Source organism: Leptodactylus fuscus, chromosome 11 (assembly GCF_031893055.1).
Source record: "Leptodactylus fuscus isolate aLepFus1 chromosome 11, aLepFus1.hap2, whole genome shotgun sequence".
Classification (NCBI taxonomy): Eukaryota; Metazoa; Chordata; class Amphibia; order Anura; family Leptodactylidae; genus Leptodactylus; species Leptodactylus fuscus.
This window is the reverse complement of record NC_134275.1, coordinates 5,140,035-5,193,138: the sequence shown is the minus strand read 5'-3', so window position 1 is coordinate 5,193,138 and position 53,104 is coordinate 5,140,035. Positions and strand designations below refer to the sequence as shown.

At 44.5% G+C, this 53,104-nt stretch overlaps 1 protein-coding gene across 3 annotated transcripts; it reads right to left on the bottom strand.

Moving 5' to 3' along the window:
• Positions 1 to 4,647: 4,647 nt before the first annotated feature.
• KIAA1210 (KIAA1210 ortholog) lies at positions 4,648 to 49,283 on the bottom strand. Of its 3 annotated transcripts, none has more exons than XM_075259426.1 (13): positions 49,202 to 49,283; positions 24,759 to 24,835; positions 19,588 to 19,756; positions 19,261 to 19,384; positions 18,778 to 18,936; positions 17,963 to 18,028; positions 11,241 to 11,450; positions 10,842 to 10,895; positions 10,686 to 10,764; positions 8,665 to 10,092; positions 7,902 to 8,002; positions 7,482 to 7,572; positions 4,648 to 6,945 (listed from the first exon to the last, which is right to left on the bottom strand). In XM_075259426.1, the coding sequence occupies exons 2-13, from the start codon at positions 24,823 to 24,825 to the stop codon at positions 6,803 to 6,805; spliced, it is 2,691 nt and encodes an 896-aa protein (XP_075115527.1). In that variant the 5' UTR covers positions 24,826 to 24,835; positions 49,202 to 49,283; the 3' UTR covers positions 4,648 to 6,802. The 3 variants fall into 3 exon arrangements, with proteins under 3 accessions (XP_075115527.1, XP_075115526.1, XP_075115529.1); XM_075259425.1 differs by lacking the exon at positions 49,202 to 49,283 and adding an exon at positions 33,645 to 33,844; XM_075259428.1 differs by lacking the exon at positions 49,202 to 49,283 and adding an exon at positions 33,652 to 33,844.
• Positions 49,284 to 53,104: the final 3,821 nt, after the last annotated feature.

Genomic DNA, 53,104 nt, shown 5'->3' with positions numbered 1-53,104 from the left:
TTGCCGTGCAGTCATCTCTGATCATGGGCGATGTTGCCAGGTCCCTGCTGTATGAAGCACTTGATGTCTTGGTACACCTAAGGGTTAAACCTCAGAATGTTGCTAATTAATTAATTTAAACAGTTGCGCCATTTTTATTTCCGTCGTTTAATGATCACTTTTAATGTTTTTTTTCCGATGCTGAATTTTTATATATACGGTAATCATTTTAAAATAAATAATTGCTGACGCCTTGTTATAGTAATGTTTTTCCATTAGATAGGTTTTTCTTGTACCAAGCTTTCCCTTTCCCTGCATGTGTACGATATACGGAGAAATCTCTTTCTATATACCAGGACATTGTATGCTTAGGAAATCTGTTATTCAGTATACAATGTCCTGGCGTATAGAGATCTCTATATACCGTACATTACACAGGACGGCGCATTACCGTATAGAGATCTCTATATACCGTACATTACACAGGACGGCGCATTACGTTACTATATAGAGATCTCTATATACCGTACATTACATAGGATGGCACATTACCGTATAGAGATCTCTATATACCGTACATTACACAGGACGGTGCATTACGTTACTATATAGAGAGAGATCTCTCTCTGAATTCATGGAGGATCTGCGGGAACCTGAGATGACGTCATTGCTCGGTGAATACCAAGGACCCGGCAGACTTTGCTCTTATTCACTGGGGACCAGAACAGGACACTTCGGGAAAGCCAGATGCGTTATCATGTTTGGCAGCCTTTAAGTCCTTGAGGTCACAACTGTCCGGACAATATAGTCTATGGGGCGTCTAGAAGTGGTTACAGATCTGTAGATTCTCTGTCTAATTCAGCAGACGTGATCTGTCCTTCTAAGTAATCCTGCGACCAGCGATCTCTTTTACAAGTTGGTGATCAGGGTGTCGGCCATACACGGGCAGCCGGTGTATCACAGAGCATGTGGAGGGGAGAAGACAAGGCTCCTGGTCCTGCTCTGGGCTTCCTTTTGGCATGGACCGCCTACTTATTTAAATGAGTTACTTCTTATCCAATGGAAAGTGTCTAATTTGCATAATTTCCCAGAATGCATTGCTGCGTCTCTCCCTGAGTTGAATGAATAGTGAAAACAATATATTAAATGAGGCAAAATGTCTTAAAATCTGTCAAAATGCTCTGTGCTGCTGTGGCCTAGTGGGGAGGGGCGGAGCCTCAGGTGCTGTCCAAAAATCTGGCCCGGTCAGGACCTGGCGGAGGGATCGCTGGGGCAGGGGTCCGAAAGCTGAAATTTAATTTATAGTTGATTGATTTGTTTTGTGCGGTCTTAATTTACATACATTAAAAAAAACCAAAAAAAAAAAAACCATACAGCTGCATCTAGTGCAAGCCCTGGACCAGCCCCAACCCTCTAGGCCAAAAGGCACCAAGTAGGTCAGGGCACATCTATCTCCCTGCTGGAACAGAGAGACTACTGGCCCCAATGGGTACGACTGGGAGCCAATGACTATGTCCATGGTCAAATCCAAGGCATCTGTCATGACAACCTCCTGGCCAGCCCACAAGATAAGTAGTCTTTAAAGAGCGCAGACAAAAACAAGTCGGCCAACTTCAATGGGATGCCTATTTAAACTAAGGAGAGCTAAAAGCAATGCATCATGGGAAATTATGCAAAATTGGAAAGGGGCGGTGCATGTCTATGCGTAATTTTTAACTTTTTCTCATTAGGCGTATTTTTTCTTTTACCAGTTTGGTGAGGGGGGGGGGGACACGATGGAATTATTATTAGTTTTGTTTTTTTCTAAAAATATTTAAAAATAGATTCTACAAAATGTTCCAGTTAGGGCGGGTTCACGCCTGCGCCCGGTCTCCACTTTGTGGGTTTCCATCATCTGCCCGAGAAACTGGACAGGAGATGGAAACCCGGCGGTCAGTGTCCTCCCGTCAGCGTCTTGTGAGCGTCTCCTGCATGTCCGACTTTGTGTCCGGTTAAAAAAAAACAGTTTCGCGGCGGGCAGGCACAAAACGCTCACAGGCGGTCACTTTGCAGAGCCATCCAGGTGACTGCTGGGTTTCCGTCTCCTGTCCAGTTTCTCAGGCAAAACCTGCAAAGCGGAGACCGGGCACTGCTGTGAATCTGCCCTTACTGCCCATTGCCTGCATCCCCCCATTGGTGCAAACCAGTGCAAGAACAACCCCAACCCTGTGGGCCAAAAGTCACCAAAAAGTCAGGGAACATCTACCTCCAGCATTTACATGGGCTCTCACCCAAATGTTTATTACTGGGAACCAACAACCATGCCCATGGTCAAAGCCAAGGGATATTCTGCAACATCCTCCTAGCCAACCCACAAGGCAAGTAGTCATCCCACAAGCCAGTGCACGGCCACTTTGACCTCATGAGAGCAAACCACTCTCTACATTAGCGCTGGGGCGTCCTCACAGTGACAACCTCAGAGCAACATTCATTTAACTTAAGGAGAAACTCAGGCAGTGCACTGTGGGAATGTATGCAAATGAGAACAGCTAACACTATATGACAGAGGAGGGGCGGTGCTCCATGAGGCCGGGGCCACTGACCTACTATAACACACCCCTCTTTTGCTTATTGTGCTAGACCCATGGTAGGGAACCTTCGGCTCTCCAGCTGCTGTGAAACTACAACTCCCAACATGCTCCATTCACTTCCATGGGAGTTCCAAGAACATCAGAGCAAGTATGCATGCTGGGAGTTGTAGTTTTGCAACAGCTGGAGAGCCGAGGATTCCCTACCCCTGTGCTAGACAGTACAAGAGCTTCTTCTTAAAGGGCCACGTCACTTTTCCACAAAGTTCAGTCTGGAATCCTCTTAATCATGTTCTGGACTGACCAGCTCAGGAGGACCATGGTGGCCCTCAACACTGAACAAAGCGTTAGACAAGTGATGGGGAGGGGATAGGAGAGGGGAAATTTCAAGCCCCAAAGTTTTATTAAGGGACAACACACCGGATACTCCCGCAGGTCAGGATTTATATACACAGTAGGTTTGAGGCCTCCATTTTTAGTGACTTTTTTGTTGCTGAATTTCATTCGCCAAATCTTCCATTGAAGGTCAGTATTTCGTGCACTTCAAGTCCAGTGAGGTCTCTGATGGGGTGTTCTCTTCCCCCAGGATTGCTGAGCGGTATCTGTGGTGGGTGCACTGTCGGCCGGGTGAGATTTTGGTAACTGCTTTAAGATAATGGCTGGGTGGTAAGGAGCGCACACCGGAGAGGACTCTCCTATCCCCCTGCAGTCACTGGAACGGACCTTGATCCAGCCATCTGCCATTGACAGGGCACCAGTGGGACTCCGCTCTAGTGTTCCCAGCTGTCTGGGTGCAAATCTACTATAAGTTTAGTACAGTTGGGTGCAGTGGCGTAACTGGGAATAGGAGCCAACAACTATGCCCATGGTCAAAGCTGAAGGGTACACCATGACACCCTTCTTGCCAGCCCACAAGACAAGCAGTCTTCCCACAAACCAGTGCCAGGCTGCTCTAACCTCATGAGAGCAAAACACTCTCTACATTAATGTTGTGGCTTCCTCATGGGGACAACCTCAGTGCAATATTCATTTAACTTAAGGAGAGACTCAGGCAGTGCATTGTGGGAATGTATGCAAATGAGAACACGGTGAACTTTTGACCTGTTCATGATTCTGCAGCTAGAAGGATTGCAACTGATATAAGCCGACCGATAAGCCGTTACATGCTAAACTTTCCTCACCCCAGATTGGTGGTTATTGGGAATATCCCCTATAAATGCCGATCCTGGCTTCCGGCCCCGATGATTGTGTGGTCAGGCTGAAGACGACAATGAGCTTTAAATTAAGAAACAAATCTGCTGTGTATGTCAAAAATTTCCCACCGTCAAATGTAAAACAACAACATTTTTTGCATATTTGTTGTGTAGAAATTTCTTGTAAAAGGAAATCTGCTTTAGATTAGATTGAAAAATCGCCCGCGGTCAGCAACTTCAGACGTCTCCAGGAAACAGATTTTTTATTTCCCCCAGACTTAAATATTTGTATAGATTTGGCTTCACCCCATAGGATTTCTTATGATTATGCTGTAGTTTTTATTATCTTGCATGGAGTCCTATAAGCAGTGTGCGAGGTTGGATGGAATTTGGGCTCGGAACCTTTGACAAAGATTGAAACATATTGTTACATGGGAAATCCACCTGTGATGTGCCAAGAACATTATCCACATCTTCTAAGCTTGGGTGTAACGTGTAAGGCCTGGTTCACATCTGTGCATGGGTTTCCATTGGGGGGAGTGCGCTTGGGACCCCCCACCCAGTGTCAATAACGATGATGATGATCAATGGAGTGTGGATGATGGAGATGGGCTAACCAAGGAGCCAGTAAAGAAGTGGCCGCAGGACAAATATTGTCGTATTACTGGAGATGAGTAGTATTTGATCGAATAGCTCGCCGCCATAGGAATGTGTGTAAGCGGCCGAACACTAAGGGGTTTAGCCGCTTACACGCATTCCTATGGCGGTGAGGTATTAGATCGAAAACTACTCGCTCATTTGTACATATTACATGTCATGTATCCAAGTCATTTATGTTAGGACCTGAGGACTCCAGCGATGACACCCGATGGGACACCCAAACGTCAGAAAAATAAATCGGCAACATCAATAATAAATCGGATCATTTAATAAACACTTGTGAACAAATTGATATAAACAATGTATTTCCAATACAGAAGACTACAAAAATACTATAGGAGACAAATGCATGGAGGAGAAGGACACAGTGCAAGCTTGGGACATAGATATATATACAGACCATGCAGGACAAACATTACTATAGGAAAGTTGGGTATAAACAGGTATATATACTGTATGTACAGAAGAGCAATATCCAATATAACAATGCATCATATGGTTTGGAAAAGTGCATAGGTCATAGTTCATTTCAACACTCGTGGATGTACAGGAACAGTCAGAGCTGTGCAGATTGGGATGGATTCGAAACCTTGATTTGTGAAGGAGTCCAGGGGGCGGTCCTACTAAGTGATTGTTTATGCGCACTCAGTAGGACCGCCCACTGGACACCTAAGCAGTGATCTAAAAGAGTAAATGACAAGCTATACCGCACCTTTACGAACACAACTATGTATCAGTCTGTATAGTCTAGTAACTCGCGCCCTGCAGACTGCGCAGCATCGTCAGTGTTACAGGCCACGTTAAAGAAGATTTACTATAAGACACTTTATATTCACAGTCCCTGGTTTTTAAAAGTGAACTTCCCCTTTAAGAAGGGACAAAGGATGAGGTTTTAGCACCCAGTATCACATGATAAGGTCTAGAATACGTAATGCGTATAGAAAATGCTAAAGCAGCGGTTACATTTTGCAAATTTCGTAACTCCAAAGCGATTCCTACGAGGACTCTGTGTAGCCAACCACTATTGGTTCAGTGCATCGAGCTCAGAATTCAACCAATGGTACGAGAGAGTATCATAAATGTAATCAGAACAGTTTTCTTTATTTTTGTCCGTTTTTGGACATTTTTCTCTTTGACCAAGTTAAAAAAACTTTCAATTTGTAACAACTTTTATTTACTTGTAACAATCCAGAGATTAAAACCAGGAACTTGAACCATCATATAAAAAATACTACAAATATAAATCGGATCCTATCGGTTAAAAAGAGTCAAATATCAGAGTCAAACTAACACATCAGGACGCTCATAGCACCGGCCTTGTATGTTCGCTCTAATCTGACAACTGAATTCAGACTGGTTGTGTCATTGGCTGGGTTGCAAAATTTCTGTCGAAAGTGATGCAGGAAGAACCGCGATGTGTTGCTGCCGCCGTGGTTGTTCCCGCACCGATTTTTTTTGCTGGGGGAGGCCACGTGGGGACTGAGCCCTAAAGACAAAATAATAATGATTTTTCTAATTGGATCAGATTTGGTGAACGAGAACAGAAACATAAGCGTCATTCTGTAATCTGTGGGGAATGGATCGGCCCAATGGGTTTTGCACGTTGTTCCATATTACAAAAATAAACATCAATTTACAAATTTATTTCCTTATTTCGCCAAACTGATATCGCCTAGTAATGTGAAATGCCTAAACATTGGTTCCTGTCTCCACGTCAAATGGACACATCAGAAGACGACGTTATTGGGTATCCTTAAGTTTACTCCTTCAAGGATCTCTATAGGACTCAATGGGCCACCGTTTACTCCATTCTCCACTTGATCATGTTTATCACCTTGGGCCCCTCCAAGGACAGAAGGCCTTGGAAAGTCCTTGATAGACTTTGGCTACCACAATGTGCGGCTTCCAGAAAAGTAGCAAGGACTTCTTCAGGTCTCAATGGACTGTAAAGAGATTCTCCATAGATAAGGCAGCGGACCACTGACCACAAACCCCATTGTAAGATGTGTTAGTCTGTGAGCAGCTCCTTCCCCCTAGGATCTGTACAGGCCATGACGATATACAGCGATGAGTGACCCTCTGGACCTTATAGCGCACCCCCCCATACATGTATAACACAAAGCAAAACTTCAGAACTCTGCACGTTCGCTTTCCGTCACAAGTTTTAGAAAATATTACATTGAAAGCAGAGAAGAATCATCGCACATTATACAACAAACCATCCGCCATTTCCCGAGAATGAAGATAGATTTTCCACCGAGCCCTTTGGATAAGTAAGTGTCCATTAAGACGTTTAGAACATAAGAAATACTGGTTTCCTTAAGTCAAGGCAGAGGCCATGAATACAGACAGATGACGTGTGATCAATGGCTGACGCAGGAGTTACGACATGAGCCGGACGCGTTACTGCTGCACAATCTGAGGCCGCTCACTCCAGGCTTTCGCCTTCTTCTTGGCAAGTGAAAACCATGGTGGTTCGGCGGGGTTTTCTGGTTGTGCAGAGGGGGCGCTCTTCTCCGGATCCGCTCTTGCTTCCTTTGGTGACGCTATAAGCAAAGAAGAGTTCAATCTTCAATCATAATAAAAAAAATATATATATCCAAGTTAGGGTGCAATACCAGACACAGCCACACACCTAGCGGGGGCACTGTCTAAAGTACTGCTATGAAAGTGTTGTTGCTTTCCCTCTCTCTCCTGCCAGAAAAGATATCAGTCAGTCTTATAGGGTGTTCGCTTAATGGTTGGCGCTTCTTTTGGGGGTGCAGATCCGTCCTCCAAGTAGAAAGGACTGAATTTTTTTTTTGACACTTGCGATAACCAATGAGTATTTTATTTATTTCTGATATTTCCCCAATGTGGGACTATTAAAGGATTATCTTATCTTATTTCTCATAACTACGACTAGTAAAGAGGCCAGCAATAGAAAAAAATAAAAAAATGGCTGAATTTGGAGAAAACTATGTCAGGACCTTATAGAAAAAGCTTTGCCGAAAATGTTCTGGCGCCGGGTTCTTAGCGTTACGTTAATCATACAATAGGTTAATACTATTGGCTCTAGAATATGGCAGATCTAATACACTACCTGGACTGTCGGCCGCCGCTTGCCTCGTCTTCTCTTCTTTTACGTCTTGTAAACTGATGGCGGTATTTTTTTTCTGGGCGTCATCGGTTCCCTGTAATGGAGACAAGGTGGCGATAACACATGGCTTCATAAATAGGACATATGATTCATGGTCGAGTAGTGATGAGGTCACCACGTCTTAGATCACTGTGCGACCGTATTACTACAGGCCAGAATGTAATACATGATACATTTGTTGCAACATTTTGACACAATTGGGCAAATTTTAACCATCCCACTGTCCCCCAAAGCCGCCTCCCTTTCTTACCAAGTCACATGACAATAGAAGCACAAAGAGGTCCTTCATTTTGGCACATGTTACAAAAAAGGGGTTGAGACAATAGACCATAGTAAACCCGACCCAACAATAGTATTCAATACCTCCACTTTTTCGCTTTCCGTTGTGTTACTCGGCTCTCGGGAAAGCAGATGCTCCTGAAACCCTTTTCGTTTTAATTTTGCCATCGTAATCCAGGCAGGTTCTGGAAATATAAATTTTTTTTAAAAAAATCAAGACATTTTTGTTTGGGTGTATAGAATACAGATCAGGGAGAGGGAAACAGAATGGATTGCCGAGATCACCAGGAAAAAATCGTGTGATACTTGATACTTGTGTCAAAAAAGTGAAAGTATTGTGGGTCCATTGTTTGGTTTCTCCAATTGGGTCACCTGTATTGGAGGATGGACATGACAACGTTCCAGATATTTTTTAGATCTACTGTGTGTTTAGTATGTGGACCATGGATAAGATGTGGGTACAAGTCTTGCATGGAAATACGCTGTCTCCAGTTCTTCGAGGTCAGCAGGTGTTACTTCTTGTCTTTGCTGTCTGAACAGATTCCGTGCCGTAGAGTTTGGCTGTACATGAAGGATTGAGGCCGACTCCAGATCCCTGCACTTCCAAGTCCTGACCCCTATAACCTCAATCTTATTACCCTACCTTACACCTGGAAGTAATGGCCTCTGTGGAGTATCTTGCCGGTGTTGTGCTGTGTCAAAGGCCTGAAGAAGGAGTCTCTGGTTTTTCTGGTTCACCAATAATGATAACTTACCATTTTACAAAAGTAAACCAATCCCCCCCATTCCCCAATAACAATGTCTGATACAAGTTATATCATGGTTCAATAAAACCAATGAACAGTACCTGATCTTTCTTGTGACATCTGATCTTCCGCTCTTGGTTTAGCTTGACTTCTAACTTCTAGAGTGGATTTTTCTTCAGCCGTCGAAGAGTCTTTTGCCATTTTTGTAGCGTCCGAGTTACCCTGCGTCCTTTTAGGAGTTTGCTGGTTTTTCCCTGGAAGCAAGGACGAGGAATCCACAGGAGATCCACCTTGTCTGGAAACTTCTTCTTGATGGTCTTCGTTATATTTTATAGAAGATGAAGTCCTCCTTAGCCTGACACCAAAATGACCACAAGGTTCCTCCTTGTCTTTTTGAACAACGTTCTCCTTCTTACTACTTTGGACCACAGACTCCTCTGCGCCATCCAAAGATTCAGACCTGACAACAGTCTTAATAAAGTGGCCGTCTTTGACACTGGATCCACTACAAAGTGCTCGTTGCCACGCTGGTGCCACAGTAAATCTTACTGGTTTGTTAGACCCTCTATGGTTACTGTCAGAATTTGGCCCTGCCGCTTTAATGTCTTTGACAAGTTCTATGGATGTTCCACTGTTTGCAGACTCATGGGTACTGGTGGTGAGGTTTGTGGTGGTGGTGAGGTTTATGGTGGTGGTGACGTTTGTGGTGGTGGTGACGTTTGTGTAGCCAGAGTCACTCACATTGGTTATTCCAGCCGGCGCGTTGCCATCACTTACATTATTACTATCAGACGGTTCATTACTATCAGTAACACAATCATCGCAGGTTTCGGTCTTCTGTTCAGAGGGCTCGGGCTCATTTTTGTCCTCCTCATTTGTAGCCGGTTGATCGGACACTTCTAGGACTTCCGAGTTTATTACATCTACTATATCTAGATGTTCTCCATTATTACTTTCAGGAACTTCATCATCCTTTATCACGATACCGACCGGCTCTATAGACGACGTGTATTTTTGTAAGGTCTCACTTGTAACAAAGTTGCTTTCGATCACATTTAATACATCGTGTTGTATCTTGGGCGATTCATTGCCATGGACATTGTATTCTTCATCTGGAACGTCAGTCGGTACAGTTGCTTCTGCTTCTTCCAGGTTTGGCTCATAGACCAGGTCTTGGCTGGAGTTTAATAAAGGATTTTCTATTTCATCAGTGTTACTTTCCGCAGATTCATCAATATCCATTTCAGAAGATTTAACCGTAACAGAAATATTATTTACATATCCGGGCAGAAAATCAGAGGATTGTGATGAAGTCGTTATATCTTTAGTCTCCGAGTCCTCCACCGATGGCTCCACCTCATCTCCTCCAGATTCCCGACTTCCATGGAAATCCACATCCGTTTCACTACATACGGCTTCATTCTGGTTCTCGAGCAAAGTTACTTCCAAAAGCAGCGGCGTATCCAACACCTCCATTTGTGGTTCACAGACGGACACAATCGGATCTTCCTTTGGTTTCTGCAGGGCACCTAGAACAATAACATTTTGATTACGTTAGCCATGTTTTCTAAGAATGTTCAAAGGGGAATCGTGTAATACTAAGCAATTATGGCGGCCACAGAACAATAACAGAAAAGCCTCAAGGGACAAAGACCGAATCCCCACAAACACAACTGGTTAACAAAACGAGATGGAAGCCACTTTGATAACTTTAGTGACCCGACCATCTCACCGCACTACACTAACCTCACAGGAAGCCTTTCTTGGGCTTGTGAGCCATGACTAGCGTGCGGGGGTAGAAGCCGGTCATCCTAATCTTAGACATAAGTAGGGAGAGATCTGTCAATCAAGTCAAGCCCAATGGGAAGAAGCTGGAGGGGAGTTGACCAGCAGACCCTTCTCCCCGTACCTGACTGCACTTTATATAGTCTTTGTAATATGGGAGCCTGTTGGCATGACGTACAGCCCACGGTTGGGTCGGCATGAAAATGCAGACGAGTTCCTTCCAAATCAACCAGGCAACCGGCACCTGCACTTTGCACCAATTGGTTTCCGTTTCTATAATCTCCAGATTCTAGTGCTCAGGGTAAGAGCTGCCATTCCTAAGGGATTAGCCAAATACCTTCTGCGTTTTTGACTTGCTCCTTCGCTACTTCATGCTCCACCGAGTTGAGGATCTTGACTTGTATCTGCTCCTCCACCTAAAAAGATATATTAAAATAAGCCGTAGCATTATATACAGGTATACGTGTAGAAGACCGGGCATCTGGCCATTTACCGTGTTCTCTTGTGCGGTTTTCACTTCTACAGTCTTGTTCGTTGTCTCAGTGCCCTGAAAAAAAGATCAAGTTATAGATTGTTAGGATTGACCCGACAGGATTGAATGTTCTTAGTAGCTTCAGAATTTCTGGAAATTACATCAAAAGAGCTCCAACACCAACACTCTTCCAATAGGCACTTATTCCACCTACTGTTCATTTCAGCACCAAATATTCTAATTAGGTTCTCTACTGTCAGGTGGGCTGTCCTGGGTGGGAGCAGATAGCCTGGGACCACCCACCTGACTAATTAGCATATAAGGTGCACTGATTGCTCAGGAACGGCAGAGGCAACGCATTGCAGTTGTGAAAGTGATAACAGGTCCTCTATAAAGGAAAGCCATGCCATGGACATGTACCTGTGTTGCTTTTGGATTCATGGTCGGTGCTTTCCGTTTCTTTGGCTTCACTAAAATCTTGTGCTTTGCTGCAGAATTATCCAGACAGGCGACAGAACTTGGCGGCAATGTAAAATCTGCTAGAGGGAAATGGCTGGCCGGAGAGGTAGGCGACAAGAAGACATTGGAGTGCAATGGACTGGTTGGACGTGAAGATAATTCAGAGGATTCCTGTATACAGAAGAGAGAAGAAAAGCTATGACATCGGTATAGTCCTCCAGTGCAAGCCTGACCTCTAATGTAAGGATTATATAAAGGGAGGCTATGGGAGAAAACCTGCACAACATGTAAACAGTGAACATAGGAGACAACCATCTGCAAAACATGACGTGAGACTGCACTGTCCAGGGGCTCGGGTTCGCGCATGCGCGGAGGTCTATCATTGCAATTGTTACAACCATGGTGGTTAGATGACAAGGTAAGAATAGGCTTACCCTTGGTTTACATATGATATAGGTTTTCTACATACGAGAATGGACATTATATGAGTCAATGCCGTAACATTTCGCTTAACACTCAAGCCTTCCTATAATTCCGGACAAGCTCTTAAAAAGCAATGACCTCAAACACGAATGAAACAAATTCCAAAGATTGTTCCCATTCACTAGTCTGAACCTGCTTATATTATTTTATGACTCCCAGACGTTCTATATAAAAGGGGTTTTTATTAGGTTTTCTACAATGTGCCGAGTCAAGTATTACTGACGTTACAATCCGTCTCTTTGTCTCCAGCAAAACTTGTACAAAAAAAAATATATAATAGGAATGCGATATTAAATATCAATAATAATAGTATAAGATGTAAAATGTGTGTCCTAAACTATAGCTATAAAAATATCTGCTAACTACACACCTCAACGAAACACGTGGCGATACAACTCAAAGACAGAAAATGCAACAATTATGCAACAAATTGAGCTCTGAAACCTGAAAATACCGCGTGACCGAACCAATTACATGAATCATTGTCCTATGAATGCTAGAAGGATGGCATCAAGAAGGGAAAAAAACCTCTTTTCAATATTCATCCGATTTTACACTAACGGTAATTAATGTCTGTTGTTCTCATCCGTCACGGGATGAGAGCAACGGTCATTAAATAACAGAGGCAGACCCAGCCCCTCTGTCTGGTCTCCATATGCAGGACTTTTTCTTCTACATGATGTTAGCCCTGTTTTTTTGCTATTTAAAGTAACGGCCTCAGCAAAGGGCTCGAGACGTTGCTACCTGTGACATCCCGGGGTCTCTTCCTGAGGCCGCAGTGATTGGAAGGGATCCAGGACGTCACAGCCCGCAAACACTTTCACTTTCTTCATTTTCCTCGGCCCATTTCAAAAATTTTGCCTGAACAATCTCTTTACAAGGTTTTTGTGAAAAGTTGAACTATCTGCAGGGATTTGCTGGGCATTGTGTTCTTGTGTTGTGTCAGGTTTTTCTGCTGATAGTAATCACATGATGGCTGCAGCACATTTTACATTTCTCACTCAGGCAGTACAATAAGGAGTAGTCTGCGCCCCTTCCCTCCACGTTACTACTAAGGCTGGATTCACACCTGTACTGGGTTTCCATCCCCCATTCCACTTGAAAAACGCATTTTTTGGGGCATAAACCAGGCAGACCCCCTTTATGATCTATAGCAGGGGTAGGGAACCTTCTGTGAAACTACAACTCCCAGCATGCTCCAGTCACTTCCATGGGAGTTCCAAGAACAGCAGAGCAAGTATGCATGCTGGGAGTTGTAGTTTTACAACAGCTGGAGAGCCGTACATTCCCTACCCCTGGTCTATAGGGTCTGCAGGCATTCACTTTTTAAGTGGATTGGGTCTCCATTTTTCGGGTCCCTAAGCGGAACTGTAGAAGGGAAACCCAAGCGCAGGTGAGAACCTAGAGTAAGGCTTGCTTCACAGCTGTGCTTGGGTTTCTGTTCATCCAGAAGAAGATAGAAGGACATTAGATTATTATTACATTGTAAGTTCTCAGATGCGGCAGAATGTTCCGTTTCAGCAGTTTGACGATATTGTGTATGCTGTGAGGAGAATCAACCCCTCCCTCTCTATTCACTATATGAAGAGACCCCACTCCCTCCTCCTCTCACTCACTATGAACAAGTCTTACTTATTTAATGTATGAACCAATTTCCCTAGTATCGGAGTGTCGCCCGTCCATCAAAAATGCCAGTACCCCAGTGGAAGCTTCATAGGGTTGGACTCGGCACAGCAGTCCTGGCTTCATTATTATTAGATGGAAGTCATGATATTAATGTGAACAACTTATAGCTGGAAAACCTGACCATGATACGCTATGTATTGGATTCGCCATATTCAGATTCTCTGTGCGACCGTATTTCGGGACAGAGTCATGTGACTCTCCAGCCAGAACAAGGGCCTTAAATGACTTGTCAAGAAGTGAACAGAACCTAAAAGTGATTATTAGAGTTTTACGTTTTGTAAGGATCGACACAATCTGCAGAGAACATCTGGCAGCGACGTCCAGCATTTGTGCTGAGTTACTACACGCCATTAATCTTCTCCCTTTCCAGAATTATCCACAAGACAAGCTCAGCATGTGCCATCTGCCTTATAATAGTGTCTAAATGGCGCTTAATCACAAGCCGGGCATCCACTTATTATGTTTAACTTTATAGAACTGGAATTCCGAGGCCGGGCCAAGACACATCCAGAACGTCCCATCACAAGCCACAATTACGGAGCGCGCTCGTATCATTATTCACTAGGCTCTATAGTTTTTCTCCTATAATTATAAGTATGTTTTGTAGGACGACCAAGACTGTAAATGGTGGCTTTAGCTATTCTTCTTACTAAACCGTACGACTAAAATAGATCGGTATTATACACTGTGGTTTAACAAGGCGCTCGGCTTGGTTTGTGTATTTCCCGATCCAGCTACGACTACTCCTAGCAAGAGCGAACCTGCAAATCTGTGACATTCAACTGAGCCTCCTGGACATGATAGAAAGTATAGTATAGAGGGGCAACATGGTGGCTCAGTGGTTAGCACTGCAGCCTTGCAGCGCAGGAGTCCTCGGTTTGAATCCCACCAGGAACAACATCTGCAAGGTGTTTGTATGTTCTCCCCGAGTTTGTCTGGATTGTCTCCCATTCTACAAAGATATACTGATAGGAAAAACATTGTACAATGGCAATAACCAATGGCAATAACCAATAGCAATACATAGACAATGGCAATAGACAATGGCAATAACCAATGGTAACACCTAGACAATGGCAATAACCAATGGCAATACATAGACAATGGCAATAACCAATGGTAACACATAGACAATGGCAATAACCAATAGCAATACATAGACAATGGCAATAACCAATAGCAATACATAGACAATGGCAATAACAAATGGCAATACATAGACAATGGCAATAACAAATGGCAATACATAGACAATGGCAATAACAAATGGTAACACATAGACAATGGCAATACATAGACAATGGCAATAACAAATGGCAATACATAGACAATGGCAATAACAAATGGCAATACATAGACAATGGCAATAACAAATGGTAACACATAGACAATGGCAATACATAGACAATGGCAATAACAAATGGCAATACATAGACAATGGCAATAACAAATGGTAACACATAGACAATGGCAATACATAGACAATGGCAATAACAAATGGCAATACATAGACAATGGCAATAACAAATGGTAACACATAGACAATGGCAATAACCAATGGCAATACATAGACAATGGCAATAACCAATGGCAATACATAGACAATGGCAATAACAAATGGTAACACATAGACAATGGCAATACATAGACAATGGCAATAACAAATGGTAACACATAGACAATGGCAATACATAGACAATGGCAATAACAAATGGTAACACATAGACAATGGCAATACATAGACAATGGCAATAACAAATGGTAACACATAGACAATGGCAATACATAGACAATGGCAATAACCAATGGCAATACATAGACAATGGCAATAACAAATGGTAACACATAGACAATGGCAATAACCAATGGCAATACATAGACAATGGCAATAACAAATGGTAACACATAGACAATGGCAATAACCAATGGCAATACATAGACAATGGCAATAACAAATGGCAATACATAGACAATGGCAATAACAAATGGTAACACATAGACAATGGCAATAACCAATGGCAATACATAGACAATGGCAATAAGCAATGGCAATAACCAATACCTCTCAACATACTATAGGAGGTAAGGTGCATACTAGTCAATCATTGGGCGTTTGACCACTTGGGTGCCCAACAATCGAGAGAAAAGGGTCCGTCGATTTCCCCGAGACCTCCATGCCAATGGTGCAGGGGTGACTTGGTTATCACAACACAATTGACAATTCACCAAAATAAAAAGCTGGATATAAAAAAATCTGATTCCTTATCATCGAGTAAGACTTAACAATGGCACAGTACGGCCGGCAGATGCCGAAATCCTTCCCCACCAGAGACATTCTCTCTCAGCATTGTGATATTTATATGACCCCCGCCATGAGAAATCCGTAATATTAGCATTGCTTTCATTCCTCTTCCCGACATAAAAATAAACAGCGATTCATACATTTCCGGGACATTTGACATGAGTAGAATAATTTCGTTCTGACATCATACAGCACGCGTGTTCCCGCTCATTACATTACTACAAGTACAATAGACTCCGCATTTCTGGGCCATTAGGACATCCTGATATAAAGAAGCTTACTGTAGGATCTCGAAGCAGTATTAGTAATAGTCAGACACACGGACGTGAAGCGGAGCCAAGTATGAACCTTCTAGACCAGCGACGTGTCCCCCAACCCTGGGCTCAGGATCCACATGTCCAAATATAACGCCCATCATTTTACTTAAAGGGGTTGTCCCATCTCAAGGATCCTATCTATACTGGTAGCTTATGTAAATTGAAGACTTTCCCTAAATAGATTGCTTTAGAAATGCTGCTTTGTTTGCCTGCTATGCGAACTTATTCCTAATATTGTCCCGTAGGACAAGTGACGTGTCCTCCGTGATCAGATTGGCAGGTAAAAAGACAATGACCATGTAACAACAGTCTACAAATAGACCACGAAAAAAACAAGATCTAAATGTCACAACTCTATTCGAGTTCAGTCCACGCCATATTGCCAGACAGCTACTATAGGGTTTCAATCCGTCTCCCATTACATTACTATATAGTCCTATTGCCCTGTAGGGTCTCACACCAGTAACTTGTCCACTTTCAATTTATTTTCCGGGAAACTACAACGTGACACTATCACAACGTCTTACAAGTCGTCTTACAATGATCTTACATACAAGAATGTTACTTTTATCGTCATCCTTTTTATTCAGAATCTCAATGAACAAAGACAAGTCAATATTAGTAACTTAAACATGAACAGGCAAGGAATCAGTTAACATCCATGTCAATGACTCAAGACTTGGCCAGTAAACAGCCCTTGAGGAATCGAGTTGCACAATCCCGTTTCATCCTCCCCTTTCACAAAATGAGTATGTTGAAGAACAATCGCCATAAAATGTTTCCATCCGAAAAACATCTCTGTCTCCGTCTCCAGCCTTCCCACCACTTCACTTTCTACATCAATTGTTTATTTTCATACCGTCCTTCATTACGATAGGATGAGCCACAAAACATTCTGCTAAGACGTGACCCCAATTACACAAGTTTAAGAAAACAAGACCCTCACTAAGAAAACAGGAAGACTTAGTTATTGGCATGTCCAAGGTCCAGGAATACACAGATAACGAACAGTAAATCCTTCATAAACACAACTCAATGTTAAGAAAATCCGATATAGATCACATACAAGGGCAGGAGTTCGTTAGGCCTGGTTCACATCTGTGTTTGAGGTGCCCACTTGGGAACCTCTACATATATATAAAAAAAATAAAGAGGTTACATAAGGACTATAATGGGGTCCATGTGGTTTCCGTTCGGTTTCTGCATAGAGTAGAAGTGCTGCTGACATGACATCTCTCTGCATGTTTCATGCGGAAACCACATGGACCCCATTATAATCTATGGGGTTTGCATGTTTTCTTAGTATAGGTTTTCATTTGGGGGTCCTCAAGTGGAAACACGAACCGGGCCAATGTGTATTCTCGCCAGTACAGTATTGTCAAGCCAATCGACAACCCTACAGCCAATATCTGCTTGTTGTTAGAAGCCTTACAATCAGCCATTGGGTTAGTGAAAAAATGAAACGCTAATGGAGAGGAAGAAAACCCCCCACTTGTTTTCAATAGATGCCACAGATCCCAGAGGGCACACGTCATACTATCACCCCCAGCTCTAGAGGGAATAGAAGACGGACTATAGCTATAGAAGATGCAGACGGAGCAGTCACACCTGAGCCCTGGTGCCAAATGCTCCTCTGCAACAATGGACGTCACCAGGATTTTTTCGTCAGGCCCTAAGTGTCACATTACTCCAATAAAACAATGTGGTTTACACTGGAACCGAGCATACCGTACATGTCTAATGAGGTAGAAGAGATTGTAGTAGAGGAACGAACCTCTGGATGATCTCATGGGTAACCAAAAACTAAAACCAGTCAGGAAAGGGTTAACATAAATACATTTCCAGTATTAAATTTATGACATCTTATCCATATCCCCATCCAGACTCATACATACCGCTTCGTCTTCACTGTCTGTCCCTCCTAAACTTATAGAACTGCGTCTCTGTGCATTGACGGAAGACTGAGGAGGGTAAAAATAAGGATTGGTACAATTTCCAAATCAATTGCATTGATACAAGTAGAGAAAGAAACCTCAGTAGTGTTAGGGAATATTGATACAAGGGAATAATGAGCGACTATCCATATTAGATCCATCCATAGGATCCTAGGGGGCATCAACATGTGCCATGGGTTCTACACAGGATATTGATACAGGAAGACCATACTGTTACCCTTGGCAGTAAAAAGTATATATATATATATATATATATATATATATATATATATATATATATATATATATATATATATTTCATCTATAGGACCTCACGAACCAATCTCACTTATGGCCCATCGGATCTTGCTCCAGCCCCGCTATAGGACATGCCAATCTTAATAAATTCCCATCTATTGTATATCAGGTATATATCACAAGAGGTGGAGATAGAGGCTTTGTAATTGAGCTATAAGGGGAATTTGAGATTTTCAATAATATAGGTTAGAAAAAATTTAGTGTAGAAGAGTGAATGTGCAATTACTGCAATGGTGGATTCATCCCGGAATCAGTAGGCAACAAAGTCAAAGTTGAGTGGATCTAGACACGTCTGTAATGGTTCCCTACATGATCATAGACCAGAAGACCTACTTGGTCTATAGGATGCGGTGTGTGGAATTCAGTTGCTCCAAGTTTAAGTTTCACAAAATTGACGGACAGTAACGTCTTACCCTATCCAACAGAGACAGAATAAAATCCCGAATATCTAGACTTACCTTCCCCGATGCCTTGGCAAGAATCTCATGCAACGAGGTTATCTCTGGAGGACTCCTCGGCAGGCCATCATCTTCTGAAAGCGTCCCAGAATCCTCAAATTTCTTGTGGACGATGCCTTGTGGTGGAGACCCGATCCGTATATTCTGCTGAAGCTGCAGCTAAGAGATAACCCAGCACATTGTTAGATCCGCTCCTATAGAAGACGGATCATTAGCCCCGGCTGTCAGAGCCGCAGAGGAACACAGAAGAGCAGCTTTAGTGACACAAGAGACAAGATAATTTGTAAATAATTGACCTGCACCTTTGATGAAAGTCGTAATTATTTATTTACAACTACTATTATTCCTCAAAAGTATCAATGGACGTGACCATGCTACGGGAGCGCTAGGAGGACGCTGCAATGGAACGGATGTCCTGTTAGGTTACAAACATCAAATGCGTTGTTCACATGAAAGATATATTGAAACTCTATAGATTTATACCTGCAAGGCTTTCACTTTCCCGGGGGTGCATTCATGGGAGAGATCTTCCTTCACAGAACCCTCCATCTCAGAAACAAATACACTGTCGTGGGATACGGCTTTGCTCCCCATATTTCCTTTGGCCCTTTAAAATGGAACAGGTAAATATTATTCAATTTTTGGATGGCACCCAATAGGATGGAAGAATCATCAGGCCATAGATTGTAGACGGATTGTAGCAAAACGTATCACTTCCCCTTTTATACATAGAATCTATCGCTAAGATAGATCGGCCACCAATTTGGAGCGAAACTTCCTACATGTAACATGACGTATAAATAATCTTACGCTGGTTCATGGTCATCATGAAACGCGTTTGTGTTGGCTCCGGACGCACTGACATCGCCACTGGACTGGCTGGGCTTTAGGTTGCTTTCTCTGTTAGGAGTTGAAGGTTCCTTCCTTTTCTTTTTGACAAATAATTTCTTGAAGGCCTGGAATTTCGATTTCTTTTTTCCTGTTGAAAAGGAAGATTCGGATCAGAATCCTAAAAATATAAATTTCAGATTGTCAAATTAATTATACAAAGAATGAAGGAAACGATGATGAGAATTATCCTCTGTCCATCTTGTCTATCGTTCCAGGAGGCCTCTGAATACATGGAAGAAACAGAAGAGCCATTGGGTCACCGACTTCCACATGGATTGGTATTTCCATAGAATTTGCGGGCACGGTTTGGTATGATTTGTATATCCGTATTTCCCAAGCAATGGACAATGGTTGACAATGATGGTCACCGATCATCCTTATATTCGATACTAGGGCTGGGTAGCATTGGTTTTCACTAGATGTAAGGAGTCTTATCTTCAAAAAGAATCCCACAAACTAACTCACGTCACCCAAACTAGAGTTTGCTCCAGTTGGGTCACTTTCCCTCTTTAGCCAGAATTTTTTTCCGCCATAAGACTTATCTTCATTCTGTATACAACGTCACACACAGCTGAATAAATGTTCAGAACTGGGAAGAGACAGAGGGAAGGCTTCCCATAAGCAAGAATTCCCAAGACGATCATCTATAGACTCCCTTCCTGCTGCCCCTATGTCCTCTACAGATACCCCGTGAGGATCGGCGACCAAACTAACTGTATCAGGGAACGGCGAACCATCCATTTGGCAAGAGGTTCCATGTTCTGAGGCCACATGGATGTCTTCATAAGGGTAATACCCCTCCATACTGGAACAATACAGATTGGAGAAGAAGAGCGGTGCATTGTTCTGTCTTTCTATAGATAGGCGCCTCCTATGTATACGGACGCTTGGATTCTTTAGGTGTTCGAGAAATGAAACTCACATCACCTTGACGTTGTGACTAAGTCAGCTGTAAAAGTGATGTGACTAATAAGTGAGAGGTCGACAAATCTTGTAAATGTCGGCCTAATAACCGGGTGTGACTATGAGGCCTAGTCATGGGGATCGGTCTCACAGCGCAAAGAAACACAATGAACAGAATCTAAAACGAAGCGCGGCCACAAAGGAATAGCAAGAAAATACGGAGATGACTTTGCAGGACTTGTTAGGAGTAGGAAGAGAAGACTGAATATAGTGGAGGGGGAACGTTCCAGGATTAGAAAAGGGACATCAATAGTGTGGAGCTTGCTCGCTTAATAGGTTTCCATGTTTACAGACTACAAACCACGTGTAGTCTGATCTTGTGGTCATACGGATTTTCCAATTCTTTCCTTCCTGCTAATTAAGACTGTAGGACCGGATACAGATATATTTTGGGAGAAGAGCTATAGGCACAAAACAGAATTGTAACACCAAAAAAATGGCCACACGGGAAAACACAGACCTTCCACGGGACCCTGAAATGGGGTAAGGGCACAATATTAAAAGATCCCGTTAAGCAGACAACATACCAGAATAATAAAGTTAGGTGCCCTAATAAACACCCCCCTTAATGGCGGCAGAGGAAAATCTTCTGTAATAAAGGCCGTCCAATATCTAATAACATTAGCGAACGCAATGCAGGGAAGACGCGCCATTACACCGCAGTCTCCTCGCCAATAAGATCAATTTCACTGATTTCTCTTATCTAAAATGAGTTTGTTCCAACTAGATAAGCACTTTAATAATGAAGATATCTGCACCCATTAAAATGCCATTTACACAGACCGAACCGAACGGAAATTAAAATTCGGCCTCAGAGATGATCTTGGGGATTCCTTCAAGAAAATAGAACATTTCTTGTCAGGTTTAATTCTTAGTTTTATACCTACCTCATCCCGACAGTGAATTCATGATAGTGATGGTTACGGGGGCTGAGGAGTTTAATCCACCTTAGTGTGGTCGGGGAATCTGTGGGTCTCCTTGGTTTATGGGCCAGATGGAAGCTGCAAACTCAGTACTGTTACTTGCCTCTACCTGGCTCCAGCACACTCCCTGCTGATGTCGGCCATCTTCAATGATGGACCAGACGTCACTTGAGCCGGGACTTGAATCGCGACGTGTAAGGACACAATCCTCGGCCCTCGTGACATCTGGGACGTCACCAAATAGGCCTGAAGCCTGCCTGAGCACAGGAGAGGTAAGTAACAGGTTTTTTTTTCATCTTAACCTCACCTCCCCTGGGCCTCCAGTCATTATACTCAGAGTCTGATCGTGTTTGTGGGGATGGCGGCCTTACTTACTGATCCCTCTCCTGATCACAGCGACCTCTGCAGAAGGGGAAGGCGCAGGCAGCCATGAGCAGGAGCCAGGATCGGTAAGTAAATGAGGCTCATTACCTGCAGCTGGGCCCTGTAATGTCCATGCCCTGTGGCAGCCTCTACCGCAGCTACCTCAATAGTTACGCCCCTGACCCCCAGTGTGTTTGGGCATAGTTGGGGGGCGCCCAGGACTCTGGTTATTTTATGGTCTGTAGGTAAATTTCCAGTCGCTGTCCTATAATAGATCATATGGAAATTAAACACCGTCTTAGAGAAATCCTTTACAGTTTGGGGAATGAATAAAATCAGGACAGGGATTTGGAAACAAGTAAATTGCTCAGTTTGTCAGTGACGGGCCACGGCCTATATCACATGCCCATACTAATAGGAAGGCTCTCCTAGTATGCGATCACAGAGATCAGAGCGACGCCGGGCTATGTACGCCTGCTAGGACACACGCTATATATAACCCGCACCTCCCTCCTTCAGGTTCTGCCTTTCGGCTTGTTAAGGGCCATAATTTGACGCTCGGCATAAACAAGCGCTCAGCTCGGCCCGGTCTCACATCTACCACAATCTGTTCTGCAGACGTCTTCCCATAGACTTCTGGCAACATAAAACAATGATCTATAGGAATATACTGGAGAGAAACACATGGACGTCTACAAGGCAGCTGCGGCATTGAAGGGAGTTTATCCTCCGCATTCTTCTAAGGCCAGAACTTGGAATAAACAACTAGAAGTAAATAACATGGCTGACAGATGAGCGGAGCGCGGCGTCGCGTCCTGCTGGACCAGATACAGGGCTTGTGCTGGTAACGTGTTCTGCGGTTCTGGCATCCGTCTCTGGTGTCAGAAAACTCCGCACTAAAAAAGGTAGCGGCTCGACCACTGTTTACACCAGGCCGTAAAAACATCGAACGTCACATGGAGCAAATATCAGAGCTTGTCATAACATTATGCTGGCTCCATGTAAGCGTTACATCACACCCTCATCCTCAAATCAACTCTGAAGTTAAAGGCAGTGTTTTCTATATACCCCTGCAGATGGAGGATCAAATACTAACATACATATACTAACACAAATATTCCGACGTTTCCGCAGCTTTCAAGCTGGCCTGCCGCTGAACTTGTTCCTTGCACCGTGCCTGTGATTGTTCCAGCATCTCACTGGGACACCATATAATGAGCATGTTGTTGGCGTCAATAATCCGGCTGCTCTAAGTCACTTGGTGCCTATCTTGCTCAATCCTCCTCAGCTCCGCTTGAGGAGAAGTCTGTTGACTTCTGGCTACCTTCATAACTGTCTCTGTTTGAGAATTTTGCGACAAATTAGATTTTTGTTTTCCCAGCATGTTTAAAATTGAGAAACTGCCAATATGGATTAAAGAGGTTTTTCAATCTCAGTGTCTTAGCACGCTGCCTGCAGTGTCTGCTTCTCACTTCTTGTATTTCTCTCCTCCACCCTCTGGCTGAACGGGACACAGAACACTTATGCAGATCAGATAATATGCAGATGCTTGTACACAATGGACTCAGTGTTATCTGTGTGTTTACATAGAGAGATAACAGACCTGGCTTTACCAGCAAAGTGCAATTGTCTGAATTGTCCTGCAGTTTAACATAATATATGAACATAAATTCATAACAGTTGTGAAGCCATGTCATTTATCGGGATAAAATATGTTAATCGAGGTTACAATCTATCTATGTGCCAAATTTCATCCAAATCTGTTTCAGCTGTTTTTGTGTGATTGAGTAACAAATATACACACACACACACACACACACACACACACACACACACATCCCCATTACATTTCATTATTCTGTATACATATCTATATCCACTCATCTGTGTGGCTACCTCTTCATTTGCTACAGCTGCAAAATAGATGCAGGTCCCAGAGATTGGGCCAAAATGGCTGCCCAAAGGGGATTTGGGTGCAAGTTTTCTTGAAAAACAAAATGCAGAATATCTGTATATACCCAACCATGGAGGTAACAGTATATAGAGTCATTCTAGTACTCTGGGAAGCTATAAGGTGACTAAGAAGAGGTGGTGCTGTGTTTCAGAGCCTGGCTGTAGAGACTGATGCACGGGGCCTCGGGGCAGTCATTGTATGACACACGGATTGTCCGTATCGGTTTGTTCTCCATTGTTCTATCAAATAACACAACAGAGGTTAGAAGTCACTACTGCGCATATCTTATATCGCCATATAATATCGCCTGAAAAGGAAAGTTGTTCAAAATTAGACCAAACCACCTCAAAAACCAAAACACAACAAGACATTGCCGACGTCTCGCACAGTTTGTTCTACCTGGATATAAGCTCAAAGACTGCAAAGATTTTGGAGATATGGCCATACATGCTACAGTATATGCACCCATCCCCCCCTCCCCCCTTATGAAGTTGATAGATAATGCATTCCTAGCTTTTCGGCCAGCTTCTCATTTTCTGGCGGCGTTTGTGTCATTAATACATTTCATAACAGAATTTATTAACAGATTTCGTCTCCTTTCCATGAAATCCTCTCTCAGTCTCGGTCCCCTGTTTCTCTATTGGCACTGGAGATCTTCAGACGAAAAAGACAGGGGAGTTTGTGTGTATTACCAAGACCATGAGGATGGGGGCGCTACAAACACTTGTATCTGAGGCAACATAAAAAATAAGTCCTACATAAGATGTAATATAACAATATCTATCTGTATTATTTCCAGAGATATCAGCAGTTGGAAACACAGACTATAGGAGACGGCTGTACCCCAACATTGGGGATAGAAGTCTTTAACGAAAAAAACCTCTTACCAGAACATTCTTCGTGGCTCTCTTCAGGGTCTGCAGTCCGGGTTCCTTCTGGAATATTTGCCGCCATAATTGCATCACTATTTAGAAAGAAAAAACAAAACAAAAACACATTGAATTGATTTTTGTACTCCAAAAATGACTCCTCATTAGTTCAGTGTTTGCATCACAACCTTCTATGTTGCATTGAATACATTGCATTAAGTATCTAGAGCAGACGATGGGGGTCGGGGGTCCTAAACTATTTCCTATCGACAATGATTTAATAACAGTGGAGGGCAAAGCAACGTCCAGTAAGGTGCAAAGAAAGGCGAAAACAAAGCGACATGTGTTGGTCAAGCTTTGCACTTCTGACGCTTCGAGCTCTTCTACGTTTCTTCTTTTCCATAAACAGCGACTTTCTTACTCTTATACTGGGGAAGGTTTTGTATCTCAGCACCAATCACTAAAACGAGGTAAGTTGTACAAGACAGCGTATGTCCGAGTATCGCACCGCTGCACAAGTTATACCATGCAACCACTTCAAGTACTAAGACACGCCACCTTACATACAGTATATGATCAGCAGCTGGTAGAGCAGGAACGCTGCGCCCGCACATCCCTACAGTCAGCAATGCTCCAGATCACACGGGGGCAGTTATGGAGGTGTCACCAGAGCTGATCTGTCACATCTGTTCGAAATATCCAGTCCAGTTATAGGAATGCTCTAGAAGGATGGTCCGTCCCAAAGCGGTTTCAGGATCTGTATTAGTCTGTAAGTTTATAAGGTTTGTAGCGAGCCGGATATACATCACAAGGCCGTGCACTGACAAAATAAAAGGTGCACAAGACTATATATGTAATGGAAAGTATTTAATGCACCAAGTAGAGGGGTTTAGGGTTCGTTCTGACGCTAAATCCAGCTCAGAATCCGCCCCCTCCCAATAGAGGTCTATGTAGATCGCTAGCTTCCTTTTTTCCATGAGTGGTATGTTCTGGGTCACGGAAATAAGAAGCGAGCTGCCCTTTCTTCAGGCGGATTCCGCGGCTGTGTCCGCCTCGTGACAGCACCCTCCGGACTAGGCCCATTCATTTGGGCTTACTCCTTCTCGCATCAGAATCAGGACCATAATACGCAGTCCCGTGCCCCGTGTGATCGAGGCCTAAAGGGGTGAGTGAAAAAATAAAAAGGAGACGCTCACCTACCCCTGCAGGAGAAGCCACTCAAGTTACTGGTCCCAGCAATCTCATGTAGGGGACATCACTGCTAATATGTCACCCATACCCAAAATGTGATCATTGTGACATGTGCTCTTGATTTATTTATTTTTTAAGCCCCCCTCCCCCACCAGTTTGTTCAGTTGGCCCCGTATAGCACATAGCTGGCATATCCCTAACTATAACTATATACTCCCTGTAATATATAGACCTGTGGTGGCGGCTGACAATCTGCAGTTTAGTAAATTATTCTGCAGAATTTTATTGCAAATTTCACCCTTTGCATTTTTACAATCCCTGCAAATTGGATGGGCCTTTAGTAAATCTCATCCACACGATGCTAAAGGATATCCATAGCAGAAACTGACATAATCCAGGTCTTAAATCTGCAAGACACGGTAACTTATGCAGAAGATTGCAATTGGAGATTTCACCTTTGGCTCTGCAAAGAGGGAAATCTGCAACATTTAATGAATTAAAGGGGTTGACTAAGAATTTTTGCTTTCATGGCGCATCCTTAGGATCTGATTGATCGGGGGGATAGATGGCCCGTGCATGGATCAGCCGTACAGGACCCCTGAACTATACAAAAGATGGAGCCGGCAGTGGAAATGATCAATTTTAATATCCACATTAAGACATCGGCTAAGACTTGTTTCTGGGGTCCTCGGTATAAGGTTTATATGAGACAATGTTCCTACAAAGCCCCGGTGGGAAAAGTCTCCTTATGAATAATTCCAGTGGAGATTTTTCTAATCCAAGTTCCCCAGTCGGACGGATTCCACTAATAAAACTGGTAATGAATGAATTTTCCTTTTCTTTATAGAGACATCACTAAGACGGATGGACGCTGACTTCTTACTACATTCAGAGGTCTGTCCAATTCTGCAAGTTCTGCCAGAAAGTGTTAAAAATCTCCAAAGTTTCTCAAGCTGGGCTGTCTGGATGTAATGGAGAGCAGCTGGCGAGGACGAATTGTTTTTCGAAAAATGTAACAAGAGGAAATGCCTTTGGTGCAAAGGGTCACGTCCAGTCTGTAATTACATAGAAAAGGAACAAAAACACAAACTAACAAGGGACAAGGATATTGTACACCGGCCCGGCACATGGTTTACAGCAGGTCAAGCTAATGACTCAGATAATGGAGGGAAACCTACAACGCCGAAGAACACGGCACACGTTACACCTCAGATACTGGATCAAAACAGACTGAATATACCAACCTCACGTACCTTTCACACCTTTCATGTGCCCCAGTGCAAGAAAAGCACAATTGCTGCCAGGGCATCAAGTACTGGCAGCAATGGGCATATACAAATACCGTATACAGCTATATACACATACCGTATCCAGCTAATCTAATCCTAGGATGGATCCTTAATATGTGATCAGAGGGTTCTTATACTCAGGACCCCCATTTATTAGTGGCTTTCATCATGTGGCCTCTTTGCTCTTCAGTCCAATTTAAGCGAATGGGGCTGAGCCGCAAAACCAAGCACAACACCTGCTCAATGTGGGGAGGCCACAGCGATCCTCCGAAGACTGAGGTCTCTACAAATGGCTGATCAGTGAAGGTGCCAAGTGTTGGACCACCACCAATTTGATATTGACAACTTATCCTAGAAATAAGTCGGCTATATCTCCTTGCTACACTGTATAGCATTCGGCCAATCAACGCTGGTTCTGAATCGAATATTTCCTGCAAATAGCGAATACCGTAGTATTCTATCCAATACCTACTCGATCATCTCTAACCATTATATGACTCCATCAGCAGGAATAAGTAAATGTTGGTTGGATCTTGGGGTCTTTAAACAATAGGAAAAAACATGAAACGCACATTGCAGTAAAGTATCAGAAAGGGCAAAACGACAGCCAAAGAAAAGCCGGCGAGTACAGGAAGCCCCGAGTACGTTCCTGACGTTCCTGACTCAGCAGGTCGCATTCAACCTTGTGGATCCAACATCAAAAGACTAAAACCAATGCAGAACTTTATCGCTTCCTTTCCCGTGACCCACCCGAGCCTATAAAAACTTCCTGCAAGATCCAGACAGTAAAACCTACAGGTCTGTAACACACACAGATCCAAAACAAGCCACATACGGTACGAGTTTCGCAATGTAACACAGTGATATGCAAGTCACCAAATGGTTACTATGTAACCTTGTGCTACAATGTGAACCACCATAATACAGAAGATAGAAAGTAACGACAGGGGAAGAAGGAAAAAGGAGCAGAGAAATGGAAGAAAATGGTAACATGAATTTAGAATTAAACTTGTCACTATTGGCCTAATGTTATAACTAGGGAACAGAATGAACCGCACAGGGTAAGGAATCCAATAATGTCACCCTGGGCAGTTACTCAGCTGAATAGGAGGACAGGACACCCAATGGACCCCATTATAGTCAACGGGGTCTGCCGGACTCTGTATGCAACCGGTCTGGCTCTCAGTCGTTTGGGTTCCCTAATGGACCCAACCGATGGTGATCCGGCAATAGTGTGATTCTAGCATAATGAATTTTGGTTAACGACTATGCAAAATAGCTGTTATTCCCAGATTATGCAAGTAGGTTTTATGAAAAAAAAAAAAAAAAAAAAAAAAAGATGCATTGATCTATAGGGAGCTACCTCCCAAAAGGTGGTGCTAGAGCACGTCCCTCTATTCCATACTTAAAAACGTAAGTAAATAGGAAGCTTGATCATCACTATAGGGCTATAGGTTGCACATTTGTCTTCATCCAACCTCATCCACTAGGTTACATGTTTGAGACCTGGGAAAACTAAACCCAATTTTTTGAGTCTATAGGACGTTTCTTCTCTAAAACAGTTGTAATACCCAAAGCACAATGTACAAGCTCAACACTGAGATGACGCAGACAAGTCCCAGCTGATATCAACCCATCCAACATGACACATCGTGAATAGGCAGCACATGTCAGTAGGTAACCTGTAACTAAGTAGGACAAATCTCTGGGTTCAGAATAAATCTACATCAATTGTTTCCCAAAAATTCTAAGTCAGCATAAAACTAATCTAGAATTTGGAAAGCAAGTCCACTTTGCCCGCACCGGGAGGCATTAGATAGGTCTCATTATAGTCTACTTCCATATTAACCTGCAAAACCCCTGAATCAGAAATGTAGAGAAAACAACGATACGTCCCAAAGTGTTCTGTCCCAGTCCAAGGCTCATGCACGAAAGGAGACCATAAGCATTAGACGGAGAATACAAGTGATAAAATCTGACGGATACAGAGTGGCCCCCGGCTGGACCCGCCACCAGTGTTAAATGTCCCATAAACAAGCAGGACAAGGAAAGCCGGCCAGAATTCCTGGATCAAGCTCCCGTCTCTGGAATGAAACGTATCACTGAATAACAAAGAGCATAACATGTGCACAGTACCCAAGGTCTGCACCGAACGCCAAAGTTACTCTGCAAGCTCTAGGTTATCTATCTACGCCATTATAACATCGTTACCTTCATTATTGATCGGACCTCTGTCTTCCTCACCATTGCTGCCCAATGTCCCTTGAGTTGCCATACACTACAGATCGCTATGGTCTGAATGCTCGTTGTGCTGCCACAACCCCATAGACCCGTCCAGCTCAGCACGTCCTCTCCTACATGTATTCCCCATAGGGCGAGAGGAGTTCACCATTATTAGATATCTCTGACGGCGACTTCTCTCCCCGGAGGACGAAAGGATCAGGTGTCGAATTCAACAAGTACAAATCATTCTTCTCCAGCATCTGAGCTCGAAATTGGTAAATCCTCCATATACATTAGATCCAGCTCAAGATAAATTATCTGGTGTGATTGACATTAATCGGATACAGTGGCGTAACTACCGCGGAGGAGGCAGCGGCCACAGGGCCCGGGACATTAGGAGGTTGGTGACAGTCCCTACCGCTGCGTTTTTTTCTTTTTTTCTTAATAGGCCAATACTGGCTGGAGTCCTGCCGGTAACGGGCCCGATTTACTTACCGATCCTGGCTGGGCCGGGACCGGTGACACCGCGGGCCCCGCAAAGATTATTATTATACTCGGAAGTTTTTGCAGATAATAGCGCGTGCAAGAATGCGTAGGAGGGGGGTCGGTCAAGGTCTTCGAAGTTGGTGTTGGTCGGGGAGGGGGGGCCATGTCAAAAGTTCACCAGGGGGCCCTGTCATTCCTAGTTACGCCACTGATCGGATATGTATAACCATATTGCAGCAAGTCCCCTCAAGTCACAAAATGCCTCAAAGTTTATGATCCTACAATGTGCGGAACTATTAAGAGCAATGACATTACCTGCTGACTACAATGGGAGCTCCAGAACCAACATCCAGCTACGGAGTAATCTGTGGACGGTCTAGGTGTTGTGTATAGTACAAGTCCTATAAGCGGTCCTATATAGCCTACAGGGACCACCTGTCGCCCGTCCACAGATTAGATCTCTGGATTCAGTTGGTACATGAAGTATTTTACAGCCCTTATTCATGTCAATAGGGGCCATAAACTAATCTAAGTTCCAGGTGAATATTTGAGACACAACATTGTGAGAAGAGGCAACGCACCTACATGTCAGGACAGTCAGACTAGTGTGTGTGTGTGTGGGGGGGGTCATTGACTCCCTAAGTACAACTCCACTGCCTTAATAAGAACCTTTAATGCCTTTTATATGGACTGGGCTCACTTAGAAATCAATGAAACTAATGCAAATGCAAGGTTTAGGAATTGTCTATAACAGATCGGACGTAGAATTCTGCAGTGGCTGTAGGAGCAGATCCGGATACAATGTATCAGTATGAGGCTCCAGCATAGAGGGACAGGAGACAATCAGAAAGGAGACGGGGCAGGACATGAAGAGCTTTGGTTTCAGATATCTGCATATGGAGCACTGTGCGTTTCACCCATGTAGTCTACTATACAGTATCCATCTGGGCTTGTCTTCATTGCTATGCACCAAGCCCTCATCTATGGTGCTATAAGTCATGGTACAGAAAGGAAAAGTGAACAGGAGGAGAATCATATAATACTGAAGTTTGTCAGTGCAGGCGCAGAGTCCAAACAGGACCTCAGGTTTCCCTATAGGAATATATGGTGCATGGCCATAGGGACACATGGCTCCAATAAGCATAGGAGCAGATACAGCCTCCTGCCACTTCTAAGCTGGACTATAGGGGGAACAAGTCATAGGGTAAAAAAAAAAAAAAAAAATCGCCATCACATAGAGCCATCAGAACTGCAAACTCCGGACCCCCTCCCACCAACAACATATAGATCTCCACCAGATGCTCATGGCACAAGTGCACGAGTCATCCACTGGCTCCCAGGTTACAAAAAGATAAGATATCTGCAAAAGGTCTAGTTCTCTTTACTAGGCTCCATAGGATGGCGCAACATAGTCCATTACGCTATTCCATACCATTTTGTGGTATACTGATGAATACCAGCCAAATGGAGGCCAACATTGTCTGGGTCTATGGGCATATATGGGCACGGACAAGGGCACGGCTTCGGTTTATAATGGAAACTACAATGCATTGGCGAGTTCTATTCGTGTTCAGTCCCTTCTTCCAAGGACAGTAACTATAACATAACATGTAGATATTTATCCTTCTAAATACTATGGAATTAGTTCCGGAGGTTCAGACATGTGGATATTACCTTAAATGTCACTATAAAACAACATGCACATAGGAAAATCCTCCGCCATCTACAATCGCTCCTTTATTCTCGGCAGTCGTTGGCACACGACGCACTTCAGAAAATATTCTACCTTTACCGTCGGCTTCCTTCATGTTGGTGGATTTTATAAGACACCTCCAGGAACCCTCCTCCCTCCTGGAAGCAAAGTTTACATACTTTCACTTGGGCAGAAATGAATCTCCTCCACCAATCCCACAAGACCAGGAATGGATCTGTTCCAAATTATCAGGGCGCAGATGTTTCCTGCCAACATTTTTGGGTTAATAAGATTCAGCCCGTACGGGTAAGGTGTGCAAAGGGTTTCAAACTTTTTCTATCTTGTTTTAATCTGCCTCTACGCTCGTGCCAAGAACTACACGAGTACAAGCGAGGAGACTGGAGACTTATAAAGTGTCAGGTTCTCCATAACCCATAGAGAGAGGAACCATGGAGGACCACGGAGGAGGACTGAGACATCTGCGGCCATGCAATAAGAACATGAAGGGAACAACATAAACCTCCCCTGGAATATTGAGAATGGTCACATTATAACAGGGCCAAGGATTGTAAACTGGTGATGGAGTGGAGAAAAACATACAACTGGGTAATCACTGGGACCCCACCAATCACTCGTATGGGGGTCTGAAGCCCTAGTTTTACAAACCATAATGAGGACTCCTCTAAAAGGCAATCTGTTACAGAACCCGACCCCACAGATACACAAGTTAGGGTCACCAGAATACAATGGTTTCCTCCCCCATGTGAATTGCCGAGATATCACCATTTTTGTCGATCTAAAGATGAAGCAACAAGGGAGTTGCCATTGCTCCAAAGTGGTAAGTGGCGATGCCATCATTGCTCCAAAGAGGTAAGCGGCGATGCCATCATTGCTCCAAAGAGCTCATCTTCATATGGATACATAAAGGCAACATTTTGGCAGAGGAGCCACCAATTCCCAAGGGGAAAATAGGGTTTGATTCAAGCAGCCGTAACCTATCTATCTGCAGGACAGGGTCGATCTGATGGGTTATGGGGACAGACTCCCTATAATGGGAAAGAACTATGATCAACGGTCTCCATCAGCCCCAAAGACATGGAGCAGCAGGGCACACATAGAACCAACGCTTCATTGGGGTTGTAGTGAAGAGTCATTGGGAGTTTGGGGTCCCCATCAGACATTTATCACCTATTCCACGGATAGGTTTTCTTTTAGGCAGTTTCATACATATCCCCCAATATAGGGGCAACACAGTGGCTCAGTGGTTAGCACTGCAGCCTTGCAGCACTGGGATCCTGGGTTCGAATCCCACCAGGAACAACATCTGCAAGGAGTTTGTATGTGTTTGCCTGGATTTCCTCCCAGACATACTGATAGGAAAAACCATTACATATCCCCCTATGTGTCCCTACAAAAAGAGTGTATAGCCTCAGTCTAGTAAGTAATAATGCAACTGCGCCCCCTACTGGAAGTGGCTATAGGAATTTACCATTATATTGAACACACACACTTACAGTAATTGTTAAAATGACCAAAAAGATAAGTTTGGCCAACAGATTTCATATATATATATACACATATATACACCCCAACCTTACGTTATTAACCCATTCACCGCCAGATACATTTAGAAATCAGAATTATTGTTCAGAATCTCTCGTATCAAATACTTGGTGCCAATAAATGAAACAGCAATTCACTGGAAAATGGTCAATGACTTGACGGAGCCGGGCAGACACTTTAATAGTAAATTACACATTGCCGCAAAAATAAAAAGGCATTGACGAAAATCTGCCGAAATGTGAACTTAAGCAGTTACTTTGTGGCTATACAATGGACGACATACATAGAATTCTGGAATAAAAGGCGAGTGTTATTTACGTCACTCGATCCTATTGTTTAAAGGGTAAGAGCCGACGGAAAACCAAAAACCAGCTTTTCTTCTTCTATCCTCAATTTTCGTGGAAGGCAGCATCTAAAGACAGCAGCAACAAAGGAACAAAGAATGCAGGGATGACTTACTTTTTACCTTTCAGACAACTATACAATGCAGACATTGTCTGACCGCCACCATCCACTTATGGCATGGCCTTCCCAGCGGGGTCCTAAGATCTGGCTCCAAGAAAGAGTAAAAGTCCTCCCGATCCAATCCTGGAAATCCCCACACATACAACACCTCGTATGTGCAGAGACACCAGTCCAGGCGAACAGGCAGACCATGATCTCCTCGGCTGGGAGTGAGGAGGTTGTGCTTATTCCATAAATGGAGAATCCGAGTGGCCTCCCCTTTTCCATTCTCATTCCCTCTCACTCTGCTGGGAAAACAGGATCCCGAGCGTACAAGACCAGAAACAGCTTGACAGCTTCGCCTCCAGGCAAGTATCCTTGAGGTAATCTGCGAGAACGGTGAAGCAGCTCTGCAGCAAGGATCTCAGCGCAGAATTTAGGAAATTCCAGAAGACGGATTTTTAATAAAGATTTTTTTCGTTGCAAACACATGATGTTAATTAAGCGTCTGCAATGCAATATTAGTAATGCACAATAGGCAAAGCAGAAAGGAAATCCTATTGTAATGGAATGCAAAATTCTGCAATTCCTCTGGGAGTCAGAGGCTACAGTAGTGGACAGGGAGCAGAGATGCCGCCCCGGGCACTCTATAGCAATGGTGACCATAAACCCACTCCTTTTACTTTAATAGGAGTAGGCGCCATCTACTCCTTGTCCACTACTGTAACATCTTGTGCCCAGAGGCCTCCAGAACAGCTGATCTGTGCAGGGTCCGTTCCTTCATGAATGCAGCAGACTCACATCTATGAGTTCACCATGTTCTTTCATAGCCATTAGCCATATAGCACATTTTTTTTGTGCTGCTTGGACTATTACTACAACCAGTTTCCACATAATACGTCACTTAGGCTCAGACTCCACATTGTTGCAGATTTTCTTGAGTTTTTTTGAGCCAAAGCCAAAAATGGCTACAAAAGAAATGGGAAATCTATAGGAAGTTCTTCTATTTCTACCTTCTGCTCAATACACTCCTGCCTTGGCAACAAAATCTGCAACAAGAAAAGTTGCATTTCTGCAACGTGGGGCCTGAACCTTAGAGCTTTCTGAGCAAAAAACATGATGACCTATCTTAAGGATTCCAAAAATAAAACCGAACACGTAAGTGGAGTCTTAGTACTGAGTATCCTAGTGAGACGTCTTATAAGATGTATCGTGAGGCGAATCCTCTTCAAAACTATTATAAAATACATTCTTCTGGCTGACAAGATCCACATGGCCGCAGTGACCTGGACTTCATCCTTCAATGACTGACTATGGGAAGAGCCCCCGAGACTTCTGCACAGGAGACATTCTCCTTGTGTTAGCTTAGAAATATTAATCGTTATCTCAGAAGGAAAAAAAAAAAGTTTGGATTTCTCTTTGTGCGGTAACTTGTATTCGATTTCCAATTTCCAAAAGAAAAAAACAAAAACAAAAAAAAACAACCTTTACCCTGAACTTCAAGTGCCGGGATAGTAAAACGTCTCCTGTAAAGGCGGCGACAGATATTACTTTATATAGCACCAACATACAATATTCCACAGCGCATTACAGATATGGTCAAAATCCTTCCGTTTGTCTTTGGAGTATTGTGAGGAATATGGAGCAAACCCAGGCAAAAACAGGGAGACAATACAAACTCCATGCAGATCTTGTACTCGACTAAATTTGAACCCAGGACTGCAGGGCAAGAGTGCGAACCCCTGAGCCACACAATGCACAAAAATACGCACAGGAAAAATGCGGCAATTTCCAAAACTGTTGCATTTTTGGAAATCAGAGAAGGTCAATTATAGCTATGGAAATGCTGACAGTCTCCCTATAGGTAGAATTGAAGCAGAAAGTCCGCAGGGGAAACCTGTGCAGGCCTTCGATGAAAAGCGTAGAGGGAAAAACCATTGATGTGTTTGTGCCGCAGTTTTTCCCGCAATGCTTTTTCACTACGGCTCGCTACGTGGGGCCTTAGCGTCATCTCTAGTAAGTAAGGACGTTAGCTTGTAATTCCCTCTTTGCTTAAGTACTGGGACCCCTATACATTACTCCTTTTAGGACGTTCCATTCTAAATCCTAAGCATTAATATGGAGTTGGTCTCCCCCTTTACTTGTACTATATTTTGGAGTGTTTGCCCAGGTAGACCAGTTCAGATCGTGAGGTTGGACACACAGGCTGGTTTGCAGTCTCCTTTCTAGGTTATCCCAGAGGTTTGAGGTCAAGGCTTTGTAGGCCAATAATGGCATAAGTCCCGGGGTAGCAGCTATAATGGCTGCTTAATAAGTCGTTTCGCTGGGGCCCTCAACCAGAGGTGGCTATGAGCAGAAGTGGGGATCGGTAAGTGAGGCCGCGGGCCCACATTAAGATTTTGTGTTGGGCGAACCCCAATAAATACTGCTATTATTACACTCCAGGGTCTTAAAAGACCCTGCAATATAATGATTGGAGGCACAGGGGAGATAAGTAAACATAAAAAACAACTTTACTCACCTCTCCCCGGATCAGATGGGACCCCCAGCAGTCTTCAGGCCTCTTTGGCAACATCCCAGACGTGACTTCTGTGCCAAAGTTGAAGATGGCCAAAAGCAGCAGGGAGTGTGCCAGAGCCCAGGATAGGCAAGTACCACCGGTTTTTATGTTCCCTCATGTCCCTTGTTTTTCCCATCATTATTCTCTGGGGTCTGAAAAGAGTATAATAATAGTTGTGGGGACATAATACTGTGTGCAGGGGCCACTTCTATGGGACATAATACCGTGTGCAGGGGCCACTTCTATGGGACATAACACTGTCTGGAGGGGCCACTTCTATGGGACATAATACTGTGTGCAGGGGCCACTATGGGACATAATACTGTGTGCAGGGGCCACTATGGGACATAATACCGTGTGCAGGGGCCACTATGGGACATAATACCGTGTGCAGGGGCCACTATGAGGTATAATACTGTGTGCAGGGGCCACTTCTATGGGACATAATACTGTGTGCAGGGGCCACTATGGGACATAATACTGTGTGCAGGGGCCACTATGGGACATAATACTGTGTGCAGGGGCCACTATGGGGTATAATACTGTGTGCAGGGGCCACTATGGGGACATAATACCGTGTGCAGGGGCCACTTCTATGGGACATAATACCGTGTGCAGGGGCCACTATGGGACATAATACTGTGTGCAGGGGCCACTATGGGACATAATACCGTGTGCAGGGGTCACTATTGGACATAATACCGTGTGCAGGGGTCACTATGGGACATAATACCGTGTGCAGGGGTCACTATGGGACATAATACCGTGTGCAGGGGCCACTATGGGACATAATACCGTGTGCAGGGGTCACTATGGGACATAATACCGTGTGCAGGGGTCACTATGGGACATAATACCGTGTGCAGGGGTCACTATGGGACATAATACCGTGTGCAGGGGCCACTATGGGACATAATACCGTGTGCAGGGGTCACTATGGGACATAATACCGTGTGCAGGGGCCACTATGGGACATAATACCGTGTGCAGGGGCCACTATGGGACATAATACGGTATGCAGGGGCCACTATGGGACATAATACTGTGTGCAGGGGCCACTATGGGACATAATACTGTGTGCAGGGGCCACTATGGGACATAATACTGTGTGCAGGGGCCACTATGGGACATAATACTGTGTGCAGGGGCCACTATGGGACATAATACTGTGTGCAGGGGCCACTATGGGACATAATACTGTGTGCAGGGGCCACTATGGGACATAATACTGTGTGCAGGGGCCACTATGGGACATAATACTGTGTGCAGGGGCCACTTCTATGGGACATAATACCGTGTGCAGGGGCCACTATGGGACATAATACCGTGTGCAGGGGCCACTATGGGACATAATACCGTGTGCAGGGGTCACTATGGGACATAATACGGTGTGCAGGGGCCACTATGGGACATAATACCGTGTGCAGGGGTCACTATGGGACATAATACGGTGTGCAGGGGCCACTATGGGACATAATACTGTGTGCAGGGGTCACTATGGGACATAATACTGTGTGCAGGGGCCACTATGGGACATAATACTGTGTGCAGGGGCCACTATGGGACATAATACTGTGTGCAGGGGCCACTATGGGACATAATACTGTGTGCAGGGGCCACTATGGGACATAATACTGTGTGTAGGGGCCACTATGGGACATAATACTGTGTGCAGGGGCCACTATGGGGCATAATACTGTGTGCAGGGGCCACTATGGGGTATAATACTGTGTGCAGGGGCCACTTCTATGGGGCATAATACTGTGTGCAGGGGCCACTTCTATGGGACATAATACTGTGTGCAGGGGCCACTATGGGACATAATACTGTGTGCAGGGGTCACTATGGGACATAATACTGTGTGCAGGGGCCACTATGGGACATAATACTGTGTGCAGGGGCCACTTCTATGGGGCATAATACTGTGTGCAGGGGCCACTTCTATGGGACATAATACTGTGTGCAGGGGCCACTATGAGACATAATACTGTGTGCAGGAGCCACTATGGGACATAATACCGTGTGCAGGGGCCACTTCTATGGGACATAATACTGTGTGCAGGGGTCACTATGGGGCATAATACTGTGTGTACATGGGGTGTTATACTGTGTGGGGACCAGGAAAGGGGGCACTATGCCATGTCAGACTTTGTGGTTCCCAAACACTTCTACTCTTCAATGACACCGTTCATAGCGGATCGTGGAATATCCAGGAGGTATATAGTATATAGGGATCACAATGTACATTTTTTTTCCTATCAGTTTGTCTTTGTATAATGGGAGGAAATCCACACAAACACGAGGAGAACATACAAACTCCTTGCAGATGTTGTTCCTGGTGGGATTCGAACCCAGGACTCCAGCGCTGCAAGGCTGCAATGCTAACCACTGAGACACCGTGTTGCCCAGCCGGAACCCAAATTCAAAAAGGTTTAAAAATTTGAGCAAATCTACCGCAGATTATTGCTCCAGATGTGATGCAGATTTTCCTGCAGCTAATCTGCTCTACGTGAACTTCGTCTTAAAGGTCACAGAGATTCCTTTATCCCTTTAATTCGAACCATCAGTCTCTCATTACAGATAAAGGGAGGAATAGAAGGAAGAAAAGCGGCGAGTAACAAGCTGTAGGACACATGAGAAAACACAGACCTGGAGCCGGTGTCAGAGTCCGGGAGACTTTAATCTACAAACCAAATGTTGAGACGTTGGACATTTTTGTGGCCTGAAGTGGGATGTAAATGAATATTGGACAGTGTCAGGTTTGGTATTTCCTGTGGAGCAGCGGCCGCCGCCAAAAAATTAAATATATCATTAAACTATGGCTCCCTTGTTAGAGTATACGGGGAAGGCGGGAGATAAAGATAGCATTCATGCCGGGAAGGAAATCTTCAGTGTTAGGACGGGGAACGTCTCTAGTTTATTACCTGTCTGAGGTCTCACGTTAAACCAAGTTTATAGGCTAAATAGATTCTTCAGAATTCTTGATGATTTTATTTTTAATTTTTCATGCATTTTTTTAAAAAAAATATTAAATCCTGCAATTTTGCACTCTGGCCACTAAACCCAATAATAGACTGGGGTGCATGTTATACTGTGTGGGGCCATTGTGGAGCAGTATACTGTGAGGTGTGGCCCTGGGGAGCGTAGGATAGCAGATGGGACCACTGTGGAGCATTGTTGGGGAGGGCTCCGTTGAACAGATTACACTGTGTGGGGTCACTTCATCATTTACATCGCATAGTAGCTGATTTAAAGCTGCCATGCGATGTAACTGCAGCCTGTAATAGGATCACACCTCATTATAAGACAAATCATGTGTAATCTAAATAGCAAAGGAGTCAGGGCACTTGCAAAAGCACCACAATCCCTTCAGACAGCTGATCAGCAGGGGTCCCATGTGTTGGATGCCCACTGATGTTATAGATTGTAAGGACCATGCAGACCAGTATATCCCCAAGCACACGGCTCCCAGTATTGTATACAGGCCAGGGGCTGTGTTGCTCACTCACCATATTCTTGATAACCAATGGTCATGTGACTACTGAGGCCAATCAGCAGCTTCAGCACAACGTCGGAAGATGCCACACACCGGAGCAACAGGACAGGTCAGTATCAGGGGGCGTAACTACCGCCATAGCAGCAGAGGCAGCGGCCACAGGGCCCGGGACATTAGGGGGCCGGCGACATCCGCTACTGCTGCAGCCGGTAACGGGCCCTATTTACTTACCGATCGGTAAGTGACACCGCGGGCCCCACAAGCACTATTATTATACTCAGGGGTCTTTTCGGACCCCCGAGTATAATGATTGGCGGCCCGGGAGAGGTAAGAAACAGAAAAAACACTGTTACTTACCTCTCCATGATCCGGGCAGGCTTCAGGCCTAGTCGTTTGATGTCTCATGACCCCTGGCCTGTGTCCCGGGTCATGTGACATCTGACATCAATGAAGATGGACTACAGCGGAGGACTGCAGCAGAATCGGGAGATAGGTGAGCAACAGTGCTTTTTTTTATGTTTTTCTCCCTCTGGGTCTCTGATTATTATACTCGGGGGTCTGACCGAGTATAATAATTGTTTATGGGTGTCCATAGTGGGGCATTATACTGTGTGCAGGGGCCACTATGGGGGATAATAGAACGCGCAGGAATGCGTAGGAGGGGGTCGGTCGAGGTCTTCGGTGTTGGACGGGGGGGGGGGGGGCTATGTCAAAAGTTTGCCACGGAGCCCCGCCATTCCTAGTTATGCCACCGGTCAGTATGTTTTTTTTTTTTTTTTTTTTTTTTTTTTCACTGCCCGCAGCTTATTTTTGCCTGGACAACCCCTGTAAGGGCTCGTTCACATCTGCGCCCAGGTCTCCGTACTTAGGTTTCCGTTTCCTGCCTAAAACACAGGCAGGATACGGAAACCTGCATCAGTCTCTCTCACCCATTCATTTGAATGGGTGAGAGAGATGTCCGGCCGTGCGCGGCGGTGAGCGTTTTAGGCTCTCCGCCGCGAAACCGAGTTTTATAATCCGGACACAGAGTCGGACATGCAGTACTCTGTGTCCGGATAAAAAAAATCCGGTTTCGCGGCGGAGAGCGCAAAACGCTCACCGCCGCGCACGGCCGGACCCGGTCTATGGTTTCCGTCTTCTGGCATGCAGAAGACGGAAACCATAGTACGGAGACCCCAAACGCAGGTGTGAACCCAGCGTAAATTACACCGCTGTTCCTGATGATTTTTTTTATTATGTGATCACTATAACTTGTAGCTTTATTGACGCGGAATTGGAGACACTTTTCAGATAGAAGTTACGAGGTCTTCACCGAATCTTTAGGACGCCAATGGAAATGGATAAAATAAAACCAAGTATCTTCTGCTTTCAGTCTAAATCACATCAACCAGAAGATTTCCCCAACTCGGCAGATACAGAGAGACTACTAACCTGAAGTACAGACATCACATAGAATCCAGCAGGGTGATGTCCCGTATATCAGTCTGTAGAAGCAGAGGATACGAGGATGAGTATACAGCCAGAAACACATCCCATATTACACCGCACTGCTCCGGTCTGAAGCCATCTTAGTAGTGACATTCTCTTGGCTCGATGGGCGGTCAATGGATAGGACTATGGTCTTATACTGGATTATCTTCCCGAACAGGAACAGACAAGGACACTGAACGCATGAGAAGATCATCTGTCCACAATAAGGACATCATGGCTGGCATCTGACCAGGGCTGGACCACAGACCGTTCCTGCATTCATGGTCCGATCCATCGGCAACCCATCAAAACTAAGCTGGTTAGAGAAAATCTTTGAAACTGCAAAACTTGAAATTTTAGATTTGCGGAAGTTTCAACTTAACATTTTTGTTTCAATTATAACAAAGTAATTTTTTTTCTATAATTTACATCTAAAATGATCCAAAGCTCAGAGATAAGTGATCTAGGCAATACTGCCAATAATACACAACACATGATATTCTATATATAACCGCACTGACCGCGATACGGAAATAGCGCCGCATAAGTCACCACTGATTAGATTTCTTAGTTCTTACAGGAATAGCAAATGCAGATTGTATTACAGGGGTCAGGGTTATTACAACTGATGGACTTAGTAGTGAAGGGGTCACGGCAAGTACAACCTAATGCACAATCTTAAAGGGATCTTCTGGGTTTAGGAGTTTTATGACCCAACCTTTGTATATGGTGGCTGTGCTTGGTAATGCAGCTCCGTCTTATTGACAGGCCGTGTTACTATAAGACCCCGCCAATCTTCAATTGATCACCTATCCAATGGATGACTCATCAATCTTACATAAACCTGGATAACCCCTTCACCAAGACACCCCCCCAGTTCACAATAAACTCATAGTTAAAGACCTGCAGCCCTTCTTTTTAGTTATTTTGGTAGGTCCTCACTTCAATTCTGTAAAATGGCTGCCAGCTACTCTACTTACGCATGGTTTTGGTGCCTGATATACTATTTAGTCTCTGTACTGTCAGGAGGGCGGAGTCAGGCAGGAGCAGACAAGGGGTGGGATTCTGGGCTCTGACACTGCCTGCCACTGATTGGAGATCCAAATCACACCCCCTGCCTGACACCGCCCACCTGACATTACAGAGCTTATAGAGCACATCAGGCACCAAAACTACCTGCACTTGTTGCTCAGGAATGGTAGAGGAGAGAGAGAAAATTTCAACTGTGCTTGAATCAGTGGAGCGGTGTGTATTAACAAATGCTGGCTACTACCACAATGTCTCTTTGTGCCCCAACACATTGTGATGATGTTTTCTTAATTCCAAATATACATTATGTGGTCCCACAAAGTATAATGCCCCCCACAGCATAACTCCACTTTTATAGGCCCCACAGGATACATACAAAAGTCAAACAAAAAAACCCAAAAAAACACCCCAATACTCCCCTAGTTCCATCCCCACCAAGATATCTGTAAGATCCAACTGTAATGCCACCTCCAACATGATGGAGCACGGTGCTAATGGCTCTATGCTCCACACTTCTATTCAACTGTATCTGTGTCCTGAGGAAGTAGATAGAGTGGAAACGGCCTAAGCCTAAATCAGGTTTTGTTAATTTTTGGGTGAAAAGCCTTTAACGCCAATGCTATTGTCTCCATATAACACAACAGCCCCGGGTCATCCACGTCTTCTCATCTCCTACGGCTCAGCAATGCTTCCGACTTTGAAGCCTTAGAAGACACAAATCTGCAACAAATTACGGCTTTCATTAAAAATGTAACAACTTCCAGAAAGTCTCGTCAGTCGCCGGAGAAGATATTTACCAACAAGTACAAGAAGACGCCGACTTAAACAATATAGGATAGGAAGACGTGACACGGACAATATGGCCGCTGCTCCTCATAAAATACTTTCATATGTATTTATGGCCGTGACAACAAAGTATTCAAAAGTAATTAAAAAAATGCAACAGTCTGTTACCTAATTTCTGGATTCCCAAACCTAGAAGGAAGTTGTGCCTGATATTTTAATCACATTTGACTTGTCTTAGGCTTCCAAATAAGAGGTATGACCACTAGCGATTGCACGCCCCCAGGAAGAGAACCCTGATTGTTCTGAATTTTGGCTTTTCTGGTAGCAAAAATGTATTTTATAGAGAAAACCGTAAGCAGCCAGGCAATATGTCATGACATGGTAGCCATTGAGATGACTGGATGTCCAATGGAAGGGTAAGAACAAGCATCAGAAGACAACCACATCTAAAATCTTTTATAAATCATACCTGTTGTTGCAGGGACACACAGATTCTTTTGTGGTCCTCACACATTGGTCCAACCACCCAACCACCCTGGATTCAGTGCAACATTCACAGATTCTGGCTGATGTATGTCTGTTCCAGAAGGCAGGAGGTTTGTCCTGGCTTCAACTCCAGACACAGATGAATTGAATGTAATGGTGAAGCAGGAAGCCATCCGCTCCCTGCTTCACCATTCAGCCCCTGTCTCTAGTCCTGGAAGGTGGAAGCAGGTAGGGGTGATGTAGCAACTTCAATGCATCGTGCCTGCTGCTCCCAAGTGCTTTTCACTTGTGCATTATAGTGCGGTGGCCATTATACTGTGTATTATTGTATTGTATACTGTGTATTATAGTGCGGTGGCCATTATACCGTGGGGCTACATTAAAGTGGAACCGTATGCAGTGAGGGGCCACACTGAAGGGAAAATTATACTGTGGAGGACGTTGTACTCTAGGGGTTGCATAGTATGGAGACCACAAGTAGCATGATACCAGGTTCGGGCCACTAAAGGAGCATTATACTGTGTGGGGGCACAAGGGACATGGTTAGGAATGGGCAGAGTCATGGACGTCTTGTACAGGGTTGTAACTTGAGGGGGTGCAGTCGCACCAGGGTACAGGAGCATTAGGGGGCCCATTAGCACTGGCATCAGTATTGAGATTGCAGCTTCCATCTGGCCCATAAGCCAAGGAGACCCCCAGATTACCCGACCACACAAAAGTGGATTAAACTCCTTAGCCCCTGTAACCATCACTATCAAGAATTCACTGTAGGGATGAGATAGGGGACCCCGGACAAAAGATTACACCAGGGCCCACAAGACTTTAGATACACCACTGGTCTTGTACTACCTAAATTTGCCCGGGGCACAGGTTTTGTTCCTCTTTCAGGAGTTGGGTGCAATGCACCAGGACTTGGATTTTCAATTGCATCCAATTATGATGCAGATTTTGCAATAAGGACATGTGTGTTGGTAACCGTCTCCCCGTAAATACTGACAATTCAGAAAGTCAGATAATAAATGTTAGGGAGTGTAACAACCCAATCCGTCTGATCCCTTCCCATAAACTATTTGCAGATATTCAGCCACCCTTATTGACATAGTAACAGGATCTCAAGAGTTTCTTTCTTTTTTCTTGTGGAGACCTTCAACCCAGTCTGGTCTGCAAGTCAGGAAATGGATGCTATGGTCATGTGGTGTGACTTATGGGGTAAGAGCCGGAGGAATGCCCTTGTAGCCAGCGTAAGCCTTGTAGAATGGCTCAGGCTGAAAACTATGCAATAAACTTTACTACAAGAAAGAAGTCAATTCACATCGCTCGGGTAATTGTCCAGCCTAAGGGTCACGCCGGACCACACATACAGCCATATCAGACTGGTTTCAATACGTAGCAGTGTTGACTGGTAACACCCATTACTCTTAAGATACAGGAATTTGCTTTTTTGCTAGAGGACTTGCTAGGCTTTTGCTGCACCTAAGATGCCCAAGTGCGGGTCATATCCCAAAATACATACAGAATAATCAAAGATGCATCACTTTGTATCCAGGACACTTGCCCTTGGCGGCCTCTCCACTGAAAAACATAAGCAGCTCCCACAGTTTCCTTGTTCATCAACCAGACAAAGATGGCACCTGCATTAGACACCCCTGTCACTACCTGGTCCATTTCCAGATGCAGAAGAAAATTTGGTGTCACAGCACCCATTACATGTCCTGCCATTGACAGCCGGCTGCCATCACCTTTTTTTTTTTTGCAGTGGTCGCGCATACAAGAAACTGAAACCAAAACAAATCAAGGTTCTGTTTGAGATCAATCAATGGTCAGATTTTAGATGGAGGCCTCGTGGTGATCACTTCAATTAATGGGTTTTAAAACTGACCGCCAGGAAGCCGTCCCCTGTCCAGGACGGAAACCCCAGGGCAGACAGTGGCAGTAGTGTGAACGTCCCCTAACCTAATGACAAATATCTGTGCGGCTCATCGCTTAAAGATTTGTCAAAGTTCTGCACTGACAGTCATACAGATATTAACCATTTGTATGCCAAGATCACAGTAACAGTGGTGATGACCCAAAATAAAAAAAATAAATAATCCAGGTGCAACAGATTTCCACAAAACGCCAGGTTGATGTAACCGCAGTAGTTCTGGCTATGACCCTGCACGTTAGATCCTACAGAGTCAAGTACAATGTGTCAATCCAGTCTTTGCATTGCATGTAAGAGACTCCACACAATGCAGCACATATGGTTCTCATTGTCTCTCGTTTGTTTGAGGAGGAGAAGAATGAAACAAGTGACAACTGTTACAAACATGTGTATACCCGGAGTTACCAGATTTGTTGAACTACACAAGTGTATGGAGCCAGAACGCGGCCGACAATATGGAACTAAGTGACTAGAAATGAATGGATATCCAATTACATGCAATGGCAGCTAACATGCCTGCAAGTCTGGAGAGAATTTCCACCAGACCCGTTCACTAGTCGGAGGTCTCCTTTAGGCTCATGTACATAAGCTTGTGCCTTGTCAGTGTGCTAGCTGTGTTTTATACCGACCCATTATTTTATATGTCCCCATACACACTGCCGTGTATTATCATGGGTTCATAAGCTGGGGACAAAGCTCGGGACAAGTCCTATACCTGGCCATATTGCAGCTGAGGATCTATAAAGGAAATGAACAGGTCCATGGAGGCGCAGTGGCCCTAGATAATATCCATATGGTGTCTATGCTCTTGTACATTGGGCGCTGGGACAAACCTGTAGCAGGTTGGGGCCTATAGATTCACCTGCGATGTACAGTAAGGCTGGCCTTACACAATTGCAAGTTAAGTCCGCAAATGGTCCACAATTGTGGGTTTTCAATTGCGGACACATTGTATTCAGTGCGGCCTCTTACACCAGCAGATATTTTATCCGTGGCATGTTGTGCCGTGACTGGGGTCTGCACTAAATACCGCAGGTCTGCAAAGTCACGAACATCACGGCATGGACTGTGCACTTTGCGGATGGACACGGACGGAGTGAAATTGGTGTTGCTGATGAGCAAATTGTGGACTTCAAAAATCACTACTGTCGTGTAAGACCAGCCTAACAATACAGCGGACAAAGTAACTGGGACTGCACAAGGACTCTGCAATATGTCATTGTTGGGGGATTTAGTAGCGACTTCAACCGTTGCGATTTCTGACAGGTCTTCCCCTAAAATCGCTAAGTGAGAAGAATAAATAACCAGCCCTTGTGTGCGACTCACACGATCAGTATATCTACTAGAACCGGTCGCCATATTGGAGCGCGTTCATTGTCCTTAGGGAGGATCGCACGTTATAGGAAACAATAGTTTATGAGATGGGAAAGGGAAACTTTATAGTGATAAATGACATAAAAGAGCACGCCCAATGCAAAGGCCGGAAAGGCGACACATTGAAGAAATACGAGGCTCATAACTTTATATGCAAGAAGAGAAAGGAGACTTAATAATATAGTCGCAGATTTTACAGAATTTGGAAACAAATGAGGCCTTGCTCTTTGAATGAAATGAGGTGATGAAGTGCGGCCTGTGCACGGGCGATACACGGATGACGACCATGCCTTTAATTTTTGTGCATAATTTTCACCTGACACCTTACGTGTATTTTGTGCTATAGTTCTTGTGCATTCAGACGGCACCTTTTATGGGGATGGGGCGGTGTATACAGCACAGTATAACTGGTACGGCTCTGTAGCCTTCATGAGAACGTGTGTGGTCTCCGCTATAACAATATATTTCATGTGACTTCTCCCCTAAGTAAATCCAGATCACAGATTCCACCAACGTCGTTACAATGTATCAATGTATACTGGGAGAGAATCAGTGGGGACACCTAGTGGGCAAGGCCAGGATAACACTGCAGGACTTTCTCTATAATTGATGACACAATCTTTTGAGCAGGAAAAAAAAAAAACCAAATATTTTCTTGTTATTAATTGTGTTCAGTCAGACAGGAAATAACACAAGACGTCCACGAAGACGATTACCAAATGTTGATGCTGGATTGTGCACTAACAACCACAAAATAAAAAAAAAAACTATTCTCAAAGCAAACAAAAAATAATAATGCGCATGTAACAATGAGCCAGAACATAAAACTGGTACAACTGGATGCAGGTCACAAAACATTGCACAAATGATAAGCAATCAATACAATATTATCACATTATACATCAGGTTTGTATACGCAGGATGAATATTCTACTGCGGGATGGTGAGCAATAAATTTACAAGATTTTACAACCGCACAATAGCACAGTACAGAAGTGGAGGGAATTTTATAGAATTTTACCACACGCATTGCATTAAAATAAATTAATAAAATTATATTTGCAATTCTTTATTCTAACTCATTATAGTTCCGATTTTATATGGAGACTTGTGCATTATCTATTAGATGCTGTATTATGGAGGTGTTGCTTGTAAGGGAGACTATTTGTACAATACTATGCTATATGGTGGCAGCATACACTGAGGGTTGGTTCACACTAGCATATGTATTCCGTAGGGAAGGAGTCCGCATGGAGACCCCCCGAATGGAATACAATCGCAATTGCAAGCAATGTGCTGTCAAAGCACACTGACCCCATAGACTATAATGGGCTCCATGTGCTCGCTGCGCATTGCCCGCACGAATCATATTCTGGAAAACCTGTACGTAGTCAGCTGCAGCGAAATAGCACTGCATTAAAAACTACAATGTAAACGCATGGCGGTTTTTCCCACAGCGCTTTTTGCATTGGACTTTACTTCAATTATACCTATACAGAGAACGCCGGCGACTCCGCAGGTATAACTGACATGCTGTGATTTACAGAAACGCAACGGTTTGAAGTCACAGTATTTCATTGCATATATTTCTCTGGTTTTTTTTGCTACGATATTTCCACCATGGCAAAATTGCGCTATTTTATTTGGGGCCCCCGCAGCTAGCACCAGTCCTACACAATTCCACAATGCAAGTAAAACAAATGTGGACAACAAAAGTTAAAGGAACGATGAAAGTATTGAAACTAGAAGGGTCAATATAGACACATGTACACACAGTAATAATACAAAGTAACATTATAGATAGACTCAAATATATATACACGGATACAAAGTGTCATTATAGACACACACACACACACACACGTATATACACTGATACAAAGTGACATTACATATAGACACACACATGTATATACACTGATACAAAGTGACATTACATATAGACACACACATGTATATACACTGATACAAAGTGACATTACATATAGACACACACGTCTACACACTGATACAAAGTGACATTACATATAGACACACACGTCTACACACTAATAAGTAAGTTTCTTAAAGACACATTAAGGAGTCAATGACAGACACTAAGCAGCCATTCCTAGTGACACATGTGGGTGTAACCGCCTGTCTACAGAGATATTCCATTATGTTGTACCTCCATCTTCTGAGCAGACTTCATACCTGAGAACTCCTTGAGCTGATCTTAATACATCTGAGCAGATCCTTACAGGAGACTTCAATTACACCGAACGACTTGTTCCAGCAGATTCCCTAAGTCCTAAGAAGTTCCCTCATAGACTTGTGCTAACATCTCTCTGTTTGGGGCTGGATGGAACGTATCCAGCAAAGGGTTATTACTTCCCTGCAGACAGCACTAAGCCCCCCAAATATCAGGAGGCCCCCAGACAGTAGCAGGATGGTAGATGGTCACTTACAGCCCAGGGCTCCTCTCCTCCTTTCCTTCCTGCCTCCTTCAGCTGACGCTGCTTCTCCATCCACAGAGTTTCCTCTCCAGCCCAATAAAGCCTCCAGCCAGCTCCAGCCAGTGTCACCGCCCCGCCTGAGCCGCAGAGATGTCTGACATCTACCCTGTGTGGCCAGTAGTGGGACTGCACCGCCTGCACATCATCCTCTAAAGTCACAATGTACAGAGTCCGTGTCCTATAGGAGTTAACCCCTTCATTGACTAACTTGATTTAGTTTTCTTTTGCTATACCCAAAAAAGTTTTGTTTTTTTTTGCTTAATAAAATTAATTGATCCTGTGAAATACGTGTCGCGTTTTCGTTTCCAGAAAGGGACGGGAGTTTTTTATTACTTTGTTTTATATATGAACAGACCCCATAGATTTATAGGCTACGCTCCATTGTGTGCTATGTAATAATAATATTGGTGTTGCACAGTTTGTCTGTATAGGTGGGGCCATTTGCAAACTTTTTGGAAAGTTAATTTCCACTGCCCCCCTCAACCACCAATGTGAAAAACAAGGATGCTCACCAAACCTCGCTCCTACGGACCTGCAGGCTCAGTCTTTAGTGTCGTTTGTGACTCGGCACTCATTGCGCTTCCCTGTTCCAGACAACATCACCCGAAAACTGAAAATTCTCCACTATTGTATTCAACATCTATGTGAGTTCTAAGCAGACCAATGGAGTTGAAATCACTGCCAGCTGTCCGGAACAGCGGGACAGCACCTGAAATGTGGGACCGTCCTGCTCGATCGGCTGCACTGTTGGCCCTTTGGTTAAAGTGGGCCTGTATATGCATCATGGTGAACACAAGTGGAAAGCCGCAACTGGATGCCGATGCACTGTGGCCCCTGCACACAGTATTATGCCCCACTGTGGCCCCTGCACACAGTATTATGTCCCATAGTGGCCCCTGCACACAGTATTATGCCCCACTGTGGCCCCTGCACACAGTATTATGTCCCATAGTGGCCCCTGCACACAGTATTATGTCCCCATAGTGGCCCCTGCACACAGTATTATGTTCCATAGTGGCCCCTGCACACAGTATTATGCCCCATAGTGACCCCTGCACACAGTATTATGCCCCATAGAAGTGGCCCCTGCACACAGTATTATCCCCCATAGTGGCCCCTGCACACAGTATTATCTCCCATAGTGGCCCCTGCACACAGTATTATGCCCCATAGTGGCGCCTGCACACAGTATTATGTCCCATAGTGGCCCCTGCACACAGTATTATGTCCCATAGTGGCCCCTGCACACAGTATTATGCCCCATAGTGGCCCCTGCACACAGTATTATGCCCCATAGTGTCCCCTGCACACAGTATTATGTCCCATAGTGGCCCCTGTACACAGTATTATGTCCTATAGTGGCCCCTGCACACAGTATTATCCCCCATAGTGGCCCCTGCACATAGTATTATGTCCCATAGTGGCCCCTGCACACAGTATTATCCCCCATAGTGGCCCCTGCACACAGTATTATGTCCCATAGTGGCCCCTGCACACAGTATTATGTCCTATAGTGGCCCCTGCACACAGTATTATCCCCCATAGTGGCCCCTGCACACAGTATTATGTCCCATAGTGGCCCCTGCACACAGTATTATCTCCCATAGTGGCCCCTGCGCACAGTATTATCCCCATAGTGGCCCCTGCACACAGTATTATGTCCCCATAGTGGCCCCTGCACACAGTATTATGTCCCATAGTGGCCCCTGCACACAGTATTATCCCCCATAGTGGCCCCTGCACACAGTATTATGTCCCATAGTGACCCCTACACACAGTATTATGTCCCATAGTGGCCCCTGCACACAGTATTATGTCCCATAGTGGCCCCTGCACACAGTATTATGCCCCATAGTGGCCCCTGCACACAGTATTATGTCCCATAGTGGCCCCTGCACACAGTATTATGTCCCATAATGGCCCCTGCACACAGTATTATACCCCATAGTGTCCCCTGCACACAGTATTATGCCCCATAGTGGCCCCTGCACACAGTATTATGTCCCATAGTGGCCCCTGCACACAGTATTATGTCCCATAATGGCCCCTGCACACAGTATTATACCCCATAGTGTCCCCTGCACACAGTATTATACCCCATAGTGTCCCCTGCACACAGTATTATGCCCCATAGTGTCCCCTGCACACAGTATTATGCCCCATAGTGGCCCCTGCACACAGTATTATGCCCCATAGTGGCCCCTGCACACAGTATAATGTCCCATAGTGGCCCCTGCACACAGTATTATCCCCCATAGTGGTCCCTGCACACAGTATTATGTCCCTTAGTGGCCCCTGCACACAGTATTATCCCCCATAGTGGCCCCTGCACACAGTATTATGTCCCATAGTGGCCCCTGCACACAGTATTATCCCCAGTAGTGGCCCCTGCACACAGTATAATGTCCCATAGTGGCCCCTGCACACAGTATTATCCCCCATAGTGGCCCCTGCACACAGTATTATGTCCCTTAGTGCCCCCTGCACGGAGTATTATGTCCAATAGTGGCTCCTGTACACAGTATTATACCCCATAGTGACCCCTGCACACAGTATTATGTCCCATAGTGGTCCCTGCACACAGTATTATGTCCCATAGTGGCCCCTGCACACAGTATTATGTCCCATAGTGGCCCCTGCACACAGTATTATGTCCCATAGTGGCCCCTGCACACAATGTTATACCCCATAGTGGCCCCTACACACAGTATTATCCCCCATAGTGGCCCCTGTACACAGTATTATGTCCCATAGTGGCCCCTGCACACAGTGTTATACCCCATAGTAGCCCCTGCACACAGTATTATGTCCCATAGTGGCCCCTGCACACAGTATTATGTCCCATAGTGGCCCCTGCACACAGTATTATGTCCCCATAGTGGCCCCTGCACACAGTATTATGTCCCATAGTGGCCCCTGCACACAGTATTATGTCCCATAGTGGCCCCTGCACACAGTATTATGTCCCCATAGTGGCCCCTGCACATAGTATTATGCAGCATAGTGTCCCCTGCACACAGTATTATCCCCCATAGTGGCCCCTGCACACAGTATTATGCCCCATAGTGGCCCCTGCACACAGTATTATGTCCCATAGTGGCCCCTGCACACACAGTATTATGCCCCATAGTGGCCCCTGCACACAGTATTATGTCCCATAGTGGCCCCTGCACACACAGTATTATGTCCCATAGTGGCCCCTGCACACAGTATTATGTCCCATAGTGGCCCCTGCACACAGTATTATGTCCCATAGTGGCCCCTGCACACAGTATTATGTCCCATAGTGGCCCCTGCACACAGTATTATGTCCCATAGTGGCCCTGCACACAGTATTATGCCCTATAGTGAACCACCCATGAACAATTATTATACTATGGGCTCTTTTTAGACCCCAGAATATAATGATTGGAGACCCAGGGGAGGATACAAACATAAAAAAAACACTGTTACTTACCTCTCCCTGGCTTCGGCGCACTCCCTGCTTATTTCATCCATCTTCAATGTTGGTACAGAAGTCACATGGGCCCGGCCAGTGTTGCTAGCCATAATGACACAGGCCTGGCCCACGTGACATCTGGAACGTTATCAAACAGACCCGAAGCCTGCTGTAGCGCAGGAGAGGTAAGTAACAGTGTTTTTTATGTTGCCGGGATATAATGATAGCAGTATTTAGGGTTTGCCGGCCGCAGCATCACTCACTAATCCTTTGCTTACTTGTTTTTCAGCTCAGTAATGACTTTGTTGCAGAGTGGTCACATAATATCCAGTTTTTACATTTCATTTTAGGGAAGGGATCACTTCCTTGAATCAGCGGTAGTTTTTTGCAATACAATACCGCCCTGTTCTGACTCA

Excerpts from the sequence above, each read along its gene's own strand:
- KIAA1210 (XM_075259425.1), bottom strand. The coding sequence starts at position 33,679 with ATGTCTGCATTGTATAGTTGTCTGAAAGGTAAAAA. Across the intron at positions 18,937-19,260 it reads GGAAAGTGAAAGCCTTGCAG|CTGCAGCTTCAGCAGAATAT; the intron begins GTATAAATCTAT and ends GTTATCTCTTAG. Across the intron at positions 10,093-10,685 it reads GCAAGTCAAAAACGCAGAAG|GTGCCCTGCAGAAACCAAAG; the intron begins GTATTTGGCTAA and ends TTATTGTTCTAG.